The sequence below is a fragment of the Chrysemys picta genome, chromosome 2 (assembly GCF_011386835.1).
Source record: "Chrysemys picta bellii isolate R12L10 chromosome 2, ASM1138683v2, whole genome shotgun sequence".
Taxonomy (NCBI): Eukaryota; Metazoa; Chordata; order Testudines; family Emydidae; genus Chrysemys; species Chrysemys picta.
In genome coordinates, this window is record NC_088792.1 from 176,928,055 (window position 1) to 177,000,143 (window position 72,089).

The window sequence follows — 72,089 nt, forward strand, 5'->3', positions numbered from 1 at the left end:
AGTTAGCGTGTAATATGTTAGAGTGCTTTAATGTACTTTTCCATACTTTGTAGACAAGCCTTTAGACTTCCTTTGTGACACTACCGAAGTCACTTAAGATAATGTTTTCAGAAATATCCACTATTTTTCTATGTAATGGTTTTATACTGCCTCCCACCACTACGGTATCTGAGCACCTTCCATGAAAAAACAATACAATGATAGCAATAGCGAAGTTCCTAGTGGACTTCATAGATTCTGTGGCTCTTGACCCTTTGGGGGGTAAAAACCCTTTGGGGGTAGGGTGTTCAGGTTGGTTGGTGATTTGTTTGTTTGTTTTGGGTCCATACCTTGGGACACATATTTAAGCTGACTTAAGCCTTGGTACAGACACTGCTAGGTTGATGGAGGAATTATTCCATCGACCTTGCTACTGCCTCTCGAGGGGGTGGTTTTACTACAACACAGTGGAGCCACACCTTCCGTCATTGTAACAAGTGTCTGCACTACATAGCCTCAGTTAAGAACAGTGTCCAAGGGATTTTTAGGGTCCTTGACCACATTGCCATCCACTGATTTTCAATTAACCTGATCCCATAATTATAACACAATTGTACAATCAGAAAATTCCACTGCCCATAACAATTTATAGACATAAGACATTATGACCCATTGTGCTTAAATTCTTGTACTCAATCATATTATCTGTCTGGTCCACACTAGTGGTCTCATCTTTTAAACTCCATGATATACAACTTTGTAATTGCCAGCGATTAAATAAAATGTGCTTGATAAGTTACGCTTTTGTTCAAATCCTTTTAAATGAATTCAAGTACCATTGAAGAAAAAAAAAAGGGGGGGACGACACATTTTTGTAGCACTGGCTTGCAGATATTTCTCCCCAGTCAGTACAACAGATTTACAGTGCTACTACCTGTGCTACGCCCGTTTTCTGAGATCTTCAGGCTTCAGGATGTTAAAATCCAGCATGTTTCATAAGCAATACATATATAGAAAACTGTGGAGAAGAAAGTGTCTGAGCTAATTTAGCCTAAGAATAAATATGGCTTTATTTCAGCCAAGGCCTCTTGAGACAAACGTTCAAGATTAGGCATGTGCCACTGCACATACACATTGTCCTGGACACTACAGGAAGTCAGGACACAAAGAAAGTGGTTTAACTAGGCCGCAACCTTATGAAGTAATACATCTGGGCTGCATCTAGCAATAACCTACCCAATGCAGGTCAGCCTTCCTTGGTAATCCATGCCTCACAGTGGAGGGCTGCCATCAGCCTCACTACACCAGCATTAGCCTGGTCCCATTGCTTGGAGCCCTCACCCATAACCATATGAAGGTTAAGGGTGAAGAGAGGGAGACAATATGAGCCCCATTCCTGTTACTCTTCTCCTAATCTGTTTTATCAGTGGATTGGACCCTCCTGTAGAACAATTATCTGTGACACACACCAAGCTGTGTCAAAATGAATTTTGAAGGCTAATTTACCCAGCGGGTTGCTGGACTTCTGAGAGGAAGGTAAAGAAACCTCACTCGGCCCAGGCCAGTCAGGCAGAGGGGAAAAATTCCTTCCCAGCTCCCAAGAGGCAACTGGTAGGATGCCCAGAGCAAGGCCCCTAAACCTGGTTCCATTGTAATCCTGAGAGGAGGTGGGAGGAAAGGGAGCTTTCCTTCCCAGCACAGAGTGGCATCCCCAGCAAGGGAAAGAGTTTATAAGCCCTCCCCTTGGGTGTGAAGGAGCTAGTAGGCTTATGCTGCACCCTTCTGTCTAGTCAGCCTTAAACCTATGAGACATCTGGCTACCCAGAGGAAGGGACGGGAGTGCAATCGTTAAAGATGCCAATGATTTTTGGCCCAGACAAACTCTCCCTACCTTGGAGGCTGCAGAGGGGCATGTATACATGCAAGTACATGGTGTGCCCATTAAAATCAGGTATTTGCTTCCACAGATGACCAGGTGTGTTTATGCATGTGGCCTTTCAAATACGTGATTACAAAAGGCATATGGAAAAACCTGAAAGAGTACTGAATAGAATTAATAGGAGATAAAACTGTTTTATCTCCTTTCTTCAAGTAATTTTTATTTCTTTTTATTTACACTATGGGTTAAGTCGACCTAAGTTATGCAACTCCAGCTATGTGAATAACATAGCTGAAGTCGATGTAGTTTAGGTTGACTTATTGCGGTATCTACACCATGCTGGGTCGACGGGAGAAACTCTCCTGCGACTTACCTTTTCTTCTCGTTCCGGTGGCGTACCGGAGAGTAATCGGCGGTCGATTTAGCGGGTCTTCGCTATACCCACTACATCAATCCACAGTAAGTGTAGACATGCCCTTAGGCTACAGCTACACTGCACACCACTTCCAGTGGAGTGTAGGATATGTGTAGCTACGTGCCACAGTGAAAAGTAGGCTACAGCCTCACGGTGGTGCGTAGTTACATATACCAGTGAAAAACTCTGTCAGGGCAGAGGCAGTGGGGAAAGGCTCAGGAGCAGGGAACTGCTGGAGCCTTTCCCCACTGCCTCCTCTCTGCCAGAACCTTTTCCTGCTGCCAAAGTCTTTGACTGTAGCAGGGAAAGGCTCCAGCAGTGGGGAGGCAGTGAAACTCTGTTAAAAATAACAATGTAGATGGGGGTAGCACTACTTGGGGAAAAGAGAGCCACAAAGGGCATGTACCTAGGTACCTACCCATAGGGTTCAGACATGTCTTTGCTCACATAAGCAGTTCCTTCACTGTCTACACTGCTATTTATACCTGTGCTGGGGGCATATCATGTCTGTACTCTACATGCCACCAAAAGGAGTGTGCAATGAAGCTGCACTTTCAATTTCCTTAGAGTGATCTTTTGTTTTCATCCCTTGACAAATTATCTCTGTCTCTCTGAGTCAAAACACTGATCTTTTAGGGTGGGAAACTCCAGGACTGAAAGCTTAGGAGAGCAGAGGGAAGCCAGAACATGGTAACTATTTTGGCTTACACACACACACACACACACACACACACACACACTCTCACACTATAGGACCTTTGGTGCAATGTACTGCTGATGCATAGCTAGAGAGCAGAAGTAGTGTGGGGTCAATTGTTTTTAAAATGAACAATAATGATGGACTGGAGTCAATACTATCAAATGAGCAGAAAGAAATTTTTGCATTGTTGTAACAATAGCCGCTGGAGTCAGTTAAGTGACTCTGGAAAAGCAGGTCTCTTTCCAGTACTCCCACACGACTTACCTTATCAGGGATATACCCAGCATAATTCGAAGTGGAATAAGACCCAAATGAGCATCCTGGGCCTTTGCCATCCCTAACCTTTCCTGGATAAGATCCTCAAATCAGCTTGAAGTAGGCACAGCTCCATTGACTTTAACAAAGCTTTTATACAAGCTGAGGATCTAGCACCCTATGTGCTGGATTTCTGTACTGTGACTCCGATGGTCACGAAAAATTGATTGAGATCATTGAATGAATACATAAATACTGCACCTCTCTCTAAGTGCCATAAAGATGGCAGGCAACTCAAATCATTACAACCGGAAGTCCAGTTTTTTCCAACTACTATATATTTATTCAGTTCTGGATTTCAGGGCCTTCTATAAGGCTGTTGACTTATTTTACCTCTGTATGAAGGGAAGGAAAAGGGAGGTCTTGCATTACTTGTCGGGGCACTGAACAGAGGATGAGAAATAGTGGAAAAAATATTCACAACCATTTTTAACGTTCTCTAAATTTTCCTTCATTGTCTCACCCATTTTAACTTGCTTCTCACAAATATTAATGTGAGCAAAGTTTGTTCATATGAATCTCAGCAGACACTGACTTTTTAGCTGAGATTAATTTAATCACAAAATGAATTTCATTTTGTGAAAAAGATTGTTTCAGGCAGAAATGGAAGCAGATTATAAAAATTGGGTCATTATCCAATCTGGGAACAACAACTATACTATGCGATTTAAGTAACCAGATTGCTTGAATATTGAATCCTCAATGGAATATTTACAGCAAAGAATTTGGGAGCAATCCAGACCGAGTCTGTTTGCTCTAGAGGTGAGAGTAATTTTTCATTCACAACAATGTTGTGGATGGATAAAAATGGCTTTTGTTGAAATGGAAGTTTCTACAGCAGATGTCCTATATTCAATAAAAGTTTTGGTTTTTCAATGAAAAAACAAATACTGACAGCACCCACACATGCTTTTGGCACTTGAAAGCTGAAAAGGTTGAGGGGGGGAAGTAAGTTTTTGCTTTTGATGAAAACCCAAAAACTTTTGAGGAAGGTTTTTGATTAAGATGAACATGTTATTATTTTCACTGAAATTTTTCAAAGGAACAAAAAAAAAAATAAAGTATTTTCCAACTACCTCTAGCTTGCACAAATCACTTCATATAGAAAACACATTAATAATACTTCCACTCTGTAGACAATTCATTAACTGAACAAATGGGCTAAGTGTGCCAAATACATTGTTTGTTATGATAAGTTGTACTAACCAAGGCGACTCCTGACATGATTTTTTTTTTAAATTAAGGTATTTTGTGGATTTCTGACCCTCAAGTTTTCATTAAAAGATGTGTGTTGATTTTTAGAGGAATGATCAGAAATAACTACAGACTGAATAAAGAAGCCTGAGACAAACTTACCCTTCTATTTTTTCCTCCTATTTGGTTTGCTTCCTTTCTAATTTGCCTAAATTTCCCCCCCATCAGCTTCAATCATGTTTCAGCTTCAATCATGTTTGAATGAGGAACTTCTGCTAATATCTGAGATCACCTGCCTGAACTCTACACTAAAGATGACCATTCAGTTTGGGAGTTTTTTCATTATTGTTGTTCTTATTTTTGTGAAGTGAAACTGTTTTGGGGTGTAGCATGGGGTCCATTCACCACAGCGGCGCCTCTTGCTATCCAGTCTGGGGATTAGCTCTGCCAGTTGGTGGACCTGCTTCAGGTGGTGCCTCTCCCATCATCCTCTCACCCTACAGCCTCGCCTCACTCCAGGAACTACAGCATCCTCTTCATGACTCGGTCCTCTGACCAGGTCACCATCCGTGCTTCCCCCTTGAGGGGTTACCAAAAGTCCTTGTATGGAAACAATCCCAGGCGGTCTTCTCCTGTGCTTCCCTGACGATGCCACTTAGGGTGACCAGATGTCCCGATTTTATAGGGACAGTCCCGATTTTTGGGTCTTTTTCTTATATAGGCTCCTATTAGCCCCCACCCCCTGTCCCGATTTTTCACATTTGCTGTCTGGTCACCCTAATGCCACTTCCTCAGTGGCCAGTAGGAAAACCTACGCCCGTCCACCCTCTACTTTGAGTTCCAGTCCAGGGACCCTCAGCTCAGCAGTTCTGGGCTTTACCCTCTCAGCCCTCACCACTCCTTCCCTCGACTGCTTCCTACTTTTCCTGGTCTCCGCCCGGCCCTCCTCTGGGAGTACCAGCTCCAAACCAAGTCCCTCTTTCCAGGAATGGACTGCTGACTTAGGCATACGCAGCTGCATAGGCACCCAAAAATTTGGGGCACCCCTGGTCCACCCCCTCAACTAGGGTGACCAGATGTCCCGATTTTATAGGGACAGTCCCAATTTTGGGGTCTTTTTCTTATATGGGCTCTTATTACCCCCCACCCCTGTCCCGATTTTTCACATTTGCTGTCTGGTCACCCTACCCTCAACTCTTCCTATCCCTGTTCTGACCCTTCCTGCAGGCTCCAACCACAGCTGGCTGCTGCAGCCTGGTGAGTCTTCCTCAGGAGGGGATCTAGTACTTAAAAGTGAAAAAGCCTTCCAGCCTGCCAGACCTATTACCACAACATTGAAACTGTTAAAGAGCCATTCAAGTGGTAATGAAGCCATTTAACAGGCATTTGCCCACCCCCAGATATATACTGTCAGTTTCTGAATTTACTGACAAAAACAGTTGTGAATTACTGTAATATTTACTCAGAACATGTTAGTCTACACAGACCCTTAGTTTAAAATTTGCTTTAAAAACATTTCATTAGTGAGTTGCTGAAGATTATAAAAATCCCATCGCTAAAAAAATCCTTACATAGATTTTTAGATGCACCATCTGAGTATTCATCTTTAGCCTTAAATGTGTGGATCTTCAGACATACAGTGTTTTTAAATAAATCCTTAAAAAGACCACCCTTATCTAAAATACACATGCAAGCCCGGGCTGCCGTTGGGCATAGGGGTACCAGTTTAATAATACTATATAGAGCCCCATAAATCCTAAAAAGAACAGGAGTACTTGTGGCACCTTAGAGACTAACAAATTTTTGAGGATACAGACTAACACGGCTGCTACTCTGAAATAAATCCTAAAGATGGCCCAGTGATTGACTGCTGACTGCCTTCCTGCAGCCTTTCCCAGCAGCCGCCTTCTCTCAGCTCCTGGGCTTTACAGGCCCTGCCTATTCCTGCTCATCTGAGTCTCATTTAATCCACTCCCTGGTCCCTGGCTCCTCCTCCAGGTGCAGCCTGAGCAACTAATTGGCCTACCTGGCCACCTTAACCCCTGGGATGGAGACACCATCTCAGGGTGGCAAAGAGGAAACATGTTTTTTATTTCAGACCTAGATCCCAACCTGAACACTCTTAAATTTTTGGCCAACTCCATTGTTCCTCGTTCAAGTCCATCTATATGCTAGATGCTTTCATTAAATCCTGGTTCCAACTGGAAATTGGAAGCGATTCCATATGCTGATGCTATGGGAATGGAATATGGAAAAGATTTTAATTTTAAATGTATTTGTTGGATCACTGCTAAACATGGAAATTGAGCTGGAGCTAGTGATAGTGAGCCACAGTAAGTTTAGATGTTCCGTTTATATAAGTATGCAAAGGCTGGATGGTTATCCTGAGTTTATCAGGCTAAAATCTCTTGAGAATTCTCTTGTCAGGTCACCAGTTATTGCTTCCAGCCAAACTCATGTTAGTCTTTCAGCTTCTGGGTGAAACCAGAAACTGTTGCCAACAAAAAAAGGTAACTCTGAAATTTGAAAATATCTAAAGATTCAGTTCAGGTGGTACACCTTGAACTTTGGACAAACATTCAGATCCATTCTTCTTTCAGCTGAATTGGGATTTCTGGCTGAAGAGCAGCTGCAGGATCAGACTCTTGATTATATTTGCCGAGAAAGCAGCTATTGACGCACTAAAAGCAAACTAATTCTAAATTAAACTCTACTTAGTCTTGGCATTAAAAAAAAAAAAAGATAAATCCTTGTAAAAATTAGCAAGGCCACTACGTTATGCTTCTTTAAGTGTCTCCTAAAAAACAAACAAACAAAAAAACAGCTATGTCTGTCTATAATGCCTACAAAATAGTTGACAGTGGTTGGGCAGCCGGTGTGCTGTAACTGCCACTTATTATATTCTCACTGTGACCTTGTGTTTCCCTAGTCTGTTTATTGTATTTACCTATTGTCTCAGCTTATTCTTTGAATAGAAGCTCCTTGAGGCAGGGACCATCTTTTCAATATGGTGTTTGTACAGTGCCTAGCATAATGAGGCCTTGATTCTTGATTGCAGTTCTAGGCACTACCACAATATAAATACTGTAATTGAGACTAATAGTAAGAGTTGTGAGCATTCACCCAAAAGCAGGTTTTCCCAACCTATTCCAGTTTAAATTTTAGCTAGAGTAGTAAAGAAGTTTAAAGAATTAGAACACAACCTATGGATAAAAAAGCTGATATGAAGTTCCCTTTAACTTTCCAACCTTGTGACGTTAATGCTAGGTTTTGCCAAGAGGGTTTTCCAAACGCCCAGAACCTCTATTCATTACTAAAGAGATCTCAGACTATCCTTCCATGTCAAATATGTTACACAATTTGCTTAGTCGGGGTCAGATGCTAAAATAAAAAGAGGAGGGGCTGGGGGACTGCATAGGATTCAAGGTCTTTAAAATGGTATTTATTCAGGTTATTAAATCAGTTTTCCACTCAGGATTTTGTTTTTACTGTTATTCTCACTTAACCAATTTGGAATCAATGCCTGATCTTACATGTCTCTTGCAGCTTGCCTTCAAAATCGTCTCCTTAAGGAAATTATGCATGGAAATTCCTTTTTACGAGCTTTTACTGAAACCACAAGTCCGTATCTGAAACATATACTGCTGCAAATTTTGCCCAAAGCTTTGTCTTGGCTATATAAAGAAATTATAGGTGTGGACCAATTTCTGAATTAGCATGAAAACTCCTTTTATGTGCATATGAGAAATGCCTTTGAAACATTTTGCCAAAGGCTTTTTCGTCTTCTGGTTGTTATAAGAAAACATGGGTGCCCAAAAGAAAAAACCTGATCATGGTTCCACCTTAATCAGATTCACAATCGTGTCCTAATGCAATTTGTCCTAATCCATTTCTGAGGAAGACAACCATTTATGATTCAGGGAGACATGTGGGAATAAATGTGGCTATCTGGAAATCCCCTTAGTCATTTATGTACTATATTTTACCAGTTCATAAAAAAAACCTAATTACATTTCTGGGAAGAAGGCATTATGGATGCAATGTATATTCTAATAAAACACCACACACACACACACACACCACTACCCAGGTATCTTGTAGTCATATTGTGCTCAGTTTGCAATATGGACAATTTATTTAATATCTCAGTAGCTGGTTTTAGAATAGCAATACTGTGCTTAACATATTTAACACCGATCACAGATATCAGTATGTGACTAGAAATGCTGCTGTCTTTGCTTTTGTTTGGTAAAAGACTGCTGTATGTTTAGCATGGTAGAAAATGGCCCCTCAGCAGGAGTGCTGGAAGCGCCTGAGAAGTGAGGGAGGCCACCAGTGCCTGAATGCCCCCACCCCTTCGCCCTGAGGCCCCACCCACTGCTCACTCCTCTCCATACCTCCTCCTCTCCCCTCCAGTCACTCACCCTTAAGGCAGGAAAAAAAGTGGGAGGGCATAGCCCCCTGATCCCCCAGTCCCTCAGTAAGATAGACTACTTGGTGCACCAGAAATAAATGCATATACATACCTCTCTATATACACACCGTCAGAATGATATGTACTAAAAAACAAAAAGATACTGAAATATTTTCAAAAAAGGGGTCACACATATATCTAGCCATCCATCATCACACACAGCCCCACCCACCATTGGAAGTACTAAGGTCCTCATCTTGTAATCACTTACATAGAAGGGCTTAACTTTCACCATGTTGAGTAGCCCCTTTGGAGTTACGTGGGTAAAATTAAGCACGTGCCTATGTGTTTTCAGGATTGTGGCCTAAAATACTAGAGCAAGAGTTCCAAATGTAGAAAGCTCCAAGTTTATTTACATTGAAATTCTTTCATGCAAAACTCCTCTCCTCCCCAATATTAAAATGTTATTGTAAAAGAAAGTTTTGCTATAAACAAAATTGACTGTAATAGATGGCACACAACTGGGACAAATCAGTAGTATAAATAATCAGAAGATTTCTATCTACCCATTTGTAATAATCAGGAGATCATGTAGCTCATGAAATTAATTACCTAACATTTCATCATTTATTTTTTACTTAAATGGTTTGTGAATGATTGTTTTTCTTTGGCACATGTGTGAGAGTGAATGATTTCTTGTGCTTCAGCTGCAGCAAATTTAAGGTCTGATTGTTTCATGCACTGAAGGATGAAGTTGGTGTTCATGTGGAAAGAGTCATTTTGCATGTGACTATTGAGAACCTTTTACATTTCCTGGTTTGGAAACAATTAGGTGAAATACAGTGAAAACAATTAAATAGTGCTTCCGAAAAAAACTGAGTGTGAAATTAGTCTCAAACTTGCCCTTTACCCTTTAAATTAAATGCTTGAGGGTAGGTCTACACCGCAAGGTGTGATTGTAGCATGTATAGGCATTCCCATGCTATCTTTAATCTTATACAATAGTAGTGTAGACGTGGTGCAGGCTTCACACAGCAATCAGAGCACAAGACCTCCAGGGATCCCGAGTATGTACTCTGCTCACTAACTAGGGTGACCAGACAGCAAGTGTGAAAAATTGGAATAATAGGAGTCTATATAAGAAAAAGACCCAAAAATCGGGACTGTCCCTATAAAATCAGGGCATCTGGTCACCCTATCACTAACCCACGCCACCACTTCTGTGCTGCTGCTGTTACCAATGCTAGGTAGATCAAAACTAGCATGAGATGCCTACCCATGCTAAAAAAACCCACACCTTTCAGTCACAGTGTAGGCATACTCTTGGTATGAAATGTAACATCCCCAATTATCCTTCCTATAATTTCCTATATGATGTACAGATAAGCAACTGGTTGACAAGTTTTGTCTACCACACCGAAGCTTGCATTCAAAGGCCCTGTCAGAAAGCAGCTCACTTGGCATTCAGAAAAATCGGCATATGGACAGCAGCACCAGCAATGAAAGATTCAGTGCAGGTTTTAGGAGGGGAGAGTGCATTATATAGCAATTACTCAGTTGGCCTGATTTCTGTCAGTTTCCCACTGGAAAGAAGCAAGGAAGCCAGCGGTTCTTCAATGTATCAACACCACCTAGAATTACTCATAATGACTCACTGATATTTAGATCCGAAGGATATCAATGGTAGATACTCATCTTTCATTATAAAGTGAAACCCAACAAACTTATGTTAGTGCAGTTTGTGAATATACTCCTACTTCTACAAACTGAAATCTGGATTTAATGTATGAAACAAGGTTCGTTGCAGGTGAAGCGCAGATATTTTTACCTGTACAGCTTAGGGAAGAAAGAAAAATAAATGGAGCTGTTCTCCATTAGCTGAAATGGATTGTGTTATATGGTATCTTGCTACTTTAGGCATTCGCAAATCATCCATCTCTACTGTATGTAGACACTCCTATAAACTCAATAAACAAATATGGAAGAAAATATGTGCCTATTACACAATAGCTAGGTGTGAACACAAACATAAAGATAGACTGGAAAACAATATTGCCGCGTAACTTAACAGTTCCCCATGTCTTACGTTTCAGAAAATTAGAACTAAAATGGATTGACATGGAACAAATGTTCAAAGTGATTAATGATATCAAGGGCCTCCGTTATTGGGTGTCCAACTTGAGACCTCTTGAAGGGTCTCAACTGCTAGAGCATGGGTACTCAGTACTTTCTGAAAATCATCCTCCTTTAAAGGTGTCCCAAGTTGGGCACTAAAAATAGAAGTACCCCCAAATCATTAGTCACTTTTGAAAAATTTGGAAATCTCAGCCATCGTCCTTTCATACTCAGCCTGCTCCGCACAATATTTTTCTGTTGGGAAGATTACATTTCTCATCACTGTTATTGTATGCATACAAGCATGCATTACCTTTTAATAAATAAAGCAGAAGCCAACACATGTAACCACTATTATAAACAGCGTATGTTGTGAAACTCACATTGACTCAAATCCACTTAATGGTTTTCCACTGAAAATTCAACATCTGCCAACACCACACAAATCTTGATAACTGATGTCAGCATGAATGTATTAAGCCATAGTTTTTAACATGTTAGGAAAACAAAGGGTTTATGGAATGCTGCTAACAAAGGGCTAAATCCTGTAGTCCTTACTCTGCAGTAGTACTAATCCCTGAGTAAGGACTGAGAAAGGCCAAAGCCTATAGTGCTCTAATGAGAACAATTTTTTGTGCCATATGAGTAAAATGACATAAGATAGAAAAATCTACCATGGTAAATCACTGATGCTGGCACCTTTCATCGCCAAGCATTATTTGTGAATGCATGTCCTGCTGCACCAGCCACTGGCTTTGATGTGTAGCAGCTGCAAAATGAAGGCAGTATTCAGTGCAGGAACGCTGTTCAAATGAGAGAAAGGAGTGGAGGAGTAAGGTTTCCCCTCAAGGATTTGAAATTCCTCAGTGGAACCCAGCCAAAGAAAGATATAGAATATAAGGGACTTGGATTAATGTGTGATAATGATGCTGCCCTGCAGATTTACTGGGACTCTTTCATTGCAGAGGAAAATGTGAATCTCATAGCAGCAGCAGGGAGCATCTATTCAGATAATAGGGAATGCCAGGAGGTTAACTCTAGCAGTTGCAGACCTACAAAATTGATATGCCTACCTATGAGTGGCTTGGTTCTTGTGCACAGAAGTGGTTAATCAAAGTTTCAGCATAAGGCCTGAAAAACAGCCATTTAATTAATGTGCCAGATATCGGTGCCAAAGCTTTTGCCTAGATTAGGTTCAGACTGTAAAGAAATCTCCAAGAGAAGGGTAATTCTCAACACCTGTGGGCATTTTTATTAGCTGCTTGCACAGAATGAAAAACCTTATGTTAAAGTGCTTGCCTCTCCTCTGCCAAACTGACCTTATGTGCTTTTACCTGAGCATAACCATACGCAGGTTTTAAAGCAGACTCAGAAATAGACTGCTAATGGGCAAGTGCTCTGTGGCAAATCCACTTGACTCAAACGTAGTCTGTGGATGGAAGTAATCATACTGGTCTGCTTAAACAGCTCTCTAGCAAGATATAGAAATAAACACAGTTTTAATATTATGGAGCAAATTCACGGGAAGTTATAAGGAAGAACAGTTTTTAAACAGAAGGGAGAGAAAGAAAAATCAATGCATGCTTGTGAAGCAGCATTCTTTTAACACAGTGCTATTGTTGCTGGGTTTGGATAAGGCTCAGGGAGTGAAATCCTGGCTCTGTTGAAATCAATGACATCATGGGTGTTTTGCCAATTGGGCCAGTATTTCACCTGGGCAGTAGAAACCCACTTAAGGTTTATTTATGAAAGCTTTGTTTTTGTACCCAGATGCAGCCCTTCATTCTGGTTCTACAGTGTTGTACAGAATGACGTTCAAAAGCTGCGAGCACAAATTCATTTATTTTTAAAAACAGCTGTTAAAGAGCTGCCATGCTCTTTCCCAGAGGTGGCTACATTTTGGTACTGGATGACATTTCCCTATATGAAAAGGTAAGTGAATAATTTCCCCAAATCTAATTTATTCAATTAATGTAGCTTTCTTTCTCATGTTCAGGGCAGATTAATGTCAATACTAAATTTTTGAGGCAACCAATATTAAAAATGGGTTTATGGTGATCCAGTTTGTGGCACATTAGAAATTTGAGCTATGTTCTTTTGTTGTGATTGGTCAGCAATATTATGTGAAATTGTTTCCATTCCTTGACAGAATATGCATGCAAGCACTTCCAGCATGAATACTCTCAAAGGCACATGACCATATGTAACTTGGTTTCTGTAAACATTTGTGACAATTAAACTTGATCTCTCAAATGTCTGAGCCTTGGGCAAGTCATTTCATCTCTTTGTGCTTCTATTTCTCCTCCCCTCCTTTAGCTGTCTTGTATATATAGATTGCTGGTTCTTTGGGGCAAAGACTTCACTCAGCACCTACATTTTTGATGTAAAAGTTCCAAAGGCGCCTAAATTTTTGCCCCTGGGCATGCACACTCCTGCCACACTCTAGGTGCTCAGACACTGAGCTCACACCTAAGCCCCAGTGCAATCCACAAACTTGGAGAAGATAGATGCAGGAGCACCAATCTTGCCTGCAAGGTTTGGTCTGGTAGGGATGCTCAGAGGCCACCTAACTTCATTTGAAAAAAAAAAAAAAACAGGGGAAGGAGGATGCCTCCCTTCTAACGTTTAGCACAATGGTTAGGGTACTCACCCAGGATGTACAAGTTCCTAGTTTAGGTCCACCCATTGTACCTGATGAGGGGGAACAGGCATCTCCCAGCTCTCAAGTGAGTGTCCTAACCACAGGCCTACAGTTTGAGCCTCATGTTTTCTCTGGTCCAATTAATATTATTCAATTATTTAAATAAAATGGAAGAGGAGGACTAGATTCTTCCACCCTCACTCATCTCGCTTTTGGGAGTCAAGGTAGTAGAATCTAGCCCATAGAGAGCAAGTTTTGCACGGATGGTCCAATCAGATCACCATTTGCCTTTTTCGCTGCAATAGTTGTTGACAATATTCACTCAAGTTGTGCATGCCTAAAGGTTTAGTTCTTTGCAACTTCTCCCACCCACTTTCAAAATCCCTTTTGTTCTGTACATTACATCTTAAGAAAAACAGAGACATAACTGGATGATTAGCCCTTCAGATATGGTTGTCCTGACAGAACAAAACCAAATATTCTCAGCACCTCTGTCCTCCTCTTTCTCCCATCACACACCCACTAAATATTGATTACTTGACTCTTTAAATTGGGTTGTATAACTTATAGCACTTGTCCCATGCCACAAAAGGTTGTGTGAGGTCATAAAAATGGAGCTGTGCTAGGGCCTTATTATTTGCAATCATGAGCAGCAGTGGAAAAGTAATGAATTTTGGGGAATCAGATCCTGATGTCATACTCCTAAAACTTATCAAAGGAGACCAGAGATAGCAAATATTCACCTATTAGCCTCACACACACATACACAAAGTATCTTCCCTAGTAAGAACATTTGTTTCATCTCAGAGACTGCCTTTTCCCCCTTAATGTTCATAATTACAACTCTGTTCAAATTGCTCACACACTCTATACAACCCGAGTTGGCTTTTTCAGGGTAGACCAGTGTAAAAAAGAAAAAGGAAAAAAAGCCTATTTCTAGCTCAAGTCTGGACGTTCATGCTGAGAATCAGCTTCTGATTCAGAAATGAAAAAATTTACTCATACCTGAAGGAGTTGGTTTATCCATTAGGACATGATTGCTGTTAGCTGTGTGCAGCACATCGCTTCTGTTTTTGACAGAAACTAGTGATTGAACATCTAAGACTTGTTCTTAGTTTTTCCTCAGAAGTAGCTGAGCCATATTTCTGGCAATTAAAGTTTGTATTAATGCAGAACTAGAATTTGACAACACTTACCACACAGTATTTCAACAGGATAGGGAACACACACAACCTCTCAGCTGCCACTGTATGGTAACTGTTGGGACATATTTATCTTATTAAGGACCACCACTGTAAGTTTCTTGTGTAGTTTATATCTATTAATAGTCCCACTAGTCTCAATGGGATTACTCACATACTTATTCTCATCCTTGAAATTATGTATTTGCAGGATCAGGGTCATAATAATGAAAACAAAGCATTCAAAAGGAGCACCAGATTCCCTTCAGAAAACTATGCAAGCCCTACTGCTAAGTCACCATAATTGGTTAATATCAGTGTCAAGTTGGCTGTCTGCAGTTTTTCTATAATAAACAAACTATTCCTCCTACCTTCTCACTAATATATCATTCAGCTTTTTTGTGTTGAAAACATTCAAAATAGAAAAACAAAGCTTGGTTTCTTTCCATGAAAAGAAACAAAATCTAAGTATCTTTATTTATTCAATATATTTTATTGGGCCAGATTGTGACATCTGTTTATAAGAAGAAATCCCCTCTGTGGTTATCTATGAAAGCTAGAGAAAGATCGAGTACTATGACTGTTGTAATGAATGTATTCCACCTGTAATACAATTTTGGGTTACTCTCTTTCACATTAAAATCATTAGAAATAATCTAATATCTTTTTCATATTATGATGCATTCAGATAAATATGTAAACAAACATGTTTGATTACTGGTCTTGAACCTTTGACGCTAACTGCCATATGATTATTTACTATTACTTACCATCTTACCATCTTCTTCACAGCTATCTGTATAAGCCTTTCCCCCCAGACCACTCATTTCCACCTCAAGTGTTTCTAACACTTTTTCTGGAACTTAAGGCCACAAATGAACATTCTTTTGAAAAGAAGTAACAACGGTCATTTGACCAAACACTGATTTTATTTTCTCTTCCATGGTGTTGCACAGAATTGAAGTCAATATACAATTTTAGCCCATAATGTTTTACAGCTGAGTGAGAGTTGTCCCCATAACCTAAAGAAGCACCATAAACAAGGGAACTGGCCAGCTTTCCATCATCATCAGGTTAAGATTAGATCATGTGTTTGACTGTAGCATGAAAAAAAGGTTGAGAAACATCAGATTAGATCATTTTAACTAGTGAAAAATTGCTGCTTTCCCAGGTCATCCAGGAAACACAGGTTGACAATCCACTTTGAAATGGGCAGAGGGAGGTTCAGACTTCAAAGTGATTATCTGGAGAAGTTCACACCCTCCTTTCCAAAACAATCAATACACCTGTTAACAATTAAAAGCTGTGATTCATGGAGCAATTATAAGGCCATATCCTGCCATCAATTTTTACATAAAATTCCTAATGACTTCAACGGGTCTTCCAGATGAGGGAGGATATGGGTCTATAACCCCAATAATAAAAGAAAAACTCTCCCTTTTCTTTTATAAAACTTCTGGTTCTCCCAGAGTTGTACCTTCCTATCCATCCTGTTGTTAAGTAAACATTACCTGTATTTTCAGGCTGTGTAGTGTCCAGTGATGTGTAGAGAAGGGATTTGGCCATTCATATCACCATTGTTAAAGATACTTGGGAGATTAAATTCTTGTTCAGTTGCACTTGTGCAATCTTACTGATATCAGTGAGGTCACTTGGGTGCAACTAAACACAAAATTTGGCAGTGCCCATTAAGTATAATTTATGCCAAGGATTCAGCAAATCCGCTGATCATTTTTTTAAAACTGCATGATAGGTGCCTGTAAGGACTAGGGCCCTGGTCTAGCAATTGACTGCATGCAGGCAGACCCCTGTGCCTATGCTGAGGTAGTTGCGGGACTGGGACAAAAACATGCAAGAACAAGCTTCTGATTTCTGAAGGATTAGACTTGCTTCCAGAAGCTATAAATCATGACATCAAACACAGAATGGGGCTAATTCAGCTTTCGGTTACAAATGCACAACTCTATGGGGCAACTTCAAAAGCACATTGCCTCCACTCCACCCATACTAAGACGGAGATTACCTTTTTGTCTGTGTTTCTCCATTGCTGAGATGCAGCTCTACATAATATACTCAAAGTAGTAATTTCCTTCAGTAAAACAGATTCATAACGGTGTAAAATATACTATGATTTTTCCCCCCTTATTTCTCCTACCTCTGGAAAAATCTTGGCTGGTAATGGGTTAAAAGTCTGCTAGCAAGTGTTGGCCATTTGAAGGTGTAGTCCTCTCCCCTGCTGATTTCCCCTTTGACCTTTTGGGGGCCAGGGCAGTTCCAGACTTCATTCTTACTCTATTTCCTGGTCTCTTTCTGGCTGTGCACTCAATGTTTCCACAGCAGATTAATGACAGCTAATAATATCTGATATATCTGGACATTGCCACATAATGAGTTGCAGTCCCACTGGGTCCCTGAAGTGTCACTACTAACAAATTCACCAGAGCTGCACATAATTAGCATGTAAAGGGAGTGATCATGCAGTAAATCTGTAGGGGAAGATGGATAGCCCAGGAGGGGAAAAAAATAAAGGAAAAATACTGTTCTTAACACTTCTTGCTAAATGTATGTTCCTTGGCATGAATATTTTCTTGATAACAAACTGTGGACAGGTTACCTTTACAGTAACATTATTCCTTCCATGGCTGATAGGCAGAATTTCATTATGCCACTGCTAATGTTACAATATTTCTGCAAAATGTCACCATATGTAAATGAGGAGAGGTTAGGGTTTCCTTCTTAGTTTTCTTTCAGGATGCACTGTCCCTTTTTGTTGTGGCCTGATTCCTTCCCCTGGTAGTTTACAGATTTGCTAACAGTGAGCTGACCGTTAGGAACTCATCAAGTAGTGGTGGAACCTCTTCCTTACCTTAGCACAGCCAAATTAGAATGAAGAAACTAAGTAGATGATAGAGCAGCCACATAAAGACCGATTGGAAGGTAGAATTTTAAACTCAGGGCCTGATCCAAAGCCCATTACAGTCACTGGAAAGTCTCTCATTGGTTTCAATAGACTTTGGGTCAGGCCCCGATTGGCCACACTGAAAAAGGCAAAGAAGCAAGTGAGCATTTCCTCATACTGTACTAGCATTTATATAAAGACATTAGTATCTCACAAACAAAACCAAAGCTGAAAGATCAGTCTTCCTTGCAGTTGTTTTAAGGTATGAAGAATTTCACTTTGACCTCAGCATCCCAAGATTAGGAAGGTTGGTTTAGTAGCTATAGAACCAGGCTGCAACTCAAAAAATCTATGTTCAACTCGTGACTCAGCCACAAACTTCCCGTATGACTTTGGGCATGTCAATTAATCTATTCTGTGTCTCAGTTCCCCGTGTGTGAAACGGGGATAATAGTACTTCCTTACCTCACAGGGACGTTGCGATGATAAAATCCATTAATGGTTGTGAGGCAGTCAAATCCCGATGTAAATACCCAGATAGATAATTGTTTTCAGCCTTGTTGTAGCTGTGTTGGTCTCAGGATGTGAGAGAGACAAAGTAGGTGAGGTAATATCTCTTATTGGACCAACTTCTGTTGGTGGAAGGTACAAGCTTTCAAACTACATAGAGCTCTTCTTCAGGTCTGAGGAAGGAAGCAGAATGTCTGAGCTAACTACAAGTTGGGATAGATTGTTAAGAGAAGGGGTTATGCATGTTGGAGGTGGTCACTTGAAGTGCGCAAATGGGGATTAGATTATTATGCATAAAGGGTTTGAAGTAGGCAATTAAGGGTAGCAAGCAGTGTGATGGGCAGAGCTGTCCCTTGGGTAGGGTGAATCGGGATGACGGCTCCGGGCCCCGCGCTTTGGGGGGCCCCGCAGACCAGTGCAATTGGTCAGCATGGTCGGCCCTGGAAGAGACGAATCCGTCACTTCCGCCCCAGGCCCCGCATCCCCCTAGGGATGGCCCTGGTGATGTGTTACAAATTATTGTAATGAGCCATAAAACTAGTGTCCCTGTTAAGTCCATGGTTCTTGGTGTCTAGCAGAGTTATGAATTTAAGTTCCTAGGTTCGTCTTTTGAAAATATTGTGCAGCTTTCCTTTGAGGATTAGAATTAAAAGATCAGATATGGAGTGATAGCTTGGTGTTTCTGTCTTCTATTATTTTTCTGAGTGAGTTCATTTGAGAGCATAGTGATTGTCTGGTTTCACCCACATAGTTATTATTGTATAGGTAGATAATGGTGACCCATACAGGGAGTTTAGTAACTAGAATATTCTTCCCAAACCACACACATTATTGCCATCTTTCCAGCCAATGCCCAAGTACTGTTTTTCATTTTAAGTTTATACCATTTATGGGACTTTTAGTTTGTTCTACACTGAGGATGGAATGTTTGCATTTATGCTACTCCTGTTCTTGAGTTTATTTGGTCAACTGGCAAATGTGTGGTTAATTCACTTTTTAGTTGATTTTATTATGTAATTAGTATTAGCATTATTATGCTGAATAGAGGCCTTTGGGGACAGACACTTAAGATTTTACAATTAATTATTATTGTTTATGAGTCAGTTTACCATCATTTGTGATAAAGCATGGTTAACAAGGGAGCTGACTTTAGCAAAAAAAAAGTATTTACTGAAGAAGTTTATCAGAAAGAAACTATTAACTAGAGGTGAACAAAATTCACAAGGGTTCATTCAAACAATTTCTTCAGCCTTGATCTGTATAGGGCAGAAATGGGCAAACTACGGCCTGCGGGCCACATCCGGCCTGCGGGACCGTCCTGCCCGGACCCTGAGCTCCCGGCCCCGGATGCTACCCCAGGCCCCTCTCCTGCTGCCCCCCCTCCCCCGCAGCCTCAGCTCGCTCGCTCGCTCTGCTGCCGGCACAATGCTCTGGGTGGCAGGGCTGTGAGCTCCTGGGGCAGCGCAGCTATAGAGCCCGGCCTGACCCGGTGGTCTGTGCTGTGTGGTGGCGGCGGCGGCGGCAGCGTGGCCCACACAGTAAGGGGGCAGGGAGCAGGGAGGGTTGGATAGAGGGCAGGAGAATTCGGGGTGTTGGTCAAGGGCAGGGATGTGGATAGGGGTCAGGATGGTCGGGGGGAAACAGGGGGTTGAATGGGGGCAGGGGTCCCGGGGGGGCAGTCAGGAAGGAGGGAGGGTTGGATGGGGCAGCAGGGATCTGGGAGCGGTCAGGGGACAGGGAGCGGGGGTGTGTGGATGGGCAGGGGTCCCAGAGGGGCCGTCAGGGAATAGGGGGAGGGGGAGATTGGATGGGGCAGGAGTCCCGGGGGGAGGCAGATAGGAGGTGGGGGCCGGACCATGACCCCCCCCTCTCCTAACCGGCCCTCCATACAATTTACAAAACCCAATGCAGCCCTCTGGGCCGCCCCTGGTATAGGGCCTGGTCATGAGGGACTGGAGGTTCAAGTTGGAGCAGTCACAAATGGACTCGGTCAAAACTGAGTAGTATGTTGTTTTACATCAAAAGCATGCATTGTGCATGATTTTGATACCAATCCATACATGACCAGGTTCATACAGGTTCACAAAGCTATCAACAAACCTCTAAACCAGAAGAGTTTATAACAGTCTAAAGCAGCACAGGACAGGAAGGGACACTGGAGCGAAAGAACAGCTGCTGCCTCTTCGGAGTTTTGCTTTCATGCTTCAGCCTCCACTAAGACATCAGTAGCAGCAACACTGTGCAAACACCTCTTAAACCAGTTAGTAGGCTCTGCCTTTTTCAGCATTGCCAGTTTTCCCAATTTTATGATGCATCTCATGATAGATGGAGTTTTTTTCATGCACCAACTTTTTGAGTCATGTGATTTCATAAGACTCTCAGCTTTCATTGTTTTAAAAAATGAAGTTTCTAGCCTTGTGGTTGTGGAAAAAAAGCTTGAATATGCAAACTGGAGCATCTCAAAATGCAGAAAGTAAATAAAAAGAAAATCCAAATTGTATTATTTTAAGAATGTCATGATTTGGCGGGGTCTGACTCGTGATTTTTGAATGCTGGCAATGCTGCTTTTTTCCAAACCGAAGAGAAATCACAAAATCCCTATGCTCCCCAAGACAAACCACTAGTTTCATTTATAAGAGCATGTCTTTTCTCTGAGCTTCCCATGCAGTCCCGATTTTAACTTGGTAGCTCCCAAATTTCTAGTGCAATTGTTAATCTAAAGATTTGCCAACCTCAAAACTATATCCTTGCATCCAAAAACCCCCAAATGAAAAAAAAGCCATGTTTTTTTAGTTTCTTTGTTTTTAATGAAAGTCACTGAATCCCTGATTCCCACAAGGACCATGTTAATGATAATTAACTGACAGTGATTGATAGCCAATAACGAGATAGTAGCAGCTAGAACTGTGCCATTCTTTCCCTCCCCCACTGAGTTTTTGCTTTTGTAATTAAATAATATGAAAAGTATTACTCATTGAATTTTGTACTGTGAGATCACCTAATATGTATTTGCACCAGAAATTCTGCCAGCTTGTTATCTGTGATTTCACATCCCTAAATTTTACTATTAATAAAATAGCTGCTTTTGCATCTGAAACATCTGAAAAACACACGTTTCCACAAGTTTTCAGTGTAACATCATCTCTGTTTCAAAACAAGCCCCAAAATTTTTTGAGCCATTTAGAACTGAAAAATGTGTGTATCTGAGTTTTAGAGGATGGAGAAGGGGAAATGGACCTTTTCAAGTTCATATGAAAATGAAAAAAGACTAAAATTTCAATTTGCTTTTCACTTTTTTTTCCCTTTGGTAATTTTGCACATCTAATGGTAACCTTTTAAATGTACTGACTATTTTGTCATAAAAATGATGTTTGCTGAAAAACAAGTCTGGTATCCAATTTCACTTCTGTCCCTCAACATCTTATCTATCAGCAGGAATTGTTAAATTTTGCACGGCAAATCCACTATTTTTAATAATTTTTTCCCATTATTCTTAGATGTAATTTTGTGTCAGGTTTAAGCTTTTTATGTCACTATTTTTGAAAGCTTTTTGACCAGGTCTATTCCTTTACCAAGGAAATGGTCCAGTCTGAAGTACATATGGTACACAGAAGACCTCGTGTTTTAGATCTGTTTTTCTGACAGGTGATTGCTTTGTACACTGAAATTATTTTATTTAGACTGCTTTTCTGAAATTCTCTCTTTCTTTCTTGTTGGTATAAGAAAAAATAACTTCTTTTTAGGCACCCAGACATCCCTTAACAGATTCATTACCTTTTCAGTGGCATCCTTATATATAACAAAATGTACACATAATATGCGTTTTTGGATCTGAAGCATATCACCATGTATGCTCTCAAACTGAGTGTTTTAACCATTTGGCACACTGATGACTTGTGAGGTGACAGCACTGATCTCCCAGGAGACACAGCACCAGTCTCTTTGATGAAGAAATTAGTCAATTTTTTTTGTAAATTCTGCCAGCCTTTTTCCAATAAGGCAGGGGTTGTGGTAAGTCTATATCTGCTGAGGCCTTGAAGAATGCTCGGTTTTCACCCCTTTTTATGCTGTCCTACATGAGAAAAAAAATTAATTCAAGCATGCAATATTCATGGATCCTTTATAAAGTCAATCATTGTTTTGTCCATGGAAGACTGGCTAGGAGTCTTTTGGAGGCCTAGCAACAGTTTTGAATTATCCAGGACTGTTGAGGGACAAGAAGCACTTCTTCAATGCAGGGGCTATGAACTGCCTCTGTAGCATGTCTTTCCACTAAAATGAGTGACGTAGAGAACTTGCAAAATTGGGTCAATATTCCTTTCTCGGGATGAAAGTGGCAACTGAGGGCTCCAAGTGACACCATTTTTAAGCAGTAGAGGCTATAGAAGTTGGGACATGGATGAACACAAGCTTGCCTGCAATTTTATTTTTAAGAATACACTCATGAGGAATAGGTTTCATGGACTTTTTAAAAAGGTTACCATGAAAATAATTAATATATTGTTTATCTTGTGTACAAAATAATGTTCTCTATTGAGTTCTTGATGTGATTGAATAGTGTGGCATTTGTTGCACATAGGATTGACTGAGACTAAGATGTTCTCTTATGCTGAGGTTTTTGCAGGGGGGGCAGAGCAGAGGGGGAGTTATAGCTATGTTGGTCTTTATAAACCAAAATTACTTGGGTCAATTAGGGCCCATAGAAGTCAGTGGAAGGACTCCCATTGATTGTTCCATTACCATTCAATAGGTAATGGAATAGGTCCTTAATTTTTAGCTGGTGGTCCTATCATGAGGATGTAATGACTCTGGGCCCAGTCTTCCATGTCCTGTGTGTTGAACTATCATTGACTTCAATAAGAGTTCTGTGGTCAGAGAACACAGAGGACAAATAGTATACATCTCAAATGCTCACATGATGGAATTACCTTTGTGCTTTGTGAACTTTTTCTGGTTTCAATAGCCTCAGTGGCCAAATGTGTTTTTGGCTTGCCGCTTTATCTACCAAGGATTTGGTGCAAAATGGGTTGCACAAGCTGTGAGATAGAACAGAATGTGTTCAAACTGAAAACTGATGATTTATAAATGGAACCTTTTACTCACCAGATCTGCTCCCTGTGTATATGTGGAGTCATAGCTGCTCACTTCAGTGACAAAAATAAGTTTTGAAGGTGCTCTTCTCCCAGTAGAAATGAGGTTGCATATGTGTCAACTAGAGTCTAATTTGTAGGAGATAAAAAATTTAATCCTCATGCAGATCCCGGGTTGAGTTTGCAGAATCAGGAGTTAAAAAGTATCACATTTTACTTGCTGATTGTAAATTGATACAGAAATCAGAGAGAGACACAATGAATGTATATTCCCACAATAACATTCTTCCAGAGTCCTTTTTCAAAACAGAACCATCTATTTAAAAATATTTTCCCTTCTCTTCTTCAGACAGCAAGACTCTGTCCACCTTTAGAGCAGAGCTTGTGTTTTTAAACTGGGATGTTGTAAGAATGGTTTTCCTCGTCAGCTAGGGCAGAGTTTATTTCTGAGAAACATCTGACTTCCCTTTTCAACTAGTTCCTAATTTCCTAATTCATTTTGTACATTCTTCTCAGGCAAACAACCCAACCCTCTCCACACTAGAGAGATTCCCTATACTAGAACTCTACTAGCATCAATGGCGTGTAAACACAGTTCTATTCCCACTGTGAATGGTGCTGTTTGAATCCTATATCACTTTGCTATCTCCTTATATAGCAGAAAAAACGACACATAGTAAGGTTAGTGGTTCATCTAAACACGTTTTGTTTCCTGTAAAGAACAATTTGTGCCAGCTTGCATCCCAATTATGTTGGACAAATCTGCCACAATTTGTAATTACATTATTATTTTAAATGAATCCATCCATGAATTAAAGTTGTCTTTTGTTTATTCACTGTAGTCTACAGACTGGTCTAAAAAATGAGCAAGGCTTTCAGCCATTTATAATAAAAGCAGAATGACTAAAAAGACCTACTATTTTTTTTAACTTTGCATTAATGAGTTCATCCCAAAATACATATGCAATAATACGGGAAATTAAGTTATAAATGTGGGGATGTGCTCCGAGTCACCATGAAAATCTGCATGCAAATGCATAATAATCACAAATCTACAATATTACAATATTAAAAAATACCTACAATTAAATTATCATGTGGAAATAATCATAATGTTATTGGAAACTCAATTATTGTGGCAACCCTTGTCGGGGAATTAGCAGGCTATGGCAAAGGCAAGTCGGACCTGAATTCATCAAATATATATTATCACAATATTACATGTTCACTTCGATTCCATGCAAAGACAAACATCCTCACTCACTAGTATCTGCTCAATGCATTTGTATTATTCATGAACAACTCTGTGATCTATTATACATACAAAACTGATTGTACACTGCTTGCCGCAGGCTACAATGCAGAGACACAGAATTAATTTTATTATATACACATGCATGATAATTGTGTAGGATTCGGTCAAATATCAAACCCTGCTCCTGTGCTCCATTATTTTACTTTCCAAAAAGGGGTCTAAGGTCAGCAGCAATTTCTCTTTGGCGACAGTGAACCTCTTTGTCATTTAGAGTAGAAAGTTCCTGGTTACTAATGAGCCTGGAGCTGTGATGAATGGTCACACACTCCCCTTCTCCTCTACCCCCACCCACCAAAGGAAAAAATGTAACTTTTATTGAGACTGTCAACAATTCCTTCCCTCTCTCTCACACACACACATAAGTCACTTTGGGCAGCGGATTCAGACTCAACATTCTACATCTACAAATCATCACAGATGGGACCTTCCTATAATTCTTTAAGCAGATGGTCAGTACACTCAGGGAAACTTCTTTCCAGATAATAAGGGTTTTACTTCTGAGATTCAACTTCAGAATCTATTGTTATTTCCATGATGTTTTAGTAATCCCTTTAGAAACACTTACATGGGGCTATTCTCCCCGAGACAAGTTCTCCTAAAAAAAACCTAATAATAATGAAATGTTCTGAGTGTTGGTATGATGGCAGGAATCTACCTCTTTTGGTAAAACTAATGGATTCATAACTAGTTGCAGGGGCAGGAGGAAAGTTGCTCTTATGGGGAAAATTCATCACAGTTCAGAGGGGACCTGAACAAGGCCCAACGCTCCCCTTGAAAGTCCTGGTCCAGAGCTCATTGAAGTCAATGGGAGACTGGTGACTTCAGCAGGCTTTGGATTAAGCTAAAGCACTCAATGGAAGGCTTAAGTGGAGCAAGCAGTACAGAGGGCCTTGTGAATTTAACCAACAATATATTTATTACTTATACAGCACCATAAATGTGTATTGTATCCCATATTTGCAAGTACACAAGACTCCTCAGAACACATTTTAGCCCAATGATCCTAGACTTCTGCTTTGTGAAAAATTTCATATATAATCAACTGTGGAACTCTCTTTTCTCACCCTACCCTACCCTCCAGCATCCCGTCTGCCTTTCTCGTTTCTTGGATGCTGTTTGTTCCCTGGATTATTTTCAGCAGTAGTAATCAAAACGTACGCCAGGGGCATTTTCATTCGAAACTCACCACGAATGACACCAACAGCCCAAATAGGATGGAAAAAATTCAGGAACTACTGAAGTTGGATATTTTGTTATTTTTTATTATTACTGAGCAGCAGCCACCCCACTTTGAAGAGGGTGTACATTAAAGTGCAGTAGAGAAATTTTAGTGCATGGCAGCAGGGTCCAGACAGATACAGTGTGCGGCAGGCGAGTGAGGGGTAGATTTATACTCCAGTTTACTGAGAACTATGGCTACATCTATGCAGGGGCATTAGTCACAGCTTGCATTCTGAGAACTAGTGTGAGTATAACTAGTAGCATAGCCAGGGTAGCACAGCTAGAGACTGCATGGCTTAGCCATGCTGAATACATACATACCCCTAGGGTTCAGGAGGGTTTGTACACGACACAGCTATGTCATGCCCCTGCTGCCGCAGCCTAAGTGACTGGTGCCTACACTGCTATTTATCCTCGTGCTAGCTCAGGTATGTGTACATGAGCTGGGAATGACACCCCCTAGGTCATAGCAGAATAACGGATAGATGAAATTTCAGCAGTTCATGTTTGCATCTGGTATTAGTGCTAAAAGCATGGCGAAGTTCAGCTATTTTTTGAAATTCGTGCAAACTCTCTTGAATACACAAGCGAAGTGAAAATCTTGCAAAGACAGCATCTCATGAGATCTCTAGTCCGTCCCTTCCCTAGTCAGGCTGAAAATACACCAAGAATAATTTCTCATGGTATTTTGGCATTTCCTCTCCCAGCTAAAATTGCAAATATATATGGCAGGGGAGGGGAAGCTAAACATTTAGCCACATTTTCCAACATTAGAAAAAGATTCAGTTCCAATTCCGGAGAATGGTTGAATTAGTTCTTATTTGATCTGAATTGATTCATCCAGCGCTAATCATTAGAAGCCACAAATTAGAATCACAGCAAGGGATGGTCATATGGAAAGTAGCTGCAAAAACAAGGGTTCTTGTTATAACTCGATTAACGTTTATTTTGTGAGTGTTCATAAAGGCAATATGTGGATAAAAGTGCACACACACAAAGTAAGGCTTAGCTTCAATTCCTTGCCAGCTATTAAACAGTATCTATTTTACATTATTATTTTGTATTTAATATTTTTATTACAGAAGCATCCAAAGGTCCCAATTAGGATCAAAGAACCATTGTGTTAGGTGTTGCACAAACACAAAGGTAAACAGTCCCTGCCCCCAAACAGTTGAATAGTTTGATACTTAGTACATTTACCTAATAGTGTACTGTGGGTTGTGTACCAAGGAGTTTATCTGTTGTTGTTTTGCTAGACATCTTCAAATAGATAATTTTTAAACCAATTTAATACTGTTTTAAGGAAGGGCTCCATTAGGAAAGCAGCACTGTAATAAAGTATGACTAAGGCTTCTTTAGTAACGTAGCCTTTGCTCTAGTGCAGTGGTGGGTAACCTGCGCCCCGTGGGCCACACGCGGCCCATCAAAGTAATCCGCTGGTGGGCTGCCAGACTGTTTGTTTACATTTGCACAGCCACCCGCAGCTCCCAGTGGCCATGATTGGCCGTTCCCGGCCAATGGGAGCCGCAGGAAACGATGCAGGCCAGCGGATTACCCCGACGGGCTGCATGCAGCCCGTGGGCTGCAGGTTGCCCACCACTGCTCTAGTGACTGCAGCAGAGCAAGTGAATTGCAATAGAGACTGCTGTCCTCTCTGCTGAGGCAAATGCAGGACTTCAGCACATTTCAGCAGCCATTGAGGTAAACTGGCCACTGAGGAAAGTGCTGAATATCTAGAAGGTGTGCTAGGCATTCAAAGATAAATATTCCCATTTCAAAGGGCTGAAGCATAGATGAGGAGTGACTTCCCCAAGGTTACATAGAGAGTTAGTGGCAGAATGAGATTAGAACTCCCTGTCCTGTTCCTGTCCTGTATTCCGAGCCCTAGACAGTACCACTCTACTAACACTAAGATCCCAAATTATACAGGATGAAAGTAATCCCTGCTGTGGCCCATTAAAAGCCTTCTATATTGCAAAAGTCCTAGACTGAGGCTGTGTGGGGTACTGCTGATGTGTGCTGCCAAGGAAGTTTCCACATCAGCTCTTCATAGATTTGTGTATAAAGAGGGTACAAGAATGGCCATCAGACTCGTGATTATTATGGAGATCCTGGGGGCCACAACCCCCATAAATAGATATAGAGTGGCAGCAACTATTAGTCCAGCCTATGCTCTGGAATGTACTGTATTTTCACAGCCTGCTCTCAGATAGAATTCACACACACCTATCCCAAAATATCTGCAGCTATTGGTGGAGCCAATGGTTTTGAGTATCAGACTTGCTGTTTCTTCCACAGAGGTTGGAAGACAACCTTGACCCCCTTTATAAGTGACTGTGTCAGAAAACCTTGTGGAGTTTCCCAGCCTCTGTGTAACCATAGTGTACCTGGATAATAATATGCTTTACTGGCAATTATCTCTCCCCTTCATGCTAAATACTACTAGTAGCAGTAATAATAAAAAAACAGTTCTGTGTTCTCAAAACTTAACATTTATAAAAGGGAATGGTTAGAGATGAAAGAAGGTAGCATGATCAGGAGCCAATATTTCTGGAAGAAATTATGCCTTTTGGAAGGTTATTTTAAACACTGGACAAGGCAACTTGTTGATTTCTGGTATTTCTTTTTGATAATTTCTGCTTCAGACTCAACAAAAGCCGGTCCCAGTTACTCAATTTAGTAATGAATACTCAATAATGGGGGCTCATTTTGCTTATTTCAAAACATACACATTTATGTTTTTCTTTCATTGTCCCTGAGCTTGTTTGTAGCTCCCTTAAGGTCATCACATTCCCCACAGGGATCCCTGCCTCACAGTGTGAGGAATGTTGCCCTAGGCTTTCCTATATGTCTGATGGACCTAACTGTCACAACCTTATAAGAACGACCATAGTGGGTCAGACCAAGGGTCCATCTAGCCCAGTATTGGTGTCTTTTGACAGCGGTCAATGCCAATGCTGGTAACAGAGGCTAGGGACACCATCCTTGCCCATCTTGGCTAATAGTCAATGATGGACCTATACTCCATGAAATTATCTAATTCTTTTTTGACCTCCCTTTTAATGACAGAGTTAAGGCACAAAATATGCTGCACTTGTGGCTACTCATGACACCAGAACCTAGCAACACATCAGTCATTGTATATACTTCTAATGTTCCCCTGGCACTGCCAGTCTGGGCTGCATATATAATGCCAGATTATGATGACTTTTTATGTAAATGTCCTAGCTTTCAAGAAGGTGGATATTCTGAGGCTAAACTAACAAGATTTCTATTCAAATTTTAGCAATATAATTGGCAGATTTTCTGCATCACATTTTCTGCAGGAAGGATACATGACATCTGATCATGCTGGCCAGGCGAAAAATTGGATTCTCCATTTTCTCTTCTTGAATACCTTTGTCCCAAAGATCCCTTGAATTTTTGGGCTGGAGGTCTTATGTTTTGGGGCTTGCATGTGCAGGGGTAGATTTTCTGGATTTTTATAGAGAAAAGTACTATTCAAGTTTCTTCCAAATACATTTGTAGGAGTAACATTTAAATATCCAAATGTTTCGTTTGCCATTAGTACAGTGGTACATTTCCCCTTTATTAATAATGGTGTCATCTAAGCCATATGCTAGCCTGCTGTAAGCTCCAGTGATATAACAAAGCTCTTCTCTACATGCAGCAACATGACTATGGGGAGGGTGAGGCCGAGGTGGAACAAATGTGTTTCAACACTTCTTTCTTTGTATTTATTAGTGTTCCATAGCAATCTTGCAACCTGGCCTGCTGCTGCTCTAGCTGCTTATGTAAACTCCTAATTGAACGCAGCAACAGAAGTCGCCGATACATAGCTACCTGGAGTTGATACCTCTCCTTTTCTTCCAGTTTTCTCTTTTCTATGATCTCCTTTACTTTCATGGTCTTCATCCACGTAGTTTGGCCAATGCTACAAGGGACCATATCTTCCTTTGTGTTATTCCAAGTGAGCGCAGTACTGGAACTCCATGTGTGACAGCAGCTGAGTCCACTTACTAGCAGGGAAGCGATATTTGGGGGGGCCTCAGACTCTTTAGCAGCACCTGCAGGCTGTAACTCTTCAGAATACTTATTGCAGTTACAGTGAAGGCTTTCTGGGCATGGAGAAGATATGGCTACAGGCTTCAGTGTACAGATTGCCTCAGGATAAGATGATCCAGCTAGTGATATATTTGCATCTGTTGAATGATATTCAGTGAACCCAGGGGCTATGTTTTGTGCCTTATTATGAGTAATAAATTGTTGTTCAATGAGAGTTTTTTTACACTCTGTGGCCTTGCTAGATGAAATAGACAATCTTTCCCTCTCTTCATTAGGGCTGCTAAGCAAATCATTTGCAGAGCAGCAGTCTGCTGTGGTGAGGGTGTAACAAGCTTGAAATGGATATTTTTCATCATTATTTTGCATCTCCTCTTCATCTCCGGACATCAAACCTACCTTTTCAGCCATTTACTGCCTGAACTACAGAATGATTCTGTGAACAAAGTGGAAACAAGAGGATTTAATTTCCACACAAAACCAATGCAGAATGACATTTGAAGAAAGAAAATCTCTTTATATTTAAGCAACAGAACTATTACTTTTCTAATAAAGCACAGCCCTTGGGTCACTTCAGGCCATTTCTTGTGATTTGCATTTGATGTTCTTTGAGACACAACATTCATCCAATAATAATTAAAATGATATACTGTACTATTAACATTCTCAAATCTTTAAAGCAAAGTGATCTATGCCTGCAGCACTGTGCGTGCTGACTAATTAAACAGAATACAGTTGTAAATGGCTATTGTAAGTACTTCCCCCATTTAAAAATACAGTGTCGTTTATAGTGATGGGAGAGTTAGCAGGATTGATCAGCTTCAAACAGAGGCCAATGTAGCACAGATAGTAGGTTTTGCTTAAATGCCCTCCTAAGTGAATCTGTCTCCTAACATTTTGTTTACAGTGGTATTCGTTTTCCCTGTTAATTCTCTTTAACGCTAAAGCTATATGCCAGCTAGTGATAGACAGTAAAAGAGCACTTACCGAGGTTGGTGGGGAAAACAGTTACTGTGCTCTGTGTCTGTGCATCATGCTTTCTCCTATATGAGTCAGCAAAATCTGACACAGGAACACATCACAATGCAGAATCATCATCAGCAGAATTCTTCTGTTCCACCCAGCAACAACAGATCCTTGCAGAAGAGCCCCACTAGCCACAAGATTAGAGCTGTTTTATTAAAAGACTATTCTGCTCTAATATATTTGTAAAGAAATTTGAGTATCTATCTAAAAAGTCAAGGTTGGTGATCACTTTACACAGCTTCTCTCTCCATTGTACTGGTTAGCTCATTCTAAAATAAATCAATAATGCTGCACCTGCTAGTCCCCGTGAGACAGCTCAGAGTGTATATTTAGCTCCACACAAAAGAGGGTGAGGCATTTCTGAGTCTTATGTACACATCATTTCCTTCTTTAAAGGAAATAAACATAGATAAACTGTGCCTGCACTAACCAATTAAATCTAAAAATGAAACTAAAGTAAAATAGGAGTTGTGAGTGCTCAACACCCCTGAAAATTAGGCTTGGTTGCTTAAATATGGATATAGGCACCAAGTTTCAAAATACTGGCCTCAATTTTATGAGCAAGATTAGCAGTTGCATTTAAGTAAACTACAACAGAGGATAAGCCTTTCTTTGTTGCTCTGATTGTATGAAAACCACCTATATGCCACATCAGGTTCTTTTTCCATTTGAAAAGCAAGGGGTCAAATTAATCTCTCTCACATAATTGCTCAGTAGATTTACATCAAGGATGTATTTGTCCCAAGCCTGTCTTCCCTACATCCTGCCCTCTTCATTATGGCAATACAAGTAAAATAAAGGACCAACCCAAACTTCCATCTAGAAAACAAAATGATTCTTTCTAGAGTTAGAAAATAGTGAAGTTTAATCTTTCTCCCACATTTTCACATCTTCTCTAATGCCCGCTATATAATAGCTGTTATTTTTCTTCTGCACTGAACATATTGCTTTCTGATTAATCTGTTACACAGTATGCCGGTAAACCATGATCATCTGAACACCAATTAACATAAATTCAGATGGGTGCCCTAAGGTCTGACTTGAGCCCAGTTTTTTTCTATGCAGGAAATGTTCTGCACTGAAGAGGTAAAATAACTAAACCTGGTGCTTTTATGTGCTAGAGCCTCAGCTGGTGTCACTATGTGCAGCTACATTGACTTCAATGGAGCGACACTGCTTTACAATAGCTGATGCTTTAACCATATAAGTTCTTCTGGGTACTGCTGCAGAGTTTATAAACTCTGCTAGAGAAAGTTATTATCTGGGAAGTTAATAAACTCAAGTTTACATCTCAGTGACTCCCATTTCTCTGAATCTTCAGTTATCAAACGGACTGTAATGGCAGTATATGGAATTTAGATAACCGGTTTTAGTGTAGTACACAAATTCAGGTAACAGAGCTTTTACTGCAGTATACAAAAAAGTTCATTCCAGTTCAATTATCTGCTTGGGTTTTTTTAAACTTCTGGCTGTTCTCAAACACTTCTCCAGGGTATAGGTCTCGGTTAAATGTGGGTGGGTGGGTGACTGACAAACTGACATGTCAATATTTTTCTGTCATTTAGCTGTGTTCCATATTCTATCCATCATATTTTCCTTTGTAGCAACTTGCTGGAAAAATAACTATGATTTTCATACAGTTAAAAATAGCCACCTCTGCAGCTGCTGGTCTTTTTTTTTTTTTTTTTTTTTTTTTTTAAGCTGGAGCTTTTTAAAAAAAAAAACCAGCAACATTTTGCAGACAAATTTTCTTGTTTTAAATAAAACGTACAGTGAAAAGCTGTTTCATGCACATAATTACCTTTAATTGAAATGGTATAAGTATGTTTTATATACATGAATCTGTCTGAAAAATGAGCGGCAGCTGATACAGGCAGCAAACCCAGCCTGTTCCAATACAGAACCCAAACAAAACCCAAACTAGTTGACTATGATGGCTTTTCACAGCACATTATGATGACTTCAGTTGTAATCCATCGAGATTAACTGCAAAAAAATTCAGTCCAATGGATTAACAAATTCAGCACAAGACAAATGTATAAGGACAATATGGATAGGGAGATGTGCATACTATTATGGCTGAAATGTTAGTGGTGTCTGTAAGTAAGGCTGTATGAGTATTTCCATTAAACCATTTTCAGTTGCTTATAACTCTCTAAAACTAATTTTCCCAATTATAAAACACATTTGTGACTATTTTTGAAGAATATTAGTTCTAAAATGCTTGTGATGAGGGTGGGGGTGTCAATAAAAGGAGATAGCCCTGAATAAAAAGATGTACCCTTTAAGTGTTTCTGTGAAAAACGCTTTTGAGTTAGACTCATCTCTCCCAGCTGGGGTATGATTCTTAGCATATCAGACGTATCTGTCCAGGTCTCTGGTTACCATGTCACTGCACTGGCCAAGTCTGGTTTTGGCCCTAAAAGAGCAACAGGAGGTCCCACATGTAAGCCTGTGTTTTGCTAAAGGACCAAACCAGGCCAAAACAAACTAAAGAATATATGCCTATATAAGAGCTAGGTAGTATTATTGTTGTTGCTATTCAAACATTTAAACCTTTGTTGTGTGTTTCTATATGCTGCATGGACCATTGGGTAGAATTAGGTTGTAAGCTCGGTGAGGAAAGCACCATGCCTTACATCCAGTTCAGGTGGTATTCAGAGAGTTGTGATGGTTAAAGCATGGAGTTGCTACCTCACACCTAAAGGTCAGGTCTGGTGTTTTAACCTGTAAGAAGGATCACTTATGGAAATTTGTAAATTTTTACTTCCAGCTGAGGAATCATCTCTGTTTTCCAGTGGTTGTTACTTTAAACAATGTGCCCCCTACAATCCTCATCACTTTTTTAGTTGCGATTCACCAGCCTTATCGCTGTACCTGAGGAGAGCTTAAGCTTTTTGCTTTTATGAGAAATATACTGTGGCATTTCACCCCATCTTGAATACTGTGTGCAGATGTGGTCGTCCCATCTCAAAGATATATTGGACTTGGAAAAGGTTCAGAAAAGGGCAACAAAAATGATTAGGGGTATGGAACAACTGCTGCATGAGGAGAGATTAATAAGACAGGGACTTTTCAGCTTGGAAAAGAGACGACTAAGGGGGATATGATAGAGGTCTATAAAATCATGACTGGTGTAGAGAAAGTTAATAAGGAAGTGTTATTTACTCCTTCACTCATAACACAAGAACCTGTTCTGTTCATTCCCTCTGGGGGCACCTGGCATTGGCCACTGACGGTAGACAGGATACTGGTCTAGATGGACTTTTGGGATGACCCAGTATGGCCATTCTTATGTTCCTATGTTGATTGGAGTCTCTAGTCATTACAGTTATATCTGGGCAACAAAATGGCAAATGAAATTCAATGTTGATAAATACAAAGTAATGTGCATTGGAAAACATAATCCCAACTGTACATACAAAACAATGGGTTCTAAATTAGCTGTTACAACTCAAGAAAGAGATTGTGGATAGTTCTCTGAAAACATCTGCTCAGTCTGCAGTAGCAGTCAAAAAAGCCAACAGAAAGTTAGAAACCATTAGGAAGGGATAGATAATAAGACAGAAAATATCATAATGCCACTATATGTATCCTTGGTATTCCCACACCTTGAATATTGCGTACAGTTCTGGTCATTGCATCTAAAAAAAAAGATATATTAGAATTGGAAAAGGTACAGAGAAGAGCAACAAAAATTATTAAGGTTATGGGACAGCTTATGTGAGAAGAGAGATTTAAAAGACGGACTTTTCAACTTGGAAAAGAGAGGACTTAGAGGGAATATGATAGAGGTCTATAAAACTGTGACTGATGTGGGGAAAGTGAATAAGGAAGTTTTATTTACTCCTTCATATAATACAAGACCCAGGGATAACCGAATGAATTTAATAGGCAGCAGATTTTAAACAAACAAAAGGAAATACTTCTTTACACAACACACAGTCAACCTGTGGAACTCATTGCCAGGAGATGTTGTGAAGGCCAAAACTCTAATAGGGTTCAAGAAAGAACTTGATCAATTCATGGGGGATAGGTCCATCAATGGCTATTCGCCAGGCTGGGCAGGGATGCAATCCCATCCTCTGGGTGTTCCTAGCCTCTGTTTGCCAGAAGTTGGGAGTTGACGACAGGGGATGGATCATGCGATGATTGCCTGTTGTTAATTCCTTCTGAAGCACCTGGCATTGGCCAGTGTCGGAAGACAGATACTGGGCTAGATGGACCATTCATCTGACTGGCCATTCCTATGTTCTTATCCTAGTGTGTCACATGGGAAGAATTAATAATAGCAAATAGAGAGGGTCACGTAAGAATCATTCTAGTTAGCCTTTGCAGTTACCTTTTTTCCCCCAAGTATAATACCCTTCCTTATGCATTGTTTTGTCCCCTCCTGCTCCCCGGTGGTGTTGATCTTGTTTTTATGAAATACAAACATTCATTATTGACGTTTATAGTGTAAATCAAATGTATATTTATGTATAAAACAGCACTGCAAAGTAATAGAAATGGATGGGGATGGGGATAATTATATTACAAGACATCTGGAAAGCTGAGAGGTTTTTTTCTTGTGTTTGGGTTGCTATTAACTTGTTTGGGCTGACACTGTGAAGAATATGTAGTGTTTTGTAGCTGGGTTGGTGCCAGATCTAAAGAAGAGCTCTTTGGACGTTTGGAAGCTTGTCTCTCTCACCAACAGAAGTTGGCACAGTAAAAGATATTACTTCACCCACCTGGTCTCTCTAGTGAAAAATATCTTATTAGCTGGTACTGTAATTCCATATTTGATGCTAAATGATCTTAAAGATCAAAAGTCAAATTTTATTCCTCAATGTACAAACTCACATGGTTCCAAATGAAATCAACGAGAGCCACATGTGTTGCATCTGAGGACTGAATTTTTCCCTAAAGATTTTTTAAAATCTTTTACTGAGCAGTAAATCATTCATAGAGTGAAAAAAGTCACACTTCCCACTCTCCCCCCTCCTAAATAGCCAGGAGCTACTGGGGGCAGCTCTAAAATATGGTGCAACAACCCCCAAGGGGCCATCTGCCAGTCAGGGATCGCCAGCGCACAATGCATTCTGGATATATGCCTCATTACTGAAGGAGATCTGGTAGCTTTGTATCATCAAACCATATAAAGAGGGCAGCTCACAGCCCAGAATCTGGCCCTTTATTTATGCAATATAATTTTCTGGATTTTTCAGCAGTTGACAGAAGCATCATGGAAACTCTTCACAGAAATGAATTGTGTGCCTTATAGGTAACATGTATGCTTTTAACAAAAATCCCCCAGCATAGACGAGAAATGTTCAGTGACCTATAATAAATAAGTATGATGTTTCCAGTTGAGCTCCTAGAAAAGGGGCTTTGACATAAAACAAAACAAAATAAAAAAAAACACCTTGTTTCAATTGGCACACATTAGCACTTTTATTGGCAGTCTCAAGCATTTATTTGGTATGGAGGCCAGGGATGGGCAAACCTCCTGAGATGTGCCTATAAGTCATTTTTGGGTATACCCACAAAAATTCAGAAAGTTATACAAATTGTCTGAAACATTTATCAGAGGGGTAGCCATGTTAGTCTGAAACATTTGAGTTTACAAAACTGGACTGGTAGTCTTGTGAGAATAGGCTTATCCAAAAGAGGTCCATTTTTTCCTTTTGGCCAGAGGCCTCGAGTACACCTTTCCTTGTGGTGTTTCCACACCCCCATTTCTGACTGCAGTTGGATTCAGATTACACGGAATCAAAAACTTATTTGTGGGGTACCACTAACCTGGTCTGTAAATGTAAGAGAGTGAGCTCCTCATGGCAAGGATCATTCCTTCTTGTCTGACTGGAAAATACCTGCCATAAAATGTGCACTACCAAAACACATAGTGAGCACTAAATAAAGAAACAACATCACTGCCCAAAGGCTCTTACAATGTAAGACCACAATCCTGCAATCCAAGGGTCATATCTTTACAGAGCTTGGATGAAATCAGTGAGACATGATATGGGCTCAGTGGTCCACCTACCTGGATCAGATTGCAGGATCAAGGGGGTGAGGAAATGGGCAACTAAAATCAATGGTACTTTTTTTGAAACGTAAAAATGGTCTGGGTTTGTATTTGGTTTCAGTTGTGGGCAAAAGGTTTTGGATTGATTCTTACTTTATCCAATCAGCTTACCCTCTCCTAAAGCAGAGTGAACTCTCATTAGCTCTAGATTGGCTCTACCAAGGTTAGGAATGATGCACAGAGGAGTAAAATGGGGATGCTTGCTCTGTCTCTGCAGTGCCTGTTCTGTGGATCAACAGGGGATGAAAGGGACTCTTTCCATTGACTCCAGTGGGTTTTTGGATCACTAGGGCTGCCAACTCAACACCATTAACCAATATTTATTTTTTCCTTCTTATATTTGGAGACAGAGTAGGATGGAATATAATGTGGTTGTTGAAAAGGGAAATCTGTTTAGATGCTGAAAAACTGCTGGGTGAAAAATATTAGTGTTGCTTCAATGGTAGGTGAAAAACAGAATCTAAGATATCAGTGAAAGCTTATCTTTTTTTCTCCTAGAGTAAAAGATTGTAGTTTATGGATAGAAAAATTAAATATGACCTTCACCAGCGTGACAGTCCTGCCTCATTTATTTTTTAGCTTAATCTTGCTGGGTGAATATCATTTTGTTCAGTGAAAAGGAAAATGGGGGAGCAGGGACAAGGAATGGAAAATAGTTTAAAATAGGAAAATCGTGTAGACCTAGTTGTTGTTATCTATTTCTTAGGAAAAGAAGATGAAGGAGATATTTCCTCTAAAAAAGATTAATACTTACAAAATACTTGAATGATCTCCAATAATAAAACACTTAAATATATTGCTCAAAATAGGAACCCTGTTCCTGGCAAATTAAAACTGGAAATGATGATAGTTTTCCCAACCTGGTGATTAGATTCAGGACATGAAATATAGTTTGTGGACAATTCACATGTCTAGCTATTGTTCACATCCAGTTAAGTGTTGAAAGAAAAATCCTTGCTGTTAAGGAATATGTAAACACATGATATATATATTTTGATAGTTCAGTCTTATGTTTACTTTTATATTGACTCTTGACCATGATTGACCAGCTTATGGACAGACAAGGAGAAAATTCTAAGCAGTAAGAATAATAAACAAACCACTGTGAGAGATATGAAAAAGAAAAATGTAAAGGAGAAAACTCAGGAAACAGGGCTTTGAGTCTGAGTTTGAGTTTGAATAAAATAAGAAACGGAAGTGCACGGAAGTTTCATCTCAACTTAAAATAAACCTCACAGATCTTTTAAAAGACCTTTGTTACTTGGTTCTGCATTTTCTGCTTTGCCCAATAAACCAGAATGGCACAAAGGAGTGAGTTGTCACAATATTTCTGACCCTGCCTCAGAGCCTAGCCTAGTGCACAATGAACTGAATGGGAACCTTTTTGTTGATTTGAATGGGTGCCAGGTCAGGCAACATATAAGAAAACGTGTTTTTTTAAAAAAATACTGTTGTTGAACAATATTCCAGTTCTAGTGCCTAATGAAAGAGTTTTGGATAATCTCAAGATATATATCTGAGCCAAACTGAAGCAGCAAACCTTTTGAGGTTCCCATCATCACTAGCTAAAATTCTACAAATCAATATGGTCAAGGATTAAAAAGTCTCTCTCTGATCAGAGGACTAGAACCTGTACTTCAAAAAAGTTTATTATTATTCTAATTGCAATCCACAGCTACTCCTGACATGGTGTAGTTTACATACCACACTTTGCTCAGGGCTATGCTTCAAGTAACCCACAATAACAGTGCGTGTCTTTGTCCTCCCCACCATTGGCTAGTCCACATATAGGCAGAGGTGAAAGTAAGCCGATACAATCTGGTACAGCATACCGGCAAGAGCCAGAACACCGTGCTGGACCGCACCGGCTGATGCGGGGAGCCCAGAGCCCTTTAAATCCCACAGGCAGCTCCGGTGGCCGGGCTGGGGCTGGGAATTAAAGGGCTCAGAGCTCCCTGCCACTGTGGGGAGCCCAGAGCCCTTTAAATCCCGCCCGCAGCTTGGCACCTGGGCTGGGGCTGGGATTTAAAGGGCTCGGGGCTCCGCGGCGGCCAGAGCCCCAGGCCCTTTAATTTGCCCTTGAGGCCCGGGGGCTCCAAGCCACCACTGCAGCTGGGAGCCCTGGGTTGATTTAAAGGCCCTGGGGCTCCCAGCCACAGCCGGTGCCCCAGGGCCTTTAAATCGTGAGAGGCCCCGCCTCTTCCAGTTGAGGCCCCGCCTCTTCCAGTTGAGGCCACGGCCCCCTGAGGACTCCGGCAGTACCGGTAAGTCCTGTAAGTTACTTTCACCCCTGCATATAGGAGTTTAGGGGTCCACTATAGCCTTAGAGTTAAGGAAGCTGGTTCTTTAGCTCAGGCAGTAGAGGTTCTTGTTCAGATACCCCACATTCAGTTCCTGCCAATGACTCATCCAGTTGGTTTATTACCTATTAAATGCCTATGACAGTCCAGGGTGCAATCCAGACCAGTGGGGGGTTGTCTCACCCCTGCCTTGCAACCCAGGGTGCCTCACAAAGCTTTACTGCTGTAGCTCCCAACCTGGACTCCTCACAAACAGCCAAACGGCATGCAGGTGTCTGTGTATAGCGACAGTCCTGTGGGCCAGCAGCCTGTTAGCAAACACCAGCTATACTCTGGCTTCCAAAAGCCTTGGTTACTACTTGCAGAGTCAGCCCAACACTCTCCCAGTCGTGGATTTCCCCCCAAAAGTGAGTTCTGCAGTGTCTAGCCCTCTTTTGGACAGTCCAGATATATCAGGTCCATTGCCCCTCTCAGGGTGTAAGGAGAGAATTTTTGTATTTCTGTTCTAGTTGTTAATACCCACTTGCCATCTTGAATTCCTAACAACAACAATTAGGAATCCATATTGGCTGCCTTTCTTCCCCCTCCTTAGGGACAGTTTCCTGCCCTTTTTGCTGAAAGGTGGGAAACCAGGCAACCATGTGACATGCGATCTGACCAGTAACAGCAGAGCATATAAGGGTTAGTACATCTGAGGGAGGGTGCTGCCCATCTGAGTGGTAGAGTGCTGTACTCAGGTGCGTAAGCCAGAGCACCGCGTCTTAGGGTTGTGGGAGGGTTTACACACTTGCACGCAAGGGTGAGCTGCTAGCTGCCACCCTCTCATCCAGATCTTACTTGCAACCATGATGCCGCAGGGAAGAAGGAAGAAGAATCACCAGCACTAAGCAGAGTTACCACCTACCTGTTGACTGAGGTCCACTTCTCACCCTGCCGAGTTGCCTGATTGGTCCCGGACCTGCTCCGTGCCGTGAGGTCAGGAGGCTCCAGACAAGCTGCAAGAAATGGTAGAGACCTGTTGAGTCCTCCATACCCCTTACCTGGGCCCAGTCTTGGAGAGGGAGTAAACCCTTTTGGTCACAGTCAGTATAGTTCTAGTGTCACCTTTACCTGTGTTGGGAGTCCTTTATAGCATACCCAGTTACATACCTTGTTGAACTGTTAGTCTAATAAACGTACCTGAATTTTACTCCTGCACTCCCTTGTTGGTTTTTATTTTGGGCAATCTTAACCCCGATTATAAATGCTGGTAGGGAGACGAATCTCTCAACATGGTCTCCGGCCATCCTAAAACCAGTCAAACAAGGGGATCATTATACAACAATCTGCTACCTTAAATGAAGTTACCCAAACAATTCACAACACTGGATTAGTTTAATTAAAGAATAAACCAAGTTTATTTAACTACAAAGAGAGATTTTACTTGAGTGCAAGCATAAGACAGACAGATCAGAAATGATTACAAGTGAAATAAAGATACAAAGCTTTCTAAACTAAGCAAACTAGACTTGGGTCAAGGTGAAGTTCTTACCACAAGCTTCCAGCAACAGGGGTGACCAAATTTCAGGTCAGGGTCTGCTCCCGTAGTCCATAGGTTGTTTTTTATTTTCCTGTTTGGTGGAAAAGAAAGAGATGGATAGGGAGAAATAACTTGGGAGTGTTTTTGCCCCTCACTTTTATAGTTCAGTCACCTTTTGAAATGCATTTTCCTGAGGGTTATCCCTAGTTAAAATTGATTCAAATAGTAAAGAAGGCAACATGATGTCTCTTGGTGAAAGAGGTTGCAAGCTGTTTCTTGTCACCTCTGTTTACTGAAATGCAGATTTTCCTTGTCTTCTATCCTCCTCCTCCGTGACTGAGGATCCTTTTTACAGCTTATATGTAAATTGAGGTAAACACACATTCCAGGACCAGTCCTGCCTAATAGGGGCTACCTAGGTTTGAACATGCGCTATCAATGTCATTCAGACGGAATTTATAACTGTACATAAAATGTTGCTACATACATTTCATCATGAGATTATTGAGCAGTGGGTTATTAATTTTCAAATTATACCTCAGAAGGTATATTTTGTACAAAGATTATCACAATAGTGTGCACGGTGTGAAGACAGGAGTGTGTTTGGTCACAATGCCCCAGGGCTTTTCCATAAGGCCTATTTTGATGAGGTTTGGAAGTAACAGTGAGAGGAGATGCTGTATACAATTAATGACAGACATATCTCAATGTTTGGAAGTTCATTTAAGGTAAATTTCCATAACTACTTATATTTAGTAGGGAAAGAATATGTCTGGAATCCAAACTTGATTTAGATTAGAACAACAAAGAATATGATTAGAAATATAGGAGAGGAAATTGAGACAGTGCTGATAATCGTTAGGTTTATAAAGTAAAACTGTCAATTGGTATGATAAGCACAAACACTTAACCATTTCCATATTCTGGAAGTCATATATGATGCAACAGAACAATGTCCGACCAGTTTTGTGTCCTATTAGTTGGTTAGGATAACTAAGATGGAGAACTGGCAGAAATGTAGTTTGCAGCACAGAAAAAATGAACATATCTGGGTTCTAGTTGCCAACTATAGATGTTGTTGTTTACTTACACCATTGATTTTCCCCACAGCCATGCTCACTTGAGACACTATACAAGAACAAGGTCTGCTACAATATAGTTCGTACATTCAATAACAAATCTTTGTCCCACACAGAAGTCAGTGGCAAACTCCCATTCATTTCAGTGATATCAGATCAGAATCTGTTCCTAATGCTTTTAAAGACACATTGGGCTCCATTTGAAAAGTGCTATATGAATTCAGTATAAAATCATTGCCAGGTATCAGTTTGTCCATTAATATTTGATGTCTCAAGATGGCTAACAGCTCAGCGATGCAACATCAGTGTAGTACAGCCCACTCCATTGGTCACTTTAGAGCAGACCATTGAACTTGGCTGTGGAGCAAGTACTGTAATAATTAAGGTTTTGAGCTAGGTTTTGAACTCATTCTTGGCAAACTTAATCATGGTTCCCTGCTTCATTTCACTGAAGATACTACTGATAACAACCGTGGCCAGTAGGGATTTGTAAAAATGTGTTGTTGTTATTGCTTTTTGTTTGTTTTACATAAATATGTTAACTCCATTTCCTTAGGCAAAAATAATAAGAAAAGAGTCAAATGAGTGAAAAACATTTCCTTCTGCTTGCTTAGGTTCAGGAGTTATGTTTGTTACTGAACAAGAAACCTTGGGAGATAACATTTCCATTGAAGGCTATTCTGTCATCACTTATGCAACATCTAGCTCAGATTACAGAGTTATTAATTTAAGGGGCTAAGTTAATCAGTGGGGAGACTTACACAACCATTCTATTGTCACTCTGAAAGGATTGCACATCTCTGAAACTTCAGTTTCTGCATGGGGTGGAGAAGAGGTGCACATCATAGTGCAAAGAATGAAAGAGTCAAACCAAAAGGAGATGGACTTGACCAAACTGAGCAACTTGAATGTATCACGCACTTGGGAAAAAAACAAGCAAGTGTGAAATAACCCACTGCATAATTTAAACCTGAACATCACCTACACAGGATAATGTTCGGAAATCACTTGCTTTCTCCAGAACAGCAAGCAATCCCTTTAGGTTTAATACCATGCCTATCCACAAAGTCATACAGCCACAGTCAGTCATAACTTTTTAATAGAAAATACAAGTTTCACACAAGAAGCACACAACACATACACAGCATTGTTCATTTCAAAATAATCGTTACACATCTGGAGAGATGCAGTATCATATGTATTTCATATAAAAGTGTGAAATGCCAGTTTTAAAATATACTGAGAAGGAATTAGTTGCTATAGATAGTGCAGTTACAATTTAGCGCATTAAGAGAATATTTAGTACATGTAACATTTATGGCTTCCTGTACACACTTTATGGGCCAAATTATCCTCTCATTTATTCTCCTCCCTTTGAACTCAACAGCCCTCACCACTACAGAGCACTGGTGGAAGTGCAGGCTTCAACTTTTCAAAGAACCTCACCTCCCTATGCTCTCCTCAATGCTTTTGGTGCCATTATACCTAATATGGGCAGAATAACTCCAGGCAATGGTACTAAAAGGTACTTCTTCCATCCCTATGCAACTATACCATGTAGAGATATAATTTAGCCCTTTCATTTTTAATAATCTCATGTACTATCAGTAACACAAGTAGGGATTTTAATTTTTTTAAATCTTAATGCACCCTTAAGATAAGACCTATCCAAAGGATAAACCTGTTAAAAAATGTGTGCAGTAGCATACATGTAAACATTATCTCTGAATGACAAGATACTCTACAAGAATTTCCAAAATGTAAATTGCCAGAACGTGAAAAGAGTGTGAAATCAAGCGACTTTTTAAGAGCATGCATCTCTTCCAAAAATCCATTTGCCAGTGAGCTATAATGAAGTCAGGCATATACTGATGTAATGGGATGCACATGTCAACTTTAAGGAGGCAGTCCCTGTTCAGACAGCATCAGCACAGGCACACATAAGCATGGTGGATTGCCAAAGCAAATGCTTTAGTATGCAAAGTGATACAATATATTTTAACTACAATTGTTACCTTATGTTTTGTTTTTGTGTTGGTTTTGACGTGACTAACTGTGAACACAATGATCAGAATTCTTTGCCTTCCCCCGCAGAGGCTGGTTATGTGATCAAATGTTTAAAGCAAGCAAATTGTTGCCAAGATGCAGTAAGATAGATGTGCCAGAAAAGGCAGTTGGTGTTTGAAGTAATTGGGGCTAACGGCTCAACCTGGAATTTTCAAAAGGAATACATTTTTTTTTTAAATGAACCATCATACATACTGACTAGAAATTCAGTCTCAGTGTAATGTTCATATTGACTGGAATTCACTCTTTGGGAAAGAACTCACAGGTGGTCCTCCCTGCATAGGAAAAAACATGTCTTTCTGTGCAGAGTAGATGCAGATGGAGTAGCTTTACTGTAGGCCTCCCAGCCCTTTGGAAGCCAAAAAAAGTGTACAAAGCACTGGCTCCAAATAGGTCAGAGCGGAGTGAGAGTCATAGGCCTTGGAAGGGGCCACAGCAGTGACAGGGAACCTCAGCATAAAGCATTGAAAGGGCCAGTCAAACAAAAGTGGGAGTCCAATTTGTGGAGTATATTGTTACAGATTTTTCTATGAGAGTGCAATGTGCATTGCATTGGAGGCCCCATTGGACCAGATACAGCATTAAAAGGTGGGTTTTGTCCCAAATTGCTCACACTCTGTGCTTTATTCTCCTATCACAATCATGTCTTATATAGTCACAAAATATCTTGTGTCCACAGTCAGTCTACTACCAAAGAAGCTTATGTTGGCAAAAAGGGTCACAGAGTTGTTAAGTAAAGGATTATCAATATTAACTGCATAAATGTACTTTGGTTAATCTTTTAGGAAAGATTCCACATTCAAATAAAAATCCATTAAGAAAATAGCCACATGTTTGTGAAATGGCCAACGGGGCTCCAGAGAGTATGATGGAAACATTTCCCAAACAGATACTGAAATACCAAGCAATGAATTAGTTTCATAGCTTGTGCAGTGGACCTTGGCCAGAAGACCATGTGTGCACATAAGAATATTTTGAAAACATTTCTTGCATATTTTCATTCAAGCCTTGTTGGCTGACAGGAAAGTATATGTCCTAACACCGAGAGAAGGAATCTACTGGGACTGCAGAGATTCCTTTGAAATGTAACATATCTCGCATACATGTCCAATGAAATATCTCTGCGACAAAATGTATAAGCAAGAACACAACTTTGATTGTGTCTAGGAGATTGTATTTCCAGTTAATGATTATGTAGAAGGAATCCAGACATTATTGGAACAATAATTTCAGAGAACCCAAACAGAAGCTTTTGTCCATTAATTGTACTGTACTGGTACAGCAAGATCTATTAATATTCACCTATGGAAAACCTGTTTGTTGACCTAATGTGCGACTGCTTCCTAGTCTCTTCTTGCAAAATTATTTAGGTCCTGTGGGATAACTGTACTACGCTTTCGACACAAATATTAAAATTCTATTTAGATGTACAATGTTTTAATGCAAATTTTTACCATAAAACCAAATGCTCCATTCAGTTAAATTAATAGAATTACAAAAAGATGTAATGATAGCAATTAAGTCTTGAAAATGCAAATTTTATAGTCAAGGACAATTACCTCATTTATAGTATATTGGAATGATGCCAGATGAAGGTAATTTAGATCCCCCTAGCTCACAGTTATATCATGAAGGATATCTTAATTTCATTAGTACAACAAAGATGGGTGAGAAGTTAGACAATACTACTACTACTAATAATAATAAAAAGAGACAAGAGAGAGAATTTGACCTTTCTTCTTTCACTGCAGCTAGGATACATACATCTTAGTAAAGTATAAGTAATATTTCTTTCTACTCCCATCTCTGAAAAAAATGCTTTTTTTATTAGCAGCTATGGAACATTAGTATGTAAAAGGTCAGCTTCATTCAAATACTTGCAGCCACTGCGAGTGCCATGATAGTTAAGGGCCACTCGTTATTTCAGCTGTAATGATGCATACTGAGCTGATATGTGGCAGACAAGGTCTCAGATCTCGGCTCAGAAACATATTGTTGTGACCCAAATTTGATTTAAAACAGGCTTTCAAAATTCTACTCACTCACATGCAAATATTTTTTTTTTGTTAAAGGGGCAAGTAAATTTCTTTTTCATTAACATGGTAAAGGGTGGGCTAACTAGCTTACGCTGGTATATTTATGCTACAACTTGCAAAGCTGCTTTTAAAATGCCTTGTCTGATTTTGTCAGCTTTTTATTTTATTTTAACTAAAAACTTTAAATCTTTCCATTTCAAAACAGAAATGCTGAAATTTGCAAGTCTGAAAGGCTACAGGGATGCATGTTCTCTCCCCATTGGGGAGGCTGAATTTAGAATGACAGAGGATGAGGTTTAAAAAAGCTTTGAATCTTCAGAATTTTCATACCTTGTGATGGACGAATGTGCCACTGAAGAGAAAGTCCAAGTGAGAGTGACTGAAGGGTTAGTTAAAAGAATATCTTATTTACATCAACCCCCTTTCCTGAAACCTAATATGGAGTATCTGGGGAGAGATAGGGGAGAAGGGCCAGCTGCAGAATACACACTGCAAAACTGTTTGCCTCCCTTTTCTTTCCCAGTACACTACAGATGGACAGCATGGGAAACACTTACCTAAGGTAAGTACTTGTCCCAGTCTGGTTCTGTTCTAGGTTAAGGTAGGGTGACCATATTTCCCAAAGGGAAAACAGGTCATCACAAGGGGCTAGCCCTCCTCCCTGCCCTAGCAAAGGGCCAGCCCAAGCGCCCCCCCCCCCCCCAGGGGGCTGTCCCAAGCCATTTGCCCAAGCCCCCCATCCCTGCGCAGGGCTCACGTCGCTGCTTGCCCAAGCCCTGCCTGCCCCCTGCCTAAGCCCTGCCTCCCCCCCTCTCCCCCCGTGTGGGGCTGGCATCACCACTTGCCCCCTAACACATTCCTCCACACCCCAGTTTTTTGACAAAAGTGGGCATTTGTCTTGTTTGCTTTTGAAACTGATCAAGTTGGCAAGAGCAAATGGGACAAATACCCACTTTTGCAAAAAAAAAAAGTCAGGACAGCTGGGACAGGGACCATCCCAGCCAAAACAGGACGTATGGTCTCCCTACGTCAAGGAGAAGTCAGTATGCCTTGTTTCATATTGGAAGACCTCATCTTGGAGTCACATAATAGGCTGGAGGTCCTGCTGATTTGTAGCTTCAAACAGCACCACATAGTGGTAGGAATACAGCACTGAAGTTTCCCATTGACAATACCAGGATTGGGTCCCATACCAGTTTATGTTCCCAATCCTATAATCACTGGGACTGCTGCTGTGAGTAAAGATATCTCATGAGGATACACCATATATATTGTGCTGGATATTTGTTCTGTTTCTTGATTTTTTATTTTGCTTTCTCATTCTGTTTTTACAGGGTGGATGGCTTTGGTGTCTCTTGCTTCCTGTTGGACAGATGAGGCTGAAGGGGCAGTTTAATATTTTTAATTTTAGAAAGGGTGTACACACATATACATGCACACAACCTTTAGGTGAGATGAGCAAGAAGAGGTGAAGGTGGCTGATTAGCTCGGGCCTACCCAGGGCCGGTGCAAGGAAGTTTCGCCTAGGGCGCGAAACTTCCACCTTGCGCCCCCACCCCCAGCCCTGTGGCAGCTCCCCGCCCCCCCCCTCCACCCTGAGGTGCCCCCCCATAGCAGCTCCCCCCCATCTGCCCTGAGGCGCCCCCCCCCATGGCAGGTCCCCCCCCCCCCCCCGGGAGCCGGGCGGCAACTCCCGACCCCAGCTCACCTCTGCTCCGCCTCCTCCCCGAGCACGCCGACCCCACTCTAATTCTCCTCCCCTCCCACGCTTGTGGCGCCAAATAGCTGATTGGTGCTGCAAGCCTGGCAGGCTGGAGAAGTGGAGCAGCGACAGCATGCTCAGGGTGGAGGCATAGCGGAGGTGAGCTGGGGTGGGGAGCCCTGTGGCAGCTCTACCCCCCCGGCCCCGCTCTGAGGCACACCCCCCCGGGGCATCTCCCCACCGCCCCCAGCCCGGGGAGCTGTGCGGCAGCTCCCCACCGCAGCTCACCTCTGCTTTGCCTCCTGCCCGAGCACGCCGCCCCCGCTCTAATTCTCCTCCTCTCCCAGGCTTGCGGCATCAAACAGCTGATTGGCGCCGCAAGCCTGGGAGATGGGAGTAGTGGAGCAGCCGCTGCGCTGGGAGAGGGAGTCTGAGGTGCACATGTCAGCACACTGCTGGCAGCCGAGCCCAGGAACACTGTAAAAAAATGGGGGGCACCGCTTTTTGGCACCCCCAAATCTTGGCGCCCTAGGCAACCGCCTAGTTTGCCTTAATGGTAGCACCGGCCCTGGGCCTACCTGAACCAGAGGCCCATGAAACTGGTTGATAGGCTTTAGGCAAGGTGGGCCAGGCCAGAGTGCTCCAGCAAAAACTGGCTTCTTGGTAAGGAGCAACGATTAGCTGTGGTGATTCAATCCATTTTTATTTATGGGATATTAAATAAACAATACTGGCTTTGACATCAAAGAACATCCTGATCAGTCTGTTCTTGTTCTCCACAGCTTTGATCTAATCTGCTACTGAGGAGTGCTATGGTGTATGGACATCCTAGCCACACCATCCTATTTCTTGATTTGATGGGTACCCAGAACTGAGAGTCACCTTGTTGCCTCCCTGCCTCCAGTCAGAGAGATGCTTGAGCTTTACTGAGTGTCAGCTGTCTGAAACCTCCAGTCTGTTAGCCACATAAGCAATCACCCTTAGGGCTACAGCAGCCCTTCCTTTGCCTTTGCAGGTTAACAATAGGTACACGCAGTCCCCAAACCCCTTCAAAGTGTTCCCCTTGTAGAGTCCAGCCCTTTCTCCATTGAACACTCACAGCTATACCAAGTCAGCTGTCCCCAAGGGAACAGTGTACATACCAGTTTGTTTGATTCAAATCAGGATAATCACTTGTATAATAACACAGAACTGAGATATATTTATAGTGAAAACAACAATCAATTTATTAAGAGATAGAAGGGTTAATAGAAACAACAGGTGATGTATAAAACAAAAACATAACAGACTTTCTAGAGCTGAAACTTAACAGATTAACCTTCTGTCTAAAGACGTTTCTCTCACCCCAAATGTCCTTTGCAGTGTTTCAACCAGGCCTGGATGAGATCCTGTTTCATGAATGTGATCACACTGCCTGATTACTTCCTAGGTAAAGGATAAAGGGGAGTCTTTTTTCCTTTTCCTTATTTTCCCCAAAGTTCAGTGTCTCCTCCAGAGATAGAACAACCCTCTATGGTTATTCCTCTGGTGTCCTGTCTCCCTGTTGACTTCACATCCCCCTTTTGCCTTTGTATGCAAATAAGGCTCCAGGCTGTTGCCCAGAACATGGGATCCTAGACAGACAGGTGAATATACATCCTTTGTCTGGCAAAACCTATTTGTCAACCCTTCCTTGATTCAGACTTTAGAAACTTATTTTCATTATACAAACATAACTCTTTACATAGTATCTTTACTTGATTCACAATAACATTAATGAATCTTGACACATAAAGTAGCTACAGAAAGCACATAACATGTTACTCTTTATGGATAAATATCCTGCAAGACATGTTTAGTGTAATGAGTTTGTCAGGTCTGATGCAACAGTTGTTTGCAAAGACCAGGGGATCTTTTGCCAAGGTGTCTCTGTATCACACCTGGACATGCATCATACACTAAGGACTGTGAGATGGCCGGGGGGTGTGGGGGTGGAAATAGGAGTCACTGCATCAGTTCTACATCACTTAAGGAATCTTCCATGGTGGGAGACTCACTACATCTGCTTTCTTCCACTGGAGCAGCACAATGCAACTAAAGAAGGGCTCATAACCTTGAGGGTGTTGCAATGAATCAGCAATGGCATTTGCTACACATGTATCGGGATAGCAGATGTTTTCTCCAATGGAGACTAGCTGGTGAGTGGGGGACACAGACCTCTGGCCTTGTTCCCAAACGTCCAGACTTGCCCCCTTTGTGATGTGTAGTGCTGCCATGGTCTCTATTTGACTCCCCTTACAGTCAGGAATGCTAGCCCCAATAGTATGGCTGCTTCCTGTGTAGTTGTCTGTGGGACAGGGGGTTCTTGTGCCATTTTCCCCTCCTCACCCACACCCTGTTCAGGGAAAGCTATGATTTGTCCCTTATTATGCACTGATCTCACAGGTGAAATCCTGGCCCCTCTGAAGTCAATGGAAGTGTTGTCACTGATTTCAGTGAGGGTAGGATTTCTCCTCTTCAATGGTCCAGCAAAGGAGGATGTAACAGCAACCACTCACCACTGGAGTAATTGGGAATAAAATCCAGCACCACCAAAGTCCATGGCAAAACTCCCATTGATTTCAATTTCACCTGGTGAGTACTGTCTCCTGGCACCCAAGAAAGACTTTGCCTGTGTACCCCCATCACATTTTCCCTAGCATTCCAGTATGTAGCATCAATTTTACACTATTCCCTCCCCCCCCTCACACACACACACACACACACACACACACACACACACACACACACACACACGTCACTAGGCTTTTCACCTGAATAATGAATACAAGAGTGGGCACAGATTGTATATATTTATATCATACTACATAATATTGTTTAAAACTTCCTTGCCACTTTATAAAAAAAGGACAAATATAACAAGCAGATTGTATGAATCCACTTAATCTCTTGGAAGGAAGGAAGGCTTCAGAGGAAAATATATTGTCCAGACTATTCCCAGTATGTGTCAGTTATAAAAACCCAGGTTGTGATCATAATAGGATATTGATTAATCTGGATCCCATACAAAAGAGAACTAGATTCTCTGGTGGACCACTAAAGGTCATATTGCTTGATTGCCCCATAACTTCTAAAATACAACCAATATTGAACCAAGTTCTGATTTCATTTAAACCCATATTATATGGCTGAGGTCAGTGAGCATAACTAAAGGCAGAATTTGGCCCATTGTGTTAGCAAATGTGATTGATTCTTAGGGGTTTATTTTAAAAATCAGCTGATGTGAAAACCAGGCTCTGGCTATGCTGAGTGATATTCTTTGTTGGGCTAAATTCAGACCTGATGCAAGTAGCTGCAAATCTATTAAGTCAGTGGAGTTACATTTGGACCAAGTTTGAGCAGTTGCTGTTAAATTGTTTTATGTTTTCTTTTATGGAAAATTATTGTGGCTTTAGTTCAAGTTTATTTTTACCCCAATTCATACATTTATAGGCCTATCACTGCAGTGCTCATCCTTTAGAACTGCTTGTATATCACTGTTCTAAAATCCCTAGTCTGCTCTGATTATAGCAATGAGCTTAGGCTTGGCATTAAACTCATGACTTGCTGGTAAACAAGGTTAATCACAAAAGCATTTGGTCATCAAAATGTATTAGCATTCTGTGCTGGTAAAGAACCACTACAGAAATTACATTTACATTTATACGTTTAAAAAGAGATCAATTACATTTACAAATATACGTTTAAAAAGAGATCATGTGTGTCTAATTCAGCCCTCAATTATACCTGTGTATTACTGACTTCATAGAGGGTGGATTTCTAGAAAGTTTCACAAATAAAATGATGTCAGAATATGGTCCAGTCTGTCTTTTTTCAGGGAACTCAGAAAACCAGTGTTTTCCCCCTTTTTAGAATTAATAGTATGCATTTCATTTACTGTCTCCAATCCAACTCAAGGGAGTTGCTGACCCTCAGTGAATGGAAAGATTTTCCAACATCAAGCAAACTGCATAGTTGAAATTATTTCACAAACTGCTTTATAAATATGGGTTGAATTTAATTTTATTTCAATCCCATTAATTCCATACAAAGATAACGACAACATATGAACTTTAGATCTATACTAAACTCAGTAGGCTTGTCATTTAAGTTTGATGGCCTAGAAAGTAACTTTACCTATTGAATAGTCATTCCAACAAATTGCAACACAGTTTTTGCAATTTCAGACTATTGAGCCAATATTTGTTGTGGCTCTATATGGTCCCATGGAATGCAATAGATCATTATCTCCTTGACTAGTCTCCTGGGTGCTGTTTGGATGTAGTGGGATAGTTTCTCCATCATCTCTACTTCTCAGAGGGGTGCTTGAAGAGAGGATGTTTCTGCTATCTTTCAATTTTTCCCACTTTTTGGATGCTGTAAGGGAGTTTTCTTAGAGAGGAAGGATGCTGCAATAGTTGGGACACTAGTTTAAGACTTGGGAGCTTACATTTTCAAAAAGTGGCCTCTAATTTTGGAAGTCTTGATTTTTGAGTGTCCAAGTTTAGATAACAAGAGCCTGATTTTCTACTAATTCACCAACCCAGTTGGGAAGGAGTTGCAGGTGCTCAGAACCTCTGAAAAATCAGTCATTAGTTGTCTAAAGTTCAGCACCCTATGAAGTATCAAAAAAACCACAAGAGCCCACTTTTGAAATGTTTTGCTTTTAATGACTTTCACAAGGACAGGCAGTAAGTCAATGGTAGAGCCACGAGTAGAATTCAGGTTTCCTGATTCCCTAACTCATGCTTAAATTGACTAGACTACATGGCTTCTCAGTGCTGCCCTCTATAGAATTCAATCAATTGCTAGATGGGTTAACAATTTTCTGTGTAATGGACAGCTGGCCTTCTGAAGTACTGTCTTTCTGAAAAACAATAGAGGCCGGTTTATACAAAAAATCTAATTTCCCCTGTTCTTTTTATATGACAAAAGATTTTATGAAAATTAGCCATCTTAAGAGAAAATTCAGAAACAATGTTCAAATACAGAGTAAAAACAAAGCAAAAGAACAAGAAAACGATGTAAAGTGATTTTATCAAAAAGACTGCAAATCCACTGAATGCATCCTCTTTGTGGTGGCACATCAAATAATACCATAAAAAAAGGCTTTTAATTTTCTCATTTCAAATTCTTTTAATAAAGCATCTAAATAGTAACAATACAGTACCTTGCCAGTGCTCTCATGCTTTCCAATATAGTTTTCTGATTGGAAATATTAGCTGATGCAGCAGGATAAATAAGGAAATGTCTAGATTACTGTGATTCCCAAAGGTCGTTTTCATGAAAAGATCAGGAAACATATTCCATTGAAATTAAAAGTAAAACCATATCAAGTTTAATAACATTGTTACTATAATGACATAAAATTCAGCTAGATGGTGTAATGTTTAATACTTGGCTGTCAAGTCTCCTCAATGAAGTTCAGCTGCATTGAAGCTTTTAAACTTGCTAAACACCATTTGCTATTTATTTTATTACTGTTTCATTACCCATTTCACTTTTTTCTTTTGTCATAGAGCTCGTTGTTTCTTTTTTTGTAACGGATGTTAGTAAAACACAGCACATATATGCAGAGGACCAGATCTTTGTTTCCAATAAGACATGGTGCAAAACAGCCCTATAGCTGACCTAAAAGGAATCCCCAGGTTTTGTAAAGCTGGCTTACCACCCTCTTATTAACCTCAGCAGGGTAGGTGTTAGACCGTGGCATGGGGAAAGAAGTGTTGCCAGAGCACAGCTGCATTCCAGCTATTTCCAGCTATGGAATGGCCCCTTAGTTGCTCTAACTTATGCCAAAAGCCAAACTGGCCCCCAGCAGCCCAGTCGGTCTGGTGAAAGGAGGTGAAAAACTCCTTTTGACCAACCTTTGCTTCAGTCAGACCTGAGGGTCAAGACCATAGACTACAAGATTAGAGTGGTCTTTGGAAGCACACATACTCGTATCTGAAAAAATTGTAGTAAGGGTTGCGTTGGAAGGGTTGAAAAGCCCAATGTTCTGCCCACGTCTAAAATATTGATCTTTAGATTTTTTACCAAAATTGGGTTTGTGCCTAGAAAATAGAGATGTGGAGGGATGTGGTAGCCTCATGCCCATCCTCTACTAGAACACCTGTAGAAGTGATGTCTGATGGCCATTCTGGAGCTGTCCATCTACAGGAGTTTTTATTAGTGTTTCAGCTAAAAATCAAAGATCCAACAATAAAATCCAGCACTTAGGGACATCGGGTGCTTTTGTGACAATCCCTGGAGAAATGTCTACAAATGGTTCAATGGATTACACTGACCTGTACATAACAGGCAGTTTTTGCTGTGCTCAGCAAAGCAGGAAGGGGGAATATCAGAGATCCAGTTATGTCTCCATAATCATCTGCCCAAGTGCTAGACCTGCTGTAGAATAGAGCAGCCTGAGTGCTGCTCTAACTTGCACCAGTTGACAATGCTCTTTAATGGACCATCTACCAGCAGGGAATAATGGAAGCACATTTTGCTCTGGCCATTACATCTACCTGCCTTGACATGCCACTTTGTTATGCACCCCCACGCCTTACAGGCCTCCTGTGCCAGAGGCTGCAGGAAAGAAGGTGCAGGAGCCAGTTATGCTGGCTTTATGCTCATTAGGGAGTCCCCTACTCCAGAAGTACCAGTTGCAGGATTGTTAATGTATGTCTCCACTCCCTTTATAATGAATAATACCACCTAGCACTTACATAGTGCTTTTCAACCATAGAGATTGCAGCGTTTTACAGATAAGGTTTTACAGATGAGAAAACAGAGAGAGAGGTGAAGTAACTGACCAAAGGCACTTAGCAGGCCAGTGTAAGAGCTGGGAATAGAATTCCAGTCTCAGCATCTAATCCAGTGCACTCTCCACTATGCTACACAGCCTTTGTGCTCCTCAGATGAGTGAAGGAACTTAAGGAAGCAGAAATATGCCCACTGTGGGAGTTTGTTCTGCACAAAGCATATTGGCAGCTATCAAACAGATACTTGATAATAACAGTCACATTAATTATTACAACTCAGACATATTGATCAGTTATAGCATATTCTATTTCTTAGCCATGAGCTGTGGCACAGTTATTTGGTGATTCTGCCTGACAGAGTTATTTTGGATTTTACAAGCTCTACGGTGTATTAGTATCATCTTTGAAATCTTATATGAAGCCTATTTCCTATCAAGTACTCCATTACTAAAACAATGAATATTTTTGTAGTGCATGGAAGCATACATCTCCGCTGTTCACAGTTATGTTTGTCACTCATTCTTTGACCAAACTTAGCTCTCTCCCATACAAGGCTGGGATTAGGACTGAGCTATATGAATACTTCATTCTGAAATCCGAAACTATGAGATTGGGTTTGTGCATGAAGATGAAACTAGAACGGATCCATATACAAACTTCAGGAGGAAGAGCCCAGATTCCCTTAGAAGCTGGCCTAGAGAGAAACTGTATTTAGATGATAGCTAATTCCATTTTCCAAAAGCACAAAAGATGAAGAAATAAAAAGTATGATGCATTTCACAGAGTTTGGGCCATATTCTGTGCTGATATATGCCTCTTGCAACCCCACTGATTGAACTAGCTCCCAAATTGCTCTTTCTGTGCAGGGAGGTAAAGACTGGAAGGAGAGTGTTTTTCATTTTTTGCCCCTCCCTTTTCCCTGGCTTTTGGCAATAATTCCACATTATAGTAATTAACGTTTGCAAGGCACTTTGAGATCATGAACGAAAGGCCTGATGTACTTTAATTGCAAAGTATTCCCTTATGGAAATTCCTATAGAATTAATAGTTAACCTTTCTATAGGTATTTTGAACTAGCCTGTAGAATTTAATAGAGAATGATATCGCTGATATAAAGGTCTATAGAATGAGTCAATACGTCTATACAATGGATATCATTCTTTATTAAATTCTATGGGTGAAGCTCGCAGTTTTTCTATGGATTTCAATGGAGTCAGGACCCAATGGGGTTTTAAGAGTCATTTATATAGAACCTTATTGCAGCTTATCCCTATTCAATCCTACAGATCTTTAAGTTTTTCATAAGGGAATTATTTGGTATTACAGAGGCCTATGCATGCAATACTGGCCTAATAAAATTTAATGTTTCAGTTTCCTAAAGTTGATATGTAATAAACAACAACTCAGGCAGAGAGAATGGAAAATGCTAGCAGCAGGAGAAGCAGCCTCCACACACAACTACACAATGCATTCCTCAGAAGGAGACAGCAGTTTTAGGGGGACACAGTCACTCTGGGGCAGGAAGGAGCCTGAACAAAAGAGTTTCTTCATCACACTGCACATCCTGTCATACAGTTCTCTCAAACTAGCAAAGAGCTGTTGCAGAAAGCTGGTGATAAGGGCCAAACTTTCACGGAACCAAAGGTTAAACACTGAGGCAGTGATTGAGAGAGACACTGATATTGATTCTTGTGACATTACAGTGCCCCCTAATAATGGTTTGGGTCCATCCATGGTGGGTGGATAAGAAGGGTAACTACAAGTGTGATAATGAGGAAACATTCATACCGGCTAACCCTACAGTTTTCCCCATAGACTAGTGGATTTCAGACCCTCCGAAGGGTCTGCTGTGAAAACACGTCTGTCTATGGGGAAAACTATCTTATTTCCTGCTTTCCCCACATTCCCCCCTCCTGGGCAAGGGGCAACCAATCAGATGTGGCAGTCAGAGCTCTTTCCCCTCTCTCTGGAGCCAAGAAGAGTTTTTTGGGGAGGGAAGAGGAGAGGAGAGGAGAGGAGAGGAGAAACACCAGCTGAGGCCGTTTTCCAAAGAGGAGGGATTTGGAGAAAGCAAGGAGGAGCCAAGTAGTTACAGCTGCTCCGCTCCCTCCTCCTCTCCTGTGAAAAATGGTGACACTCCTCTTTGCTTTGTTCCTTCTCTCTTCCCTGCAACTCCAGGCCTGGGAGAAATAGGGAGGGGTCCTGAGAACTTCTGGAGCTGAGAATTTTTTGCAAATATGTTTCATTGTTTTTTTTCACAAGTAGTCATGTGTGTTTTATTTATTTTCATTTTTCAAACAAACTTTAAAAATGGTTGAAATTTTTATTGACGAGTCAAAATGGACAACAACAACAACAAAATAGTAGAAAATTAAGATTCCCCCCGCCCCCTAAAAATTTTCTGCATTTTTTGCTCAGTTCTAGAGGATCAAGTGACAAACACAGAGGTGGTTTAGTGACCTTTTCATTCACACAGACAGAGGTGCCAGATACCACATGGAACGTACATGGCCACATGGGCTGTCCCAGACCAGTTCCAACCATTGTGGTCAGTAGTTCAATGTTCCAGGGAGGAGGCTTAAGGCAAGTCAATGCAATTCTCCTCAGCACAGACAAGAGGATTCAGAGTTCAAATCATTAAACCCATATCTGGGCGCCTACTGGGTCTGTTTTAATGAGGAAAAATGCCTGAGGAAATGGGGGCCATGCTGGCTTTGATGTTCAATACATTTTGAAAACAAAAGAGGATAATTTGGGCATAAATTCAGTATTTTTACAACCCATGCATAAACCCAGGTGGAGCCTGTGGTAAGATGAGTAACTGCAGAAAGAGGATCAGTTTTCAGGTGAGATTCATATTAATGAGGGATCAGATGCTCAAGAATGCAAGCCTACATTTGGCTCTTGGGAGTACCTGGAAGACAAACCACAGAGGCACAGCATGTAAGAAACAGGACATCTAATGTAATCCTAGGAGGAAAGAACTGAAGGATGACAATTCGCTGAACCTCCTCCCATAGAGTTCTAAGTCCACTAGAGTAGCTAATTTGAATCACAGAATGAATTTAGAGGGGGTTTGGAAGCCCTACAAACCGAAAAGCCAGGTTTATTTTGCAGAAATATTCAAACCAATTAGTTCTGGACTACCCGGCTTAGTCAGCAGCAGTAGCACTGGCCACATGCCACATTGTGTATGTGCAGTTTTGAGAATCACAAGCTACACTGAATCTGTTACAGAAGCTGCAATAGCAACAGTTACTTAGCAGACTCTCTTTTCCCTTGGTTCCCAGCATCAGCCAATGGTACCAATATGCTGCATGCAGGCTTGATTTGTTTGTGTGTCAACTCAGCTGCTGCACGAATTTAATAGTGAATAGAATGTACTGAAAAAGATTGAGGACTTGGACAGGATGCTATGAATTTTTAAAGTATGGAGACACTATTTGCATGTCACATGCTCAAGAAGCTAGATGTGAAGAATATTCCTGTTTGCATATATCTATGCGGCAATTGGAGGTGTGATTACAACTCAAGTAGACATAAGTGCACTAGCTTAGCACTAGCTAGATTGGCTAAAAATAGCAGTCAAAACGTGGTGGCATACTTCAGCTTGGGCTAGCAACATAAGTACATGCCCAGAGTTCCAGATGGTCTTTTATATCCTGTGGTGAAGTCCATGCTGCAGCATCTTCATTGTTATTTTAGCCTACCCAAACTCCAGTCACACCTCTGATTGCAGTGTAAACATACCCTTTGGATCAAAATGGGGAGGGAGGTGTAATTCTTGGAGCAACATACCATAAATAGTGTTATTTACATTGTCTGGTATGGATGGCTGATGGGAACTAAATACTAGGTATTGCTTTCTCATCATCGTTCATGTGACTGACTTTATACTACGCAAATCAGTAATGCTGGCCAGGAGTCTGATGGAACAAAATCTTAGCCAACATTACTCGTATGTACAGGTGGCTACTATAACATGCATAGAATAATAGAAACATATCAACAGAGCACTACACAGTGCAAGCAGCACACAACACTTTAAAATGAGACCAAAAGCTATGTTTATTATTCCCTCTTCAATGAGCAGAGAATTATGCTTAATTAAGGTTACTGATCGGTATAGTGGGGAATAAATTGTGATGCTCTGTACCCCTTTATTCACCCATTACACACTATTATAACAATCTTTTGACACATATGCCTTGAGAGGTAATATTTGAAAACTCAAAACTCACTGGTCAATATTGTCCTGATAAAATGTGTGTGGCAACATTGTATCAGATTCCATTGTATGGTGTTACTAAGACATACTCCAAATCTGGGGAGTGGCTAAACCAGTTCCTCAGAGACAAAAGATAAGATGACACCTCAGACAGACCAAATGGGCCATCAAATGTTAAATGGTTATTCACTGGCAGGAAAAGGGACATAGGTGAAAAATCTACATCTTAAAAAGAAACAACTGGGGCTTCCCAGCCACATAGACTTTCTGTCTCCTGAACCCCAGTTGGAGATGCTTTTTGAAGAAGGGAAAGAACTATAGGAAGGGAGGGAAGATACCCCAAATTATTCCTCCTTTTCTTTCTGCCCATGACATCCACAGCACCTGAAGAATAATTGGACTGGGGGAGGGATCCTGACTGAAAGAAGTTCGGTCAGCAGGACTGCTGAAACATGTGGTGAGAGAGATCTTTGCTTTGAATTCACTCTAGTTTGTTTAGTTAGGCATTAGTTATGTTTTACTTTTCTTTTTCTTGTAACCAATTCTAATTGTTATGTCTCATTACCAGAGATCCTAGAAATCCAATTGCTACAGAAAAATGCAGAATTTGCATTTTTCCAGAGAATCTGGTCGGGCTCCTGCTGGCAACCCCGGGCAGTGGGGCTTCCACTGACAGATTTAATTTTAATTGTGGAAAAACAGTGATTTTTATGTTTTTTAAATCAGAGAATTTGGGTTTTGTTTTAATCACAGAAAACTAGGATCCCTGCTCATTAATTATATTAACTTAAAATCTACTCTTTTGTAGTTAATAAACTTGTTTTATTGTTTTATCTAAATCAGTGTGTTTGGGAAGCTCCATTTGGGAAAACAGGATTTGTCCACACCATTTTCTATTAATAAAATGATGGACTTTATAGGAGCTTATATTGTCCAGGAGAAATCTGGGCAGTACAAGACACACATTTCTGGGGAAAGTCTGGGACTGGGAATTTCCTGGTGTTGCTCTGCCATGTAACTCAAGAGCGGCTGGCTGTAGCACTCAGAAGAACATAAGAACATAAGAATGGCTGTACAGGGTCAGACCAAAAGTCGAGCTAGCCCAGTATCCTATCTACCGACAGTGACCAATGCCAGGTGACCCAGAGGGAGTGAACCTAATAGGTAATGATCAAGTGATCTCTATCCTGCCATCCATTTCCACCCTGACGAACAGGCTAGGGACAATAAACTCATACAATAAAAGCAGGAGAAATTTACATGCTGGAGACTGTGTAAGAGCAGACCAGGGGTGGTAGCGCTCACAGCAAAGCAGTGTAAACATTACCCCAGGTTAGAGAGCTGAGGTGAGACAGCTTTCGTCAGTCCGGATTGTACCCTGGATATGACACATATAAACATAAGTAAATATGACAAATAATCTCACACCTTCTAATCGGAGTACAGCAATTATACCACAAACATAAAGCAGTTGTGGTTGGAATGGGGGGGGGGGAGGGGCAATTAAATGTTTTAACACACACGCCAGTGAAAATATTTTAGAAAATGACTTTTTAATAATCTGTAGAACTGCTAAAATGGCTGTCTCCTAATGGTTTTAAAGCGTACCTTTAATAAGAATTAACTGTAATCCCTTTGCAGAGCAGAGGAATACTTCCATGAAATCTGTGTACTTGAAACTTATTTTTCATCACATCCACTCTTTCACACATCTCAAAGGAATGAACAGCAATTGTAAACACATTTCCCTCTTCTGCAGAGGAACACAAATTCAAGGAGGTGTAACTTTTGCAGGGAACAGACCAAGTACAGTGAGCCATCAGGAAGGAATAACATTACAAGGTTCAGAACTCAAAGGAGGATAAAGATTGAAAACCAAGTGCTTCCAGAACCTAAGCACTGCGAGTGTCTCAAGTTACTGCACTTCCCTGTATTATTGTACTTAGAAAACAGGAGATCTCAGCCTTTGGGCCAGATCCTGAATGATACCCTTACCCCCACTGAGCAGTACAATAGTCAGGGAATAGTTCCATGGTTTCAGGATTCTATCCCTTTGAATATAAGGAAAATAGTACATTGGTTCTGAGCCATAATTTAACTGATTGCCATGTTCATTAGCCAAACAGATTACTCACAGTCTTTCCTGTTTCCTAACGTATCGTTATATGAAAATGCATCTGCAAATATATGATTAAAGATGGCTTCATGTAGTCTGGGTAAGAAGCTAAGTGGTTCTGACATTATAAGTATGAGGATATCACAGTTTGGCCATTAATACTGAGTATTACCTTCCTCCATGTGAAGACAATCCCATTTAAGACAATGAGATCAATAGCAGAGTAAGTTTGTGACCAAATGTGAATGAGGTTATAACAGTCTGGTCCTGTATGAGAAGCCTTATCAATTATAACCTTAAGAATGACCCTGCCCAAACACATAGTACATGTATGATATCTATGCCTTGACTTTTATTTCTTTTTTTAAGTTTTGCTTTTAGAAGAGTGAGAACACCTGGATTCAGTCCTCAGCTCTGCAAGATTCAATGTGTGACCTTGGGTAAATCATTTAACCTGACCATGCCTAGAGCGAGCTGAAAAATAGGAACATTTCCCATTCACATTTTCCCATTGAAAAACTGCAACGTTTAAATCTTTTGAGTAGCTCTCAGCATACCTCATTTTCTCCATCTGTAAAATGGAGATAATTCTGCTTATCCACCTTTGTGAAGTATTTGTTTCTGGGTGCATGTAATAATACATTCCTCTAGAGATCAAATTTCTCTTTCCTAGCAAGAGTTACTTTTTAAATCTTTGGAAGCTCCTTAATGACTAGGGATCAGATCTAGCTCCTATTGAAATCAGTGAGAACTGAATTATGTCCTGGATCTGAGTGAAGCTTTAGTCCAAAAAAACAGCAAATATTTGTGCCCTAGACAATCACCATTTCTGCCAGCACAGTAGCCTTGCACATGTATTGCGAGAAACTGCTTTATTGTCTCTGTCCCATTTCTCGAAGAAATCTATAACAGTGTCAAGGTATTTCCAGGTCCCAGATAGCTCTGAGAAGCTAAACCTAAGATCAACATATGTAAACAATGCTACAGATCTGCAAGTGCCCAGGTTGAAGAAGTAAAACGAGAAAACTTTTCCCATCTGTTCTCTATAACTTCTATCAATATTGGATACATTTATTCTATTTCGTTCTCTGTTTTATTCTGATTTAGCTTTAGGTTTTCAAAGAGCAGGTCCTTAAAAAAAAAAAAAAAGAGAGCGAGAGAGACAGAACTGGTTTAAATAATTGAAATGACAGTACAATTCTTATTCCTGATTTAGTTTGTTTCTGTTAGATGGTGGCTTCTTCCTCCATAACCAAAAAGAATAGTCTCTATAATAACTCTGTGGACCTGATTTTGTGAGATATTGAGAGCCTTTAGTTCTCGTTGATGAGGGGGCTCAGCCTCTCATAGGATCAGACCATTAAAAAAAAAAGAGACTGACTCACCAGTGAAGATTTGTATTCAGAGTACTGCACCATAGAGGGTTAATGCACTCAGATGGCCAACCTGGGCCCAGTGAGTCAGCACTGTATGTTCTCTAGTTCCAGGCATCGTCGGATTCTGGAAGGCGGCACAGATTCATAGAAGGAAATATATTTTCCATTACACCTCCTCAAGTCATGTTGAAAGGAGTCAAGTAACAACTCAGGGTTTAAAATATGATCGATAGCTAAAAGAGAAATGGATTGTAATGGAATTACTGGCCAGGGAGTCTCCCTAACCCCACCACTCCCAATTGGCAATCGATAGAGAAGAAATGACAAACGTGTGTGGGGGGTGGCCTTTGGAAAAAGAAAATTTATTACTGGCAGTTTACTGATGAATGAAGGCATTAGAATAGCAGCTGTAGAGTATAAGGGGTTAGAAAGTGAAAAGCTAAGTGTTGCCTTAGAGCACCAGGAAATGGAGCCAGCATTGAAAGCCATCAAACTGCCTTTCCATTTAAAAATGCAGAGCACAATGAGGTGCTTTGATAGCCAGTTTCAAAAGCCCACAAATGTTAAGTGCTTCCTGCAAGCATCCTTGAAATAAGTTTAGCTACCACAGTGGAAGGTAGTAGTTACTGGGAAAGAGAAAGGAGTTTGGAGGGCAATACTGCATGCTGGAATTAGGGCTATGATAAGAAGCATGGGATTATTACTTAGAACATAGGGAAGAGCTAGAAGGAACCAGGATGGATGGTAATGGATAATCCAGAAACAGCTGTTTCTCTTCCTCATTTTTTTTTTAAACAGCCACAGGAGACCTCTTTCCACCCTGAGCTCAGTTATTCTTCAACTCCAACTTCTCAACACAACTTTGGCTTTCACAAGTAATCTGTTGGACAGATTAGGAAACCTGTGCTGAATTCCCCAGCCTGCAGCGCTTAGCTTAGATGTAGAGGAGGCTTGCCCCAAGACTAAACATATGTAATGTTAACACAATTTTCCTTTACCATCTTGTATATGGTCATAAACTTAAATTATGTACCATATTGTGTGGGGGATAAGCCCAAACAGGAACTGCAGCTCTGAAAACTCCTGAAATTTGAGAAAATTTGGATTCTGATGCAAATCTGGATATGGCCCTTTTTGACTATGTATAACATGGTCACTTAATGTAAAGGTACAATTGCATTTTTGGGGGGGGGGCGATCTGATTAAGAGACACAGTTGTAGTTTACTTGCATTTTACTTTCATAACTCCTGGAGATGAAATCACAATGCGGTGTAGGTAAAGAGACTGACTCACATCTACTGTAAAGGTAAACAAATTCTTGGGAGCATTTTGTCATGTTTTCCATTTGAAGTGTGAGCTATGGAAACTCAAAGTTATAACGTTATTGTTTTGTCATATATTAATTTGCTATCATGTTTTTTGGAGACAAACTTCTCAAGTTTGAGGGTTTTTTTCCTTCTTTTCCCGATATCCAGAAAATATGCACACATTTGAATTATGACTTTCCTACAGGAACTAACAGCTGTATGTGCAAATCATGCATATAAATCAATTACCAAGGCCTATGTACTATAAATGCACCCATTAATTAAGCAATGTCAGATGCTATGAACCATGAAGTTCATTACATCTTTAGCATTCAAACCAAGGATTATTTGAAGAAGCAATACTACGTTTACCTAATAGTTAATGAAATTAAGCCGGGTTGTTGCCAACATTCTTATTTTATGCCTAATTCAGTGTTTAAATGTTTATGAATAAAACACTAACTGCTGAAAGCAGAAATGTTGAAATGTAATTACTGGTAAGTTATAATGCACTTGAGGACTCATTATACCAGACTTGGGAGTTTTAAGATCACCAGTGTAACACTCTCCAAAAACACAGAATTTTTATGGGCTAAAGGCTGGAAAGACATAAATGCTGTTGAATTTGTCCTGGCTCAGTGGAAATTTTGATGATTGTGGTAGTATGATTTATGAGTATAACATTTTCCACTCATTACGTGGTTACATTGCAGCATTGTGACATGATTTGCATACAAGAATATCCCTGCAAATTAACTTCTGATGAGTGCTACATCTGCCTGGATAAAGAAGCTCCTATCTTAAAACCAATCCAGCTGCTACCACAAAGGACTGACTTGGAAAAAAGAGGATCTGCCATTTCATCATTTGTTTTCTGTACCAATAATCTGCATTTTTAATAATATAGAGTTAAATACATACTGGATACATGTCAGTATAAGTTACGTTGTCAGAGGTCATTTTGACAGTAAATGGGCATTCGAAGTTGTATTATGAATATCTATGGCACATACTACATCTAGCTCAGCTTATCTACAGATAAATATTATCAAAAACTCTTCAGATCTAGAATAACTCAGGAATTCGTTAATATTCAGGATGATTCTTATTCAGATGAATAGTCAAATATAAAACAAGACATTACTTTCAAAAAAGGAAATACTGTATAGTGGGATAAGTGAACAAAGAACTTATTAATTTGGGGATAAACCTTCACAGATGCTGAGCATCTGCATCTCTCTTTGACTTCAAGTAGGAGCTTAGCATTTCCCAGCATCAGGCACTGAGTCTGGATATCAGTTCAGATTTCTCTACAATCTGATTTTGCCGACAAAGACCACAAGAGCAATTTCCTTCCTGACTCTGGATATTGTGAGTTGTACTTCTGATCTTAACCAAAGCCAGGGCATTGAGGGGCATGTGTAAAGCAAACAACAAGGTAAACCAAAAACTTTTTCAAGACTTAACTAGGGTACAGGTTTAGTTTTGCTTGAGTTTTGGTTAAAAAAAAAGAAAAGAATAAAAACAAACAAAAAAACCCATCTCAGTTCTATTTTATTGGAAATGTTTCAGGAAGGGTTTCCCCCGGCCCACCCCCTCTGTTTTCTGTTGGGGGGGGGAGAGTCGTGGGGGTTGGTCTCCTTCCTTTGAAGCATTAATGATGGCCATGGCTGGAGATGGGACTTTCGGCGTGGTGGGCCAGAGCTGTGAGGTGTCACTGATCACTCTTTCAGGGGCTTGGCTGGCTAGTTCTTGCTCACATGTTCAGGGTCTATCTGATTGCCATGTGTGGGATCAGGAAGGAATTCTCCTGCTGCTCAGTGACCTTGAAGGGGTTTTGTCTTCCTATGCCATGTGAGGGTTCAGGTCATTTGCCAGGATTATTGGGATATATTTCACTTAATCATTTCTCTGCTATTGCAGGGGCCTCAGTCCTTCCTATTCTCTTCTTATGGGACAAATCATGGACTGTAATACTTTAGTCTAATTTCAGTTGCTGGTTTTAGTGTGTGGGTGCTGGTGGCCTGTGATATACAGGAGGTCAAACTAATTGATCGGGTGGTCCCTTCCGGCCTTAAACTCTATCACTATTTCTAGTAACAAATTTGAAAGGTCAGGAGCAGTTACTGTGTGGACTTAAAACCCCGTCCTCTTCCCTACCTCTTGTATTCACCTAAATTTCTGTTGCCCATTTGCTTCCGTTGCAATAGCACACACCCTGCTGTACTCCCAGAGTTCTTAGCAATTTAATTAAAATTTTAAAGATGTGACTACATCAGCAGCACTGTAAGGAATTTCACTATGAATACAAGAGGACATTTTGGCCCCATTGAACTCAATGACAAAACTCTCATTGACTTTCATGGGGACAGGATTTCATCCTTGGTGGTGACTGGAGGCTATGTGTTCTCTCTCTGCATTTGCTGAGGCTTAAATATTTAGAAATGTGAGAATGTTGTCTAGAAACTCCAGTCTAAGCTGATAAAAATGTAGTAATTTTTTTTTAAAGCAATAAGATTGTGAAGAAAAAATAGAAAAGAAACAATGGGGCGCTGGAGCAATTTTTGTAGTGGGGGTGCTGAGAGCCATTGAATCAAACTGTAAACCCTGGATATGATGGAACCCACTTAAAGCCAGGGGGTGTGGTGGCACCCTCGGCACCCTTAGTTCCAGCATCTATGAGGAACAAAAACCTTTGTGTAGAATTCAAAAGAGAAGAAAATGTCAGCTGGCAAGTTTAAAAGAGCTAATAGGTGCTACATTAGGGTAGCACAAAGCCAAGAAGATACAATGAGTTTCAGAAAATGGTTAGCAAAATATCTATGGGGAAGTGTGAATATGCTACATTGTCAGTGCTAAATTACAAAACCATCTTCTGTGCCCATACTCAGGCTGAATAGTCCTGTTGGGAGTGAATACTGCTTATTGGGAGTGAGGAAGAGGAGCAGAATCTAAGCTATCCTTGCCAAATCTGCTGAAGGCCTCAACATTCCCAATTTGCAGCAAATCCCAGTGCAGCAAAATCATTTATTCATGTACCTAACTTCAAGTGAGTGCTTAATAGTTGATTGGAAGATAGATTTTCCATCCTGGAACAACAACAACATGTAAATCTTGATGAAAGGCCAAACTTTCAAAGTTTTTCATGAAATAAAATTTAAAAAAAAAGTGTCTGGTCAATCAAAATGTTTTGTTTTGATTTTTGATTTTTAATTTATTTTATAAAAATTTGCAAGACAAACAGGTGTTTTAAAATGAAAAGTTAAAATTTCTCATGTCAAGTACACCTCTACCCCGATATAATGTGACCCGACATAACACGAATTCGGATATAACGCAGTAAAGCAATGCTCCGGGGGGAGCAGGGCTATGCACTCCGTCGGATCAAAGCAAGTTCAATATAACACGGTTTCACCTATAACACGGTAAGTTTTTTTGGCTCCCGAGGACAGCATTATATTGGGGTAGAGGTGTATCACTTTTCCCAAGTTTTTCTAGATTTAAAAAAAATGAAATTTCATCAAAAATCCATAAGATTTGAAACAACAGGGCATGTCAAACTAGCATTTGCTGCCATGGGGGGGGGGGGGGGGGAAAGTTTCAATAAATTGTTGCCTACCAACTGTAGTGCTTAAATCTATTCTTCTTCATCTTAACTGCTTTGCTGAATCAGGGCCTATGAGATTGGTAACCAGTGAGGAGGAGCTGAATTCTTAACCTTGTCAACACTCCTAAGCAATGGAAAAACAAAACAAAACCCTAGACATTCATTTTAAGAAACTTCTTAATCCTGTACATAGACATTTCTGACACCAAGAACTATACTACTAAGCAGCGAGATTATAATAGGCTTGTTGTGGCGAAAGGCAATTGGGCTGTAAAAAAAACCAAGCTGAGGCCCTCAGAGGGGTACTCTGATGAAGGGCCCATTTCTGCAATCCTTACTCACACTGAGGTTTACGTACTCATGCAAGTAGCCTCTGAGCTCCAGGGAGCTCAGTTTGCAGTTTGAGGTTTAAAGCGATCCCATTGTTCAGCTGTAAATTTCTTCGTCAGAGAATTAATTGGTAATCACATTTCAAAATAATCAGGGCTAAATTTCTGAAAAGGGGAGAGGGATAGCTCAGTGGTTTGAGCATTAGCCTGCTAAACCCAGGGTTGTGAGTTCAATCCTTCAGGGGGCCACTTAGGGATCTGGGGCAAAATCAGTACTTGGTCCTGCTAGTGAAGGCAGCAGGCTGGACTCAATGACCTTTCAAGGTCCCTTCCAGTTCTAGGAGATAGGATATCTCCATTAATTTATTAAGATTTTTCCACTGGTACTACGCAGAGGACAAAATCATTTGCAGATAGATCACACTCCAAATGCAACTATGTTTTTATTGTGTTCTACCCAATTTGACAGGCAACATGCAAATGTAACCCCCCCCCCCACCATGAAACAGTTCATAGTGTATGTATTCTCAAGCAATTAACAGGATAAACACTTGTACAACAACAGCTTTTTCTATGTTTTACATTTGCAGGTTCAGAGCTCCCTGCTTGACTGGTCCCTCTCTTCACCACACACACACACCTTTCTGAAATGATGGCAGGAGAGGAGGGAACTAGGGTAGTGACACCTATTGTTTCAAGTTAGAGGAAGATATCTTGTGTTTCTTTTGGCAGTAGTAGTTACTCTCCATCTTCCCTTTAAAAGGGGATAATACAAGGTAGCGTGCAGTCTTATGGGAGGGGTGAAAAGGTAACTTCTATGTTAAGCATCAGGTGCTCATTTTAACTAGTAATTTGTAAAGTCCAAATGTTGGGGTGCTTATTTAAACCTCTTGAATATGCACAGACAGATAATCCCATGAAAAAAGGATGAGATTGGACCCAACTGGAAGAAAGAAGCATTAGCAAATACCATAAGAATGCCCTTTGATGTGGGCACACTGGAAAAATGAAGACAGACCCATGCATAGAATTAAGTGGCAGGCCACAACTTTTATTAAACTTTAAAACACTATCTTCCCATCATCCATACTCTTCTATACCAAGCATTTAATTGTTTCCAGTGTATGTGTTTACAGAGCTCCTTACCATAGAACCCATATTTCAGGGTAGGCTTTCCTCAGCCTATCCCCCAGGACTTAGCTCTCTGAGGCCTAGCACCGTTCCCCCCTCTCGCCCTGTTACCAAAATCCCAGGTCTTTTACCAATGGGACCCATTCATTTTATTCTCTTAACCACACTGGAAACTAGCCACAAGTCGCCACAAGTAAACACCACCCCCCCCCAAGCTACTAAATGCATTCCTACTTAATAAATTGTGGCTTGATGGTTCTGCAAGGAAGGCAAAAAAACTCCCTGGTCTTCCACCAATTAGCCCATGGGAGCAAAAATTTCTTCCTGCCCCTCTAAAGAGGCTATTGGCTAGACCCACAGCATCTGTCAGTCCAGGTTCCCATTCCAAGTTCGGGTGGGCTGCTGGAATAGAGCCAAAAGAGGCTCCACATGGCCCCTGTACTTGGCTGTCTTGGGAGCTGGCGAGCTGGCCAATTAGCACCCCTCTCCCCCAATTGGCAAATGGGTGCCAGACTCCCACAGGGAGGAGCTACCTATGTTGTTTGGTGAGTGTCTCCCTACCTTGCCACGGGGACGGTCCTCCTTTCACCTCTTGCTGCATCAAGTTCCCCGACCCATTAATGCAGGATGGTAGCATTTCATGTGGTATTTTAGCACTTCCACTTCCCAGCTGAAAAAAGAATGAAGGGCAGAGGTGCACATGTGACATGCCAGGGTACGATCCTGATGTGAGTGAATGTGTCACCCCGTCCTGTAACCTTGGGTGCCTTGCAATGCCTTGCCACTGTAGCCTCTAATCTGGGTTGTGCTCAGCATGTTGGTCACTCCCAGATGCTTGTGTGTACTACAATCTACCAACCACACCTTGGCTCTCACCAGCTTTGATTACTACTACAGGTGACCCCAACACACTTCCAATTAGGGTGGGCCTGAGTGGTCCGTGGCTCACCCATTTTGTATCCAGGCCCACCCCTCAGCCCCGGCTCTGCTCTGGCCCCAGCACTTGCCCTGCTCCACCCATCTGCCTGGCGCACCTGCCAGGGAGCGGGGTCGGGATGTGGAGGTTTGCCCCGCTCTGCCCACCTGCCTGGTGTTCCTGCCGGGGCCGGGTGGGTTGAGCGGGGCAAGCACCGATGCTCCCATTCTGGTCCCTGGCAGGAGCGCCAGGCAGGCGGAGGTGCGGGAGCTCCCATTTTTCTGGCATCCGAGAGAGCAAGTGAGCGGGTGGCTGGCGGTGGTAGAGGAGATCTTCTAAAAAGGTAGGCCCGCTGCCTGGGGGAGCCGGGCCCAGCGTGGGGCAGTGGGACCTGGAAGGGAGCCATGTGCCTGGAAAGCAGTGTCTCCTCCTGGAACTGGGTGCATGCCTGGGAGAGTCCCTGGGCAGTGGGTCCATCCATCACCCCCCACAAGGCTGGCTGCAGGGGGTGGAAGGAGGTAGGCCCCCCATCCCTCTTGACCTCCCAGTCCCCCCGAAGTCAGGACCCACCCAAATATCCCATGCTGGCTATGCCACTGCTCCCAATGCCAGACTTTCCCCCAGAAATGTATATCCTGCACTGTTCAGCCCTCCCAGACACTCCAGAAATATTAATTTTGTTATTCCTTTAAGGGAACAATATGTACCAGCTTATGATAAATGAAGTTACCCAGACACTAACTTACATGAAACAATAAGAACAAGATTATTAGCTACAAAGAGATAGACTTTAAGTGAGTTCAAGCCACGGTTACAAGAAAAATGAAGATGAAATGCATTCTAGTGCCTAACTATATTAGATTTAAAGCAAAAGTTTCTCACCACATGCTTCCAACAGCATTACTGATTAAACTTGCAGGTCAGGACCCCTCACCCTGAGTCCAACAGCTGCTTCTTTTGTCTTCTCAGGTGCAAAGAGTGAGAGGAAGTGGGTCTTAGTGTTTGCACCTCCTGTTTATAGTTTCAGTCCCTCTCTTGGAAAGTACTTCCAGTTGAGAACTAGACAAAAAAGAGTCTGTGTGGAAGGATGTTCCCTGCTAGGTTTTTTCACCTGTGTGAACTACCTGTATTTTTTTCCTTTCCCCTTTCTGGTTGATGACTTTACTGCTTTAATGAAAATGTAGGCCTTGTCTACACTGCCACTTTACAGTGCTGCAACTTTCTCGCTCAGGGATGTGCCCCGCCCTAGCGCTGCAAGTTTCAGCGCTGTAAAGTGGAAGTGTAGACAGTGCACCAGCACTGGGAGCCACGCTCCCAGCTCTGGTAGCTACTCTCCTCACGGAGGTGGGTTTTTTAACAGCGCTGGGAGAACTATCTCCCAGCCCTGGTGCCATGACTACACAGCCACATTAAAGTGCTTTAACATGCTTTAACGTTGCTAGTGAACACATACCCTAAGACAGGCATACACTCTTTTGTTCAAGACAGGTCTGTTTGACCAGTTTGGTGAAATGTGAGTCAGAACATGTATTTTTAACAGTGTATAGGGGAAATTTATAACTTTACCCATAAAGATACTCCACACCTTTTACCACGATACAACTTGCTGATCAAAAAGTTATAAGTTTTCAAATGATACCTCACAAGGCATGCTTTGTACAAAGATTACAACAATAGTGTTTAGGGCATGAATACATGGGTGCATTCCATCACAGCATGAAAATATGTTATTTAATTTCTGATAATTATTCTACAACATTTACAAATCTTTTGAAAGGTTTGATATGGGATTATTTCATTTTAGATTTTATCTAAATTGGTTCACTCATCCTTAAATCTAACCAGATGATAATAAGACATTACTTGTAAATGTTTAAATTAGTCCCTGAACTAGGAAAAAAATAAGCATATTAAGAGCCTAATTCTGCAAGGTACTGAGCAGACCATTAAGATTAGCCATTATTATTTGGAATTATTTTCCAGTTTAGGCCTACATTTTCAAGAGAGTTACCAATGATTTTAGTTGTCTCAGATTTTGGATGCCCAACCTAACACACCTTAATTTCTGGGGCAAAAAAACAGACTCCTATAAGGTCTTTCAAGTTGGGCACCCAAAAAATGAGGCCCTAAAAATCACCAGTCACATTTGTAAATGTAGGCCATGATTTTCTTACAGTAGTATGCTATGTAGTTTATCTTGCTTTTGAATCTAACAAACGTTATGAGACTTATCGCTTAAAAACACACATACACACACACACTTTTGCCACTGTAAATTGCAGGAAAATGTTTATTTCACGTAGTTGCTTTAGAAGCCAGACAAATCCGTTATAGAATAAATGGAAGCTTAAACTAAAATAAAATTAAAAAAATCTTTGGAATATTAAGTCTTTTAGTAGTTGATATCCCTCACAAGTGCAATTAAGAGCCTAATTTGAAGCCCATTGAAGTAAATTGAAATACTCCCTTTGGTTTCAAACTCGATTGGTAGTCTTTGTCTTATTCCTGAGACATAAGTGTTCATAACACAAAACCACCACCACCACAGTAACTGGCAGTCTCAGCAGAGCAGTCAAGGATTAAAT

General features: G+C 40.9%; 1 long non-coding RNA gene across 2 annotated transcripts; it reads left to right on the plus strand.

The window, feature by feature from the left end:
- The first annotated feature begins 12,331 nt into the window (after nucleotides 1-12,331).
- LOC135981628 (uncharacterized) lies at nucleotides 12,332-51,467 on the plus strand. Of its 2 annotated transcripts, XR_010598746.1 has the most exons (4): nucleotides 12,332-12,943; nucleotides 46,233-46,413; nucleotides 47,362-47,476; nucleotides 48,512-51,467. It is a non-coding gene; the product is annotated as an uncharacterized LOC135981628 (long non-coding RNA). The 2 variants fall into 2 exon arrangements; XR_010598745.1 differs by lacking the exon at nucleotides 48,512-51,467 and having other exon boundaries at nucleotides 47,362-47,610.
- Nucleotides 51,468-72,089: the final 20,622 nt, after the last annotated feature.